The 70,009-nt window shown below is 54.7% G+C and overlaps 1 protein-coding gene across 1 annotated transcript; it reads left to right on the top strand.

The window, feature by feature from the left end:
- Positions 1-15,710: 15,710 nt before the first annotated feature.
- Positions 15,711-46,011, top strand: LOC147596914 (axonemal central pair apparatus protein HYDIN-like). The gene is made up of 16 exons (XM_086769219.1): positions 15,711-15,776; positions 20,217-20,351; positions 21,565-21,764; positions 22,889-23,013; positions 26,289-26,490; positions 29,137-29,320; positions 31,409-31,508; positions 32,831-32,949; positions 34,227-34,450; positions 36,701-36,768; positions 38,482-38,717; positions 39,354-39,454; positions 41,842-41,977; positions 42,395-42,559; positions 44,320-44,472; positions 45,769-46,011. Exons 1-16 carry the CDS (start codon positions 15,711-15,713, stop codon positions 46,009-46,011), a joined length of 2,457 nt encoding a protein of 818 aa, XP_086625345.1.
- The last annotated feature ends 23,998 nt before the right edge of the window (positions 46,012-70,009 follow it).

Raw genomic sequence — 70,009 nt, 5'->3', positions numbered from 1 at the left:
AGTTCACTCCATGTTCCTACTAACCAATTGCCATAGTGCAGGACTGAATCCTGCAGAGCCCACGGCAGAGCTCCCTGCTCCCGGTTTCACCCTCAGCCAAGACCAACCACATGTCATGGAAGAGACTTGTGAATCTCTTCTGGAAAGGGGAGAGGAAAGCTTGGATGTTTCTATGAGTAATTGAATAGATTTTGCTTAAATAAATCTGTCCTGATGTATTCATGCATTTTTCCTACTTGACCAGGCTCCATTCCCAGTGGAAGACAACGTCCAACAGCAGCTCCATCACTGAGTTCCTCCTCCTGGCATTCGCAGACACACGGGAGCTGCAGCTCTTGCACTTCTGGCTCTTCCTGGGCATCTATCTGGCTGCCCTCCCGGGCAACGGCCTCATCGTCACTGCCATAGCCTGCGACCACCGCCTCCACACCCCCAACAGCAACCCGAACTCTAAACCTGACCCTAACCCTAACACTGACCCTGAACCTGACCCTAACCCTAATGACCAAAACCCTAACCCTAACCAGAAATATAACCCGTAACCCTAAACCTAATGATCCTAACCCTAATGCCTAACCCTAACACCAACCGTAACCCCAAACCCTGAACCACACCCAAATCCTAACGGTAACCCTAACCCTAACTCTAACCCTAACTCTAACCCCAAACCCTGAACCACACCCTAATCCTAACAGTAACCCTAACCCTAACCCTAACCTAACCCTAACCCCTAACCCTAACCCGTAACCCTAAACCTAATGATCCTAACCCTAACAGCTAACCCTAACGCCAACCCTAACCCCAAACCCTAAACCATAGCCTAACCCTAACCTAACCCTAACCCCTCACCCTAAACCCTAACCCTAAACCCTAAACACTAACCCTAACCCCTAACCCTAACCCTAACCCTAACCCTAAACCCTAACCCTAACCCCAAACCCTGAACCACACCCTAACCCCAACCCCTAACCCCTAACCCTAACACCTAACCTCTAACCCCTAACCCTAAACCCTAACCATAACCCCTAATCCTAACCCTAACCTTAATGACCCTAACCCCAAAAACTAACCCCAACGCTAAAGACCCTAACCACCCTAACCCTAATCACCCTAACTCTAACCCTAATGCTAACACCAAACATTGAACCACACCCTAACCCGAACCCTAATGACCCTAACCCCTAACCCTAACCCCTAACCCTAACACTAACCCTAAACCCTAACCCCAAACCCTGAACCACACCCTAACCCCAACCCCTAACCCCTAACCCTAACACCTAACCTCTAACCCCTAACCCTAAACCCTAACCATAACCCCTAATCCTAACCCTAACCTTAATGACCCTAACCCCAAAAACTAACCCCAACGCTAAAGACCCTAACCACCCTAACCCTAATCACCCTAACTCTAACCCTAATGCTAACACCAAACACTGAACCACACCCTAACCCTAACCCTAACCTTAATGACCCTAAGCACGAAACCTAACCCTAATCACCCGAACCCTAATGACCCTAACCCCTAACCTTAACCCCTAACCCCTAACCCTAAACCCCTAACCCTAACTCTACCCCTAACCCCAACCGTAACCCATATCCCTAACCCTAACCCTAATGGCCCTAACCCTAACCGTAACCCCTAACCCTAACTGTAACCCTAAACCCTAGCCCAAACCCTAACAATAATGGTCCCTAACCCTAACCCTAACCCTAAGCCCTAACCCTAATCCTAACCATAATGGCCTGAATCCTAACCCTAACCCTAACCCTAACCTAACCCTAACCCCAACCGTAACCTGTATCCCTAACCCTAACCCTAATGGCCCTAACCCTAACCGTAACCCCTAACCCTAACTGTAACCCTAAACCCTAGCCCAAACCCTAACAATAATGGTCCCTAACCCTAACCCTAAGCCCTAACCCTAATCCTAACCATAATGGCCCGAACCCTAACCCTAACCCAACCCTAACCCCAACCGTAACCCGTATCCCTAACGGCCCTAACCCTAACCCCTAACCGTAACCCCTAACTCTAACCCTAAACCCTAGCCATAACCCTAACCCTGACTCCCTAACCCTAACCCTAACCCTGACACCCTAACCCTACCCCCCCCACCCCAGCTAACTTCTTGCCCGATCGCCAAGGCAACAGGGAGGAGAACAGGCGAGTGCAGGGATGGCTAGCAACCCTAGTCAAATACCTCTCTTGGTGTTATGAACTGCACCTGCTGCTCACTGTGGGAACTCACAGTGGACAGCATGGGGAAAGGGATGGATAAAGGTGGGTTAAAGGGGAGGAGAGGAAGGAGCTCAGCAGTGTGAAGAAGGTGACCTTGCATTTTGGTGAAGGAGCCTTGGATAGGCATAAGCCCTGAAAAAGCGCTCTTTGGGATTATCGGTGCGCTCAGACCATGGAGCGCAGCAAGGCAGCCTTTGCCAGGTACTTGCTGGCTGAGCCTCTGTGCTGCGCAGACTCTTCTCCGGGCCTGCTTTAACCAGGCCACTACAGCAGTGATGGATTCCCCACAGTCTCCCCTTGGCACACTGGCAGCTCTGGCCACTCCAGCTGGGCCCCTGATGCAATGGTGAGATCCAGGCATGCTGACGGGGCCAGCTGCCGCTGGCAGAGCCTGAGCTCATCTCCTCGCTGACCTGGAGAGTGTGGAAGGTGGGGAGAAGGGTGGAGGAAGGGAAGTGCAGAGTCCAAATGTCTGTAGGCTTGTAGATGCAGTGGCAAGAGTGAGGAGCAACAAGTACATTCAGTGCTGGCACTTCTCGTGCGTGAGCAAGCCTGCATCATTCCCAGTTTCATGGCCTTTATTCCTTGAGCCAAGTGATGGTAACTGTGAGAGTTCTAGTCGTCCACAGAAGAGCAGAGATCAAATGTTTGTGGGTCTGTAGGTAGCCTGGCAAAAGCAAGTGAGCAGCAGCAAGAGCTTTCAGTGCTGCCACGTCCCGTGTTGGAGGTTGGTCCTATGTTCTGCATTTTGAGGGCTTTGTCTTTCTGGCAGGTGGTCCCAGTTGTTGGTATACGTCAGAGTGCTAATCATCCAGGGAAGAGCTGAGTCTTAATGTTTCTGGGCCTTTAGATGCAGTAAGAAGAGCAGGTGAGGAGCAGAAAAAAAATATTCAGTGCTCTCACTTTTTGTGTGGGAGATTCACCAGAGAACTGCACTTCCAGAGCCTTATTTCCTCTGGGCAGCTTGGACAAGATGATTGTAACTGTCATCGGAGTGCAAGGTGTTCAGGGAAGTGCAGAGCCAAATGTTTGTGGGCCTGTAGATGTAGTGGCAAGAGTGAGTGAGCAAGCAGCGTCTGCAGTGCTGCAGGTTCTTAATGTCTTTTTTTTGACCCAGTCTTCACCGATAAGGGCTGTAACCACTTCTCCCACCTCGCGGAATGCACAAACAGGGACTGGGAGAATGATCTGCCAACTGTAACAGAAGAGCAGGTTCGGGAACATCTAAGGAACCTGAAGGTGCACAAGCCCATGGAACCTGATGAGATGTATCAGTGGGTCCTGAGGGAATGTAGCAGATGGGAATATGAGCAAATGTGTCGAAGTGAGTAAGGCGAATGGGAATACGGGTGAATGTATTGAAATGGACAGGATCTGAGTACAATAGACAAAGTGAGAGTACGTGCTGAGAAGCACCGGTATGATGGACAAAATAAGAAGTAAGTGATGAAGAACAATGCTACAATGCCAGCCAGGAGCGTGAAGTTGATTGGACAAATGGTGGGGTGACAGAGCTTGTGCAAATAGTTGCCCTATAGGAATAGAAATCGTAGAGAATGAGCATCCGGGTAAAGAGTGTAAAACACTGCTTGTAAAAATAAACTTTGTCTCACTTGCACCATGAGTGAGTCCGTGCCGTAATATGCCACAAGGGAACTGGCAGATGAAATTGCCAAGCCGCTGTGCATCATATTTGAGAAGCCGTGGCAGTGGAGTGAGGTTCCCAGTGACTGGAAGGGGGAAAAATAGCCCTTATTTTTAAAAAGGGGAACAAGGAAGACCTGAGGAACTACGGGTCGGTCAGCCTCACCTCTGTGCCTGGCAAGGTCATGGAGCAGATTCTCCTGGAAGCCATGCTAAGGCACACGGAGAGCAAGGAGGTGGTTGGTGACAGCCAACATGGCTTCACCAAGGGCAGATCGTGCCTGACCAATTTGGTGGCCTTCAATGACAGGGTGACAGCATCGGTGGACAAGGGACAAGCAACGGATATCATCTACCTGGACTTGTGCAAAGCTTTTGACGCTGTCCCGCACGACATCCTTCTCTCTAAACTGGAGAGACATGGGTTTGATGGACGGACCACTCGGTGGATAAGGAGTTGGCTGGATGGCCGCACTCAGAGAGTGGTGGTTAACAGCTCAATGTCCATGTGGAGACCAGTCATGAGGGGTGTCCCTCAGGGGTCCATGTTGGGCCCGGCCCTGTTCAACATCTTTGTCGGCGACATGGACAGTGGGATAGAGTGCACCCTCAGCAAGTTTGCCAACAACACCAACCTGTGTGGTGCCGTCGACACGCTGGAAGGGAGGGATGCCATCCAGAGGGACCTTGACAGGCTGGAGAGGTGGGCCCGTGCCAACCTCATGAAGTTCAACCAGGCCAAGTGCAAGATCCTGCACCTGGGTTGTGGCAATCCCAGGCACAAGCACAGGCTGGGCAGGGAATGGATTGAGAGCAGCCCTGAGGAGAAGGACTTGGGAGTGCTGGTGGATGAGAAGCTCAACATGAGCAGGCAATGTGCCCTTGCGGCCCAGAAGGCCAACCGCATCCTGGGCTGCATCAGGAGAAGCGTGGCCAGCAGGTCGAGGGAGGTGATTCTTCCCCTCTACTCTGCCCTGGTGAGACCCCACCTGGAGTACTGTGTCCAGTTCTGGAGCCCCCAACACAAGAAGGACATGGACCAGTTGGAGAAGGTCCAGAGGAGGGCCACAAAGATGATAAAAGGGCTGGAGCACCTCTCTTATGAGGACAGGTTGAGAGAGTTGGGGCTGTTCAGCCTGGAGAAGAGGAGGCTCTGGGGAGACCTGATAGCGGTCTTCCAGTACCTCAAGGGGGCTACAGGAAAGATGGGGAGAGGCTGTTCAGTAGGGCCTGTTGTGACAGGACGAGGGGTAATGGTTTCAAAATAGAGAGAGGTAGATTTAGATTGGATATTAGGAAAAAAAAATTTTACACTGAGGGTTGTAGAACACTGGAACAGGTTGCCCAGAGAGGTGGTGGAAGCCCCATCCCTGGAAACGTTCAAGGTCAGGCTGGATGAGGCTCTGAGCAACCTGATCTAGTCAGGGATGTCCCTGCTCCTTGCAGGACTAGATGGCCTTTGAAGGTCCCTTCCAACCCCAACCATTCTATGATTCTATGATTCTATGACCTCAGCTCTCCCCTCCCAGCCAGGGGCACAGAGGGCTTATTACAGCTGCTCGCATACAGCTGCCTGACAGCATTTTCTTGGCTTTAGCCATGGAAAGATTTCCACGTTGGGCACTTGGAAAAACAGAGATGCCATAGGAGAGTCATTGCTGAGCAGCTTAGACCCAAACAGGACCCCCCAGGGAAAGAGTCATATATCTTAAAGTTGGGGTATCCTGAAGGGAGGGTCAGATCTTTTCCAGCCCCACACATTGCGCTGCTGAGAGCCCTAAAGGTGAAGAGAGGGGTTTGTTCCTGTTCCTCCATGGAAAAATCTGCGTGACAGGACCCATAGTGCTAGTGACTCAGCTGGACCTGAACCATCACCCCCCTCTTTAGTGATCTGGCTTCTGGGAAGGCAATTGATGGCCAAGTGCTTGTGTCAGTGAGGAGGGAACGCTGTGCTCTGTGGAAAAGGAGACCAGGGAATGGCTCCCATGAAGGTGTCTGCACTGCACTGCAGGGAATGGCAGGGAGGTGCCCAAATCCCCCCTCCCACCGCCTTTCTGGCGTCAGCTCCCTCTCCCTCTCTGACAATGTCTCTGCCGCCTGCAGCTGTCTCTGCTGGGAACCGCTTCTCTGTGCCCAGGTCTCTTCCCTGTCAGTGCCCACAGAACCAGAGCCCCATCCCACTCCCTGTGTGCTCAGCTCTGCCCTGCAAACACCTCCTGGCAGCAGGGAACTGTTCCGGGGGCAGCTCTGTCTGTGCAAGGGCTAAGGAGCAGCTCAGAGAAGCCCTAAAGAGAACGGGCATCTCTGTGTCTCCTCAAGAGTGGAACAATAAATTCCCATCTCCCACTTCCCTCCCAGCCAACCAAGAGGACTGATCCCAAAGCACAGACTCCTTCCCTTTCAGGTAATTACCACTTTGACCATTCTCTTAAAAAGTCACCTTGGTAATGTCCTGGGGGTGGCATGGAGCTAGGAGCAGCCTATGGAGCACACTTTCAGCAGCAGAAGGACCCTGTCCTGTCAAGGGCCTCTCCTTCCACCCACAGCTTCTCCTCACAGCCCTGGCAGCTGATTCCCCGTCCTGTCACACAGCCCCCCAACGGTAATGGGACCCAGCTTGGAAGGAGAGCACTGGGCACCCCTGGCTGCACACCTGGCTTTGCACCCTTGCACTCACCCCCCACACAAGGCAGACATCATGCCCTGTCCTACTGATGGTGCAGCAGGGAAGCCCTGCTCAAGAGCTCATCCTCCTCCCCTACACCAGGGAAACTGTGAGAACCCTCCTGGCAGTTCTACAGGCTGTGGGATGAACCAGCTCGAGGAGATCCCTCCAGGAACACCAGCTTCCATGCCCTGCACACAGAGACTTACTGTGAAGATTTCTCCATCACCGAGCTCCTGGCATCCTCCCACCCCAGGCTGCCTTTCACCTCTCTCTGCCTCGCTCCTCTCCCCTCGCTGCCTGCAGGCAGAGCCCTCAGCCCTGCTGCGCTTGGCAGAGGAGCTGCTCCTGGGCAGAGCTGTGTCTCTGCAGTGCTGCCCTGTTACCAGCAGCTCCCTCCATGCCAGGAGCCCGGCCCAGCTCAGCAGCAGAGGCCCAGCCCAAGGCAGCACTTTCTCTGTCCCCTCTGGCCTCCCTCCAGCTGTCCCTGGGGCTGCAGGGCTGACAGCTCCTGACAGGCAGAAGGGTCATCCCTGGGGAATGGCATTTGCAACAGACTGAAGTAATCCCTGACTGCCCCTCTCTGAACAGTGAGCATGCTGTGAAACAGGCTGAAGTCATCCCAGGTGTTCCCTCCCTCAGCTGGGGAGAGACACTTCCTTCCAGCAGTGTCATTGCTCCCCTCCGGAGAAGAGTTGGCTGTGAGAATGACCTTTCCTTATAGAATTATAGAATCATAGAATGGTTAGGGTTGGAAGGGACCTTCAAAGGTCTGGTACTTGTCCCTCAGTTAGGCAGGGTGCCCAGACAGTGACAAGGAGGGATCTCCTTTACCCCTGCTGAGGGAAGGGACTCAGCAGAGTCAATCATGGCATCTCACCCTGGGTTTGCAGTCCTAGGGCTGGAACAGGACCCATCTCCCTCCCACGCACACCCCAGACCCAGAGGAGGTGGGATGCCTCTTGCCTCCATTCAGCTGTGCACAAAGAGCTGCACCTGCACGTGAGCTGTTTTTCTCAGCTCCCTTTGTAATTCCTGGTGACTGAGGGTGTTGTTCAGCTGTGAACACCTGGTGACATTTGAAGTGATGCCAGAGTTTGTCCAAGAGCTGTGCAGGCAGCTGCAAGCTCCAATTGAAGCAGTGCTGATGGAGAGGACAGTATCTTGGGGCATCATTTTGGAGCCTGGAGGGAAATTTGCTTGGTAGATGGAAATGACAACAGTTAGGGCAACTAAAACCCCCCCTTTTGCATTATGTCTGAAGTAGCCTACAGAGGCAGTCAGGTGACCACATGGAACCAAGTCTCCCTCAGCTCTGTGTCCTAGATCTCCACTGCCTGTAGTGGCAGTTTTCTCATGGACATCCCCACATTGCCCGACCTGATGCAGGGCAGCTGCTCAACTACAGGCCTGTAGTGCTACAGGAGATGCCAGCACACTGCAGCACAACTGCATGGGGCTGGCAGGGACACCACAGGCCTGTCACAGTTCAGGCTCAATCAGGGCCAGACTACGCAGTCTCTCTCACTCCCCCCATCCTCTGAGAGAATATGGAGAGGTAATATAAGAAAAAAAAAGCTCAAAGTTCAATATAAGGACGGGGAAAAAAGTTACCGTCACGGGCAAAACAGACACGACTTGGGGAAAACTATTCATTTATTTCTAAAACCAAAGCAGAAGAATGAGACAGGGAACAAGATAACCTCCCCCCACCCCTCCCTCTTCCCGGGCTTAACATTATCTCTACTACCCGCCCCCCCCCGAGCAGCACAGGGGGAAGAGGGAATGGGGGTTACGGTCAGTCCATCACGTGTTGTTTTATGCCGCTGCTTCCGCCTCAGGGGAAGAACTCCTCGCATTCCTCCCCTGCTCCAGCGTGGGGTCCCTCCCACGGGCCACAGTCCTTCCTGAAACTGCTCCGGCGTGGGTCATCTCTTCCACAGGGTGCAGTCTCTCCAGAACAGCTGTCCCAGCGCGGGCCCTCCACGGGCCACAGCCGCCTTCAGGCCTCCACCTGCTCTGGCGTGGGGTCCTCCACGGGCTGCAGGTGGATCTCTGCCCCTCCGTGGACCTCCATGGGCTGCAGGGGGACAACCTGCTCCACCATGGTCGTCACCACAGGCTGCAGGGGAATCTTGGCCAGGAGTCGCATTACTCCTCCCACTCCTTCTTCACTGACCTTGGTGTCTGCAGCCATTCCTCTCACAAGAAATTCTTCACAACAGGCAGGCAGGCATCTCATCTCCTCTCCACTTCTTGCAGCCAGGCCGGGCCGAGTTGGGCCTAGTCACTGCCTGGCAGGAGGCCAGAGGGTGAGGGGTGCAAGGCCCACAAGGCTCGCTCCTCCCCCTCTCTGCCCTGCTTCAGCTTCTTCACATCTACACTCCTCTGTCTTTTTTTTGGGGGGTTTTCCCCTTCTTAAATACGTTATCGCAGAGGCGTTATCACGGGACATTCTGCTACCAATTGGCTCGGAGCTGGCCAGAAGCAGGTCCGCCCTAGGGCCATCTGAGTCCACTGAACAAAGGGGAGCGACTTCTAGCAGTTTCCTACAGAAGCTACTGAGAGAAGGGGTTAAAAGACAACTCCTAAGTAGGTATAGCATTAATCAATTGCAGCTGTGCACACTAAGGCAGACGGCGCTCTGTGCTTTACTAACCAGCCATCGTGCAGACTATCTAAAGCGAGAAGTCTTGTCTCCCTCCCAAGGACAGTTCTTGATAAGAGCGGAGGGGCCTTCTGCGTGAACCAGCCAGAACCGAGCCTGCGGTTTGGACAAGAACCAAAGCATAACCGAGTCTGCACGAAAACAAAGGGTTACTAGCAGTGATGAAGAGGAGCAGCTCATCTTCATCCCCACGACCCCCGACGACCACCACCAGGAGGCACTGCGCAAGCGCAGGTGGGGCGAGTTTATGAAAATGGCCCCTTGGGACTAATTTTAATAGGAAGCAAGGATAGATCATGCATATGTACAGGTGAATTACGGAACTTCATGTGTATGTAACACCTGGATGTATAAATTCAAAGTGAGGTGCCGCATCAGGAGCGCACGGTTTTGGTGGGACTACCCCCCTGTGCTGCCCAGCGCTGAATAAGCATACCTGCTTTACAATCTTACAGATTGTGGAGTCTGTTTTCCGCACGTCATTAACACCTGTATAATGGCTAGTGATATGCTCTTAGCCAATCAGCACCTGTCGCGAACGGTGTGAGTAACCAAGGGAATGTAGATTGTGAGCTCCTAAGGGGGAGACAGGCACGGTGGGGGACCGGGAGAGGTTATAAATACTGTAACTGTGAACTAAGGGGTGCACGTCTTGGGGGAGCGGAGACTCCTGGCGCACCCAGCGCTGTTTGCTTGCCTCTGTTCAATAAATTGGAAACTGTAATTGGAATCCTGTTTGGGACTAAATCATTTATCACATCCCCAGCCAACCCAGAGCTTTAGGATGTCTGCTGGCATCGTGTGCAGAGCCACTGCCTTCCGTCCCTCTCTGGCTGACGGAGGGACGTGGAATTCCCAGTGCACACCAGCACGGAGAGCTCCGTGCAGCTCCTGCTGACGCCAGCCCGGTCAGATCGTGGAGTCAAACGAGCTGGTCGGCCAGCCAACCCTTCTTTCCCCACCTGAGGATCATGACCGCCCCAGGGCGCCGCCGCCAGCGAGATGCCCGCAGGCGCGGTGCTGGCGGCGCGGGGCCAGCAGCGCTGTCTGGAAAAGCCGCGTTGCTGCCGTGGCTGCTGCGGGCGCCCCCTCTGCCCCCGGCGCGGTCAGAACCCCAGCCACAGCCCGTGGGCCTGGCTGCTGCGCAGGGCTCTGCCGGGAGCCCCGGTGCCGAGAGCTCCCCGACCCCGACCCCGACCCCAGCGCAGGGACCCTCACTCGCGTGCGGGGGGGCCCAGGCTGGGGAGGGCCCGGGGGTCCCGGGGAGGGGGCGCGGCCCAGGGCCCGGCTCTGGCAGCTGCGGAGGTGGGGGGGAGGGACAGTTCCAGTTTGACGGGCAGGCGGACGGACCAATCGCCTGGGAGAGGCTGGCAAGAGGGAAGGGAGGGTGACGAATTTACACCAATGGTGAGTGAGGAGGCAGAGCTAGTTACTTGGCAACGGCCGTTCCCCAACGTCCAGTGGGAAGTAAGTGGACTCAGGAGAGCCAATCACACTTGAGGAGGCTGGGGCAAGGCACGTGATTGATATGTAACTAACCAATCAGACTGGGAGGCCCGCAGGAAAGGCAGCAAGACCACGAAAGCTGGGCCACCTGCAGGGGCGGGGCGTGCCGGCTTGCAATCACGCCTGGCGCGAGAGCAGCACATGGACGATTGATAAGCTGCCTGACCCATCACTTGATGGATGGGGCAAGGGGCAAAGCCCACGCAGCCAATCAGAGGACGCAGCGCCTCAGGTGAAGGGCGGGCACTGCAGCCCAGCAGCCTGAGGCCCCCGGGGACCAATCAGAGGCAGCATCCCTGCAGGGAAGGGCAGGCCCAAACCAGGGCACTGTGACAGCCCAGGGCACCAATCAGAGTCAGAGGAGGCAGAGTGACAGCCCAGGGCACCAATCTGAGGCAGACGAGGGCAGAGTGACAGCCCAGGGCACCAATCAGAGCCGGCACCCCCGCAGGTGCAGGCCCCGGGCTGTGGCCGCCCGCTCCCCGAGGAAGCTGCGTGCCCCAGGCCGGCGCTGGCTCCTCAGATCCCCGCGGCCAGGGCGGCTCTGGGCGGAGCCTGGGCTGTGGCGGCGGCGCCGGGCCCGGCTGCGGGTGCTGCTGCGCGGTGCCCGGCCCGGGGGGGCTGCCCGTGTGGGGGGGGGCGCCCGCTCTGGCCAGGGGGGCGCAGCTCGGGCTGCTGATGGCTCAGGCCACGTTTGGGACGCGCCAGGGGCTCTCTCCTCGCCCGCAGCGTGCGTGAGGATCTGCTCTGGGGAGACTGGGGAAAGATCGTGGAGATGGTTGTTTGAACCAGAGAGACCCGTCCGTGGGTTTGTGATGTTTTTAGCTCCGTCCCAGCCGAAACCAGGACAGCGAGTGTGTCCGTGGGTTCCAGAGGGGACAGCCAGGACAGCCGCTGCTCCTTGGGCTGGATGCTGGGACAGCGGGGTTTGCTGCAGCGGGGCTGGAGCAGAAGGTACCGGCTTCTGCTGGCTTCCCCAGGGTGACCCTGACTCACCAGTGCGCTTAGTGCAGCAGAGCTCAGAAGCGGTTTGGCTCTGAGCGCATGTCGCGGCTGAGCAGAGGTGGAGGGTCAGATCTACATGTGCGGCAGGGACTGCGTTAACCCTCTCCCCTCCCGCTGCAGGAACGGCCGCAGACAGAGGTGCTGGGAAACAAACATCCAACCTGTGCCAACCTCATGAAGTTCAACCAGGCCAAGTGCAAGGTCCTGCACCTGGGTCGTGGCAATCCCAGGCACAAGCACAGGCTGGGCGGGGATTGGATTGAGAGCAGCCCTGAGGAGAAGGACTTGGGCGTGCTGGTGGATGAGAAGCTCAACATGAGCAGGCAATGCGCCCTTGCGGCCCAGAAGGCCAACCGCATCCTGGGCTGCATCAGGAGAAGCATGGCCAGCAGGTCGAAGGAGGTGATTCTCCCCCTCTACTCTGCCCTGGTGAGACCCCACCTGGAGTACTGTGTCCAGTTCTGGAGCCCCCAGCACAAGAAGGACATGGACCAGTTGGAGAAGGTCCAGAGGAGGGCCACGAAGATGATAAAAGGGCTGGAGCACCTCTCTTATGAGGACAGGCTGAGAGAGTTGGGGCTGTTCAGCCTGGAGAAGAGGAGGCTCCGGGGAGACCTGATAGCGGTCTTCCAGTACCTCAAGGGGGCTACAGGAAAGATGGGGAGAGGCTGTTTAGTAGGGCCTGTTGCAATAGGACAAGGGGTAATGGTTTTAAAATAGTGGGGGGTAGACTTAGATTGAAAATTAGGAAAAAATTTTTACAATGCGAGTTATAGAACACTGGAACAGGTTGCCCAGAGAGGTGGTGGATGCCCCATCCCTGGAAACGTTCAAGGCCAGGCTGGATGAGGCTCTGAGCAACCTGATCTGGTTGGGGATGTCCCTGCTCCTTGCAGGGGGGTTGGACTGGATGACCTTTGAAGGTCCCTTCCAGCCCTAACCATTCTATGATTCTATGATTCTATGAATTAAGAAAGAAGCAGAGGTCTGGGAGAGGGCTGGGGCTGACGTGGGTGAGTGCAGGTGACGTGTTGTGGGGGATTCATGCTCCTCTCATTCTCTGTCCAGGTTCCAGCAGCGGTCAGGGGGGCGTGGGGCACCTTTCCCCCCGGCAGACCCCCGGGTTCTGGCTGGCTTGTTGGGCACGTTGTTGCCATCCATTGCTTTTTGCTTGCTGCTGCCCGCTTGCTGCCTGCTGCTCCTTGCCACCACACCGTCCTTGTCTGGCTTCCCCTGCCATGGGGCTTCCGAGTTTTCCCACGTGGCACAGCCCCGTCTTCCTCCTCTGCTTGGGTGAGCTGTTGTCTCTCGGGGAGGTCTCTTGTGGCTTGGAGCCGCTGGCTGGCACGGGGCGCTTGGCCTTCTTGCCGCCCGCCTCTCCTGGTGTGGGTGCCAGCTGGCAGGAGATGCTGGCCGGCAGCAGCGGCAAGCGAATTTGGGGCTTCCTCCGCAGCGCCTCCTCCAGCAGCTGGGCCAGGCAGGGCAGGTGGTGCTGGGGGGCAGCCGGGGGGCTGGGCAGGGGACTCAGCAGCGGGATGCGCAGGGGGCTTAGTTGGGGACCCTCTGAAAGGTACTTCAGAGGAGCCTTCCAGGGACTGTCCCCAGCACTGTCCTCTGAAGTCTCCACGGAAGTCTCTGGAGACCTCTCTGGAGAGCTCTCCAGAGAAGTCTCTGGCCAGCTCTCCCGGGAAGTCTCCCAGGGGCTCAGTGGCAGCCAGCTGGGAAGGTCTGCCGCCAGCCCGCCCTGCTTCCCCTCGGGGTCCTGCGAGGGGGAGGCCGCCGCTCCCCAGAAGGGGTCGGTATCCCCCAGCATGGCTTTCGCCAGGCGGTCCCTGGGGCAGCCCCCCTCCGGCCTGGACTCCAAGAAGTCAGGGACTGGGCTGAAGGAGGTGCTGCTGGCCAGGCTGCCGGGGACATCGGGGAAGGTGGTTTTGCTGTCAGCATCGCCGCCACCACTTTCTCCTTGTTGCAGCCGCCTTCTGCCCTGCACTCCAAGAGGTCGGGGAGCTTGTTGAGAGAGGTGGTGAAGCTGGGGACGCCGGGGACGTCGGGGACAGTGTCCTCAGCATTCCCCAGCCCCGCTGCCCCCACTCACTCCTTGAGGCAGCTGCCCTCCACCACGTGAGAGGTCGAGGAGCTCAGCGGGGGCCTTGGCAGTCAAGCTGGCATAATTGGTGGTCAAGGCGGTGTCCTGGCTGTCCCCTCGCCGCACCTCAACAGCTTGGTCCTGGGGGCAGTCGCCAACCACCACGTCCCCCGAGAAGTTGTGGTGCTCAGGAAGGAAAGCAGTGCTGGCGAGGCTGTTGGGGAAAAGCAGAACGTGAGGGACGGTGCCCTGGCTGTCCCCCAGCCCTGCCAGTGCCACTTGCTCCTGTGGGCAGCTGCACTCAACCACGTACTTGGAGAGGTCGGGGAGCTCCTGGAGGAAGGCGGTAAAGTCGGGGACACCAGGGACGGTGTCCTTGCTGTCCCGCAGGCCTGGCAGCACCACTCCCTCCTGATGGCAGCCGCCCTCCGCCATGTACTGGGAGAGGTCAGGGAGCTCGTGGCGGAAAGCGGCCAAGCTGGGGCTGTCGGGGACACTGGGGACAGCGTCCTCAGCTTGCACAGCGTGGGGTCGGCTGAGCGTGTTGTTGCTGGTGGCGTGCGCTGGCTGCTCTGGAAAGAGCTGGGTGAGAGCGGCTGGCCCCTTCTCGGGCACGTGAGCAGGCTTGCCCGGAGCGTCCAGCGTGCTCAGTGCTGCAGGAAAAGCAAACAAAGCCGGGCCAATGGTGGGCAGAGCGAGGACAGGCTGGCGTGGGCTGGCGGCAGCGACACTGGTCTTGGTGGTCTCCCCGTCCTCGCTGTAGGCCTGTGATGTCTTCTGGGTGCTGCCGGGCAGGGTGTGGAGCACAGGGGGGCCATGCACCCAATGCTGATCTGCAGGGCGGCAGGGTGGCGGGGGGCCAGGGCGGGCAGCGACATGCAGCGGGCAGGAGCCTGGGGGGTAGAGGGGCTCCCCCTGGGCCACAGCCCCAGCCCCATCGGCTGGTGGGACACCGGCGTCCCCCTCACCACCTGCTGTCCCCAGCCACGGGCAGGGGGACAGGGAGCAGGCATGGAGGGGAGCTGCATCATGGGAGGGAGCTGCCAGCTTTTGGGGAGCTGCAGCAGCTGCCCCGCGGCCCCCAGGGGCCCTGGCACCCCGTGCCAGACGCTGGCCTGCGGCACCTGGTAGGTGATGGGGTGGACCTGGGCAGGCTTACAGGACCCCAGCAGCCCTGGAACAGAGGGCAGCACACAGGCAGGGAGCGGCGGCGGCAGCACGGCTGGAACCGTGAATCTCACACCGGGCACCTTGGGTGGCATCGGCAGCTGGAGAGGGAGCTTCTCTGTGGGGGAAGCAAAGAGGGGCGATGGCGTGAGCAGGTGGAGCCGACGGGGGGTTACCTGGAGGGCAGGAGCCCCAGGAGGAGCTGGAGCCTGCTGCTGTACCTGCCATGGCGGCTGGTCAGAGTGCGGTTTGTGGGGGTCAACCAGCCTGCATCCCTATGGCGAACACTGCGCCAGCACCTGCTTCTGCCAGCCTTGCCAGGGTTTGACTTTTCCTACCACAGCAACTCCCCAGCTCAAGGATTTGCTGTCCCGCTGATGATTTCCTGTTCCCAGTGCTCATTTCCCATCCCCACAATGGTTTCCCATCCCAGCCATGACTTCTCAGCCCCGTCACGGTTTCCTACCCCAATGGTCTCCCATCCCCACCATTTCCCACCCCAAGCGTGATTTTTGCGGGGAGGTGAATTTCCTGCCCAAGGGGAAGGGATGGGGCCAGTACCAGTGGCCTGGCGGTGCCCACCTTTGTGTGCTGCTCCACCCTGCCCCGCAGTGGGGATGGGGCTGGTTTTAGCACTTTTGAGGTTTTTTGATTCTCTCCCTCTCTGCCCCAGTGGGGCAACTGCTGTTCCCTGCTGTGGTGGAACTGGTGCCGGTACTGGGCGGGCACGATGGGAGCTGTCACAAAAATGCGACAGCTGGCCCGTGCCATCCAAGCAGAGAGGCTGGGGTGCAAAGTACAGCATCACAAGAGGAATTCTTGCAGTTGTGCATCTGAATGCGCGCCCACACTCTGCTGTTCTGCAAAGCAACTCCAATTCTGTGGCATCGTCATCCGATTCTTTCTTGATCCAGGCATCCCTGGAGTTGGTCTTGCTGCAGTGCCTTGTCTCTGCTGCCAGAGAAGGGCTCAGTCACTTGGGAGTTGTCCTTGTCTCTCTTCTGGTAGAGACCTGAAGCCGCTTGCCCCCAGAACAGACCTTCTTGTGCAGAGAAAGCCCTGAAAATTCAGAGCAAGTGCTCAATCACAGCTTTTCCTTCATCATCAATTTCTAGACAGCAATTGCTAAGGTTAAATTTTCCACAAACATCCCCTTCTTGTACTAGCAAATAATCCAAAGCTAAATGATTTTGATATAAGGCAGTTTTCATCTTGGTCTTCTGTTTTGCAATTAATCCAAGTGCATCTCTGGTTTTATTTACAACTATTTTGTTGGCTTCGGTCTTCGTGATCGGGATCGGTGGTGCCTGTAGGCAGCGGCGGACCTCCCCCTTACGGCCTATTTCATAGAATCATAGAATCATAGAATCACATGGTTGGATGGGACCTATAAGATCATCTAGTCCAACCGTCTTCCCACTACCATTGCTGCCACATCTACTAAACCATATCCTGTAGCTTCTCATCAAGCCGCCTCTTGAACACTGCCAGGGACGGCAACTCCACCACCTCCCTGGGCAGGCCATTCCAGTGCCTGACCACTCTTTGGGAGAAAAAGTTTTTCCTCACGTGAGGAAAAACTCCTTGCGTCCACAAGGAGCTATGTGGAGTCCAGGGACACCCACCCTGGGGCCAATAAGCACCCTGACACCAATATGGTGGAAATGCAAATGGTGATTTATTAGGCTGCATCACACGCTTATATATTGGCTGGCTCCGCCTTCATGGGCGGCGCACTCCTAGGGGAGGGGTCAGCCTATCTGTCCGTCACAGCGCGAGATCTTCCGAGCGCCATTCCCTACATCTCCCCCTCCCAATGATAACCCTTAAGGCACACCTTTATTCACCATGCATTCCTTAACAAATTATATACAACTTGCTGATGTCTATCATCCATTAGTACACGTAAATGAACAATAACCCATCTTCCGAAAAACATACAAACAGGTAAACCGCAACATAACATTAAAAACAAAATCACAAGAACTATCAGAACTGTATATAACCAATCCCAACTGAAAAACCTCGTAATCCACTCCCATACCATGTTCAAACCGCTACCTAGATCTATATGCATTATATCTGCGTTATCCGCTATGTTATCTGTGAGCTTCTTTAAATACATATTCCTCCTTCCTATCTTCTCATAGTCTGTGTTATCGAGGCAACAGAATGATAAATTTTGTATAACGGCTCCATCACAGCCTCCTTGACCCAGGAGCTCCAATGCTAAATCTATTGCTTTAGCATGTGCCTCCAATACCTTTTGAGTGTGTCCAAACCTCTTCTCCATGTCGGCAAGTATTGCCTTTGTGAGGTTAGACGTCAGTGTATGACAGGTCACCTTCTTCAAAGCTAATGTGACCACCTGAACAGCCAGTCCTGGTGCGAACATCAAAGTGAAAAATCCCCCTGCATTGTCCCAGTCTGGGTCTGTAATTTCATCATCACATGTGTCCGAAAATGCATTTTCCTCTAATTCCACGTCTCTTTTCCTGCGATTTACTGAACCTCCCTCCTTTGTCACGGCCAACGTCTGCAAATTCCTTAAGGTGCATACACCATACATTATTCCGGGCCTTACACAAAAAATGGACCGTTTCATTGCACAGAAGAACAAATGGACTCCTGAGGCATTGAGATTGTCGTGGACAGTCCCCAATGCCCCAATGTCTGTGGTGCTCTAGATGCGGCATCAACGGACGATGAGAAGCAGCAAGAGCTTGAGTTGCTGGCACTTTTGGTGTGGGAGCAATTGTCCGACGTTCGTGATTTTTAGGGTATTTTGTCAGTGGGCGGGCTTTTGTAGTTGATGGTAGAAGTCGAAGCCCTGTTCATCAGGGAAACATGGAGCCTCAGTGTCTGTGGTGCTGTAGATGCGCTGTGAATGGCCGGGGAAGAGCAGCAAGAGCTTTAGTTGCTGGCACTTTTAGTGTGGGGGCAATCGTTCGATGTTTGTGATTTTTAGGGTATTTTTTCAGTGGGCACTTCCGTGCAGTTGATGGCAAACGTCGAAGCCCTGTTAGTGAGGGAAAGCCCGGAGCCCCGATGTCTGTGGTGCTGTAGATGTGGAGTCAAAGGCTGTGAAGAGCAGCAAGAGCTTGAGTTGCTGGCAATTTTGCTGTGGGAGTAATCGCCCGACGTTCGTGATTTTTAGGGTATTTTTTCAGTGGGAGTTTCCGAGCAGCTGGTGGTAAACGTCGAAGCCCTGTTGGTCAGGGAAAGCCCGGAGCCCCGATGTCTGTGGTGCTGTAGATGCTCTGCCAATGGCCGGGGAGGAGCAGCAAGAGCTTGTGTTGCTGGCACTTTCGGTGTGGGAGCAATCATCCAACGTTCGTGATTTTTCGGTGTTTTTATTCAGTGGGGAAACCATTCGTGCAGCCCAGACTGATTTTGAACACTTTTTGCTGTAGGTATCCTCTTTCCTGCTTAAAATGTGCCTCAGCTTCTCTTTTCCTACTGCTGTCCTTTTGCTCTTCTTCAGCTGCTCCCTGGGATTTGTCCTGTAAAGGAGAGGCAATGTGTGAACCGTTGATTTTTTCCTGAATGAATTCGTTTTGAAGCTAGTAAGACCTGACCTGTTGGACAGCACTGGTGTGAAAACAAGATCAGCTCTAAGGAAAATCCCTGTCGTATTTAAGTACACAAAGATAGAGATGACAGTCCCAGGAGAGGTTATATTCTAATTCTGTTGGCTTTTGGTAATGTCCTGGCGAAAATCAGGGTTGCACTCCATCTCCAAACTTTCTCACCAGTTTCCCAGACTCCTCTGAGTCACACTGAGGCTTGTCTGCTCCGTCAAAATCCAGGGAACAGCAGACTCTATTCCAAACAGAGGCTCTGCAATCATTCAGAGACACCAGTGCTCAGGTAGATTCTTATTGCTCTTACCTGTGTGCTATAAAATTGCTTTTCTGCCTTCAGGCTGCTCCTCCCCACTCTCAGAGATGTGCTGGGTGACTTCTGCTGCAGGTCTCAGCCCTGTGTGCTCATCGGCCAGGGGACTTGGGGACCCAAACGTTTGTCTGCAGCGTGATCTTGGCTCCTGGCCCTTGCTGCCCCAGGGCATTTCTGGGAGCAGAGAGCATTTGGAGAGTTCAGGACTGCCTTGGCCATGGGTTATCAGGCTCGGGCGGGTGGCCCAGGCTGAACTTCCGTTTTGCCCAGCCTTGTGTGGGCTGGTTGTTTATCAGTGACGCTGCCTGTCAGCCCAAAGTTCAGACTTTCTCAGAGATGTGGTGCCCAGGGGCTGATATCTGTGTGCTAGAAGATGCCTGTTTGCTGTGTCCGTGCCGGTGGTGTCCCAGAGGGCAGAACCTTGCAGCAGGGTGCCTGCAGGGCCTCCTGGGTGTGGGGAGGAATCTCCAGAAATGTGGCTTGCCTGTGCTGGCAGCTGCCTGGCTGCAATCAGCAGGCAGCGAGAGCCTCCGGGGAGCTGAGACTGGCTTTTCATCCTGAAACCAGACTGTGAGTCAGTGCTGGCAGACAAGGCCTTTGAAGGCCATAATTGATGGGCACAGCCTGAGGGCTCGTCTGGCTTTCCATCGTTTTGGTGAGCTGACTGCTCTCGTCTGCTGCACCAGCCTTTCCTTGCAGAGGATGGTGCTTCTCCCTTGCCTCTCTACAGCCCGCTTTACATTCTCTTAGCCGTCTCCTTGTTCCTGGGGCTGTCTCTTTGTTTTCCTGCGTTCCTCCTTTTGCTCTTCTTCAGCTTGCTTTTCTTCCCAGTAATGTCTGTGGTCTCCTTCTCTTGCTGGTCTGCCTGCATGACTCTGTAGCACCGCAGCTTGACTGCCCCGCTCCAACCCGGTATGTTAGGAGTGAATGTCCCCCTTGCCGTGGTGTCACAAATGCCACTTTGCCTTCAGAGAATGCATTCTGCCTCTAGAGGCGTGACTGTGTGGATGCGTGCAGGCAGAAGCAAGCAGGTCCCCTGGGCTTGTTGAATATGTGGATGGCTTGATCCACATATTGTATTGTACCTCCATACTGCTGGTGTCTTACCTGCTTGGCCCTTCTTTGGCAGCAGGACATTGCCCTACTGCCTCTGGCCTAGAGCTGTTTTGCCCAGGCCAAATGGATTCAAGTCCACCCTTGTGAGTTATGTGCGCATACCTCCAGAGCTAGAAGTGCCTTGGAAAGCTGGTTAAGGAAGGATGTCACCAGGGCATGGCCAAGTCTCTTCTCCTCATGTTTCCACCAGTGGCAAAATCACCTTTTCATGTCTCTGCTGCAGGTTCCTCGGCTAGTGAAGGTCATCTTGGAGAGCTCACCTTACTTCAAGTTGATGGGTCCCAATGCTGCGTGCCGTAAGGTAGCACCTGGCCTGCTTTCGACTTTCCGCATCTGTTTCACCCCTGAGGAGAACAAGGTGAGAGTGGAGGTCCCAAGAGGTTGGTGCCTTCACTGAAAGGTGAACGTGCAGGGCTGGATTCAGAACAGGGCATCTGGTATGGATTTTGAGGAATGTTCCTGGTTTCGGTGGGTTGCACTGGCTCTAGAGCGGGGGGACACTCTTTCCTCATGGGGAAGATGCTGCTTTCCTAGCCTGGAGGCTCTTGCATGCTTCAGACTGGTTTTATCCTTCAGCGCTGGAACACTGAATGTCATGTCTGTGGTCTTCAGGGATGAGAGCGTCTACTGTCTGCGGTGGGGCGGCCTCTCAAGGCGTTGGTTTCTAGTATCTGTCCATTGCTGCATCACGATGGGTTTGCTCCACTCAGGATAAACACAAAAGTCTGTTGAACAGCGACCTGTTATTTGGAGGACGCGAAGTGAGCCTGATCAGAGTGAGGACCGCCGCCTTTGAAACCTGGAGTCACCTTAACGTGTCTCATGTTGGACAGAGCAGTGAGACAGCTGAATGACGATGCTTTTTCATACGCTCTGTTTTCAAGCCCTGCAGGTGTGCTGTCACGGAGGATACTTGCCCGCCTGCAATCCAGCTGCGAGTCCAGGGGAGAGGGAGCGCTGTGCGGGTGGCAGGGAGCCAGCCTGGCACAGGCACACTGAGCTCTGGGTGTCCAGATGCTCTAATGCTGTGGGAAGGGGTGGGGAATACACACGTCCCCCACACCCACCCGAGAGTAAAACAATGAGTGAGTCCAGCATGTGAAGCGTTTCACCAAAGACTGACTGTTGGTCGTGCACATGGTGAAGTCCTTTTGAAAATGTCCCCAAGCATCCCCTGCCAGGCTTCAACGAGGTGGCTGCGTTGCTGGGATTGGAGTTGGTGCTGTGGCACAGCCGGGTTCGTAGTGGTGCCTTTATCAGTCTGCAGTGCTGATGGAGGCGGATTCTCACTATGGCTGTCACCCCTCACATGAAACGACTCTGTTTTGCTGCCTCAGAATCCAAGTATCAGATAATTTTGTCCGGTGCTGCAGGTGAATCCGTGGGGTTGTTTGTGCTTTGCAAGGGAACAGCCCTGTCCAAGTCGTGCCACTGGTATGAAAGGTCATGAACGTAGAAAGTGCTATTCCATTCTGTAACGCTGCTGCTAGAGTGGTGGAAAAGAGCCGTTTTTCTTCTGCCGTGGGGATGGCACTAAATGCACTGTGCTGAGGTTGTTTCTCTCCCTGCAGGATTATTTCCACCAGCTCATCTGCGTCACAGAAAGGGAGAAGTTCATTGTGCCTATCCGAGCGATAGGGGCGCGAGCTGTCCTGGACTTCCCTGACCAGCTGGACTTCTCCGTCTGCCCGGTCAAGTACAGCACCCAGAAAACTCTGCTGGTTCGCAACATCGGGGATCGGGAGGCCCGCTACCGCATCAGCACTCAGAGGTAAAGGAGCTCATCTTTTCTGTGCAGAACACTGTTGTGTGATCACGTAGTTAGGAAACGGGAACAAAAAGGAACCGGAGCGTCTGAGCTGCTGCATTGCAGCCGTAGCTGGAAGCGGGCAGGCCATGTGGGTTTGGCTGTTGCCGAGAGTGTTTGAAGTGTGATGCAGCCTTTGAGAAAACTCTGGAAATGGGCAAGCCATGAGCTGGTGAAAGAGGCATTCAAGAATTTATCAGCAGCTGTGTCTCTATTAGCAAGGGCAATCAGAGATGGTAGCCCAAAGCAATTGGTATGTAGGCCCTGAGGTCTGTGAGGTCCAGGAGCTTTGTTTTCCAGTAGGTTGGGTCTGGTCCCTGGGACCAAAGATGCTTTGGTAGAATAAGCTCTTAAGTAGAGATGAGCAGGCACTGGCTTCACAACAACCACAGCCCCAAACCAGAATGCGAATGAGAGCGCAGGCAAAAGATGCAGCAAATATCTGGTGCAGGGCTTGGGGGCCTTTTCTGCTGGAGCTTCCTCTCTCCCAGATTTTCTGGAGAGTCCCAGAACATGTGAGTAGCTAGCTTGCAACCTCCTGATGGTGAGTGCCTTCTGAAATGGTTCCAGACCACTCTCGGCCAAGTACATGCATTCTCTGGGCAGCCACAAGCACATGGTATTCCGGCGGTCCCCTGATCAAATGCCTGTCGGGAACGGTGTTGTGGACAGCCTGTGTTGCTCCTTTTGGTCTCAGAAGACAGTCACCGGTTTTCCAGTTTGCTGAGCGGCAGAGGGTAATGCCTTGTTGGCACCACATCTGCAAGGAAACCAATTGAGTGCTCTTCCAAACCCACGCTCTGGTCGCACTGCCAGCACTTGCACCCCTGAGCCTCACTGCAGAGAACTGGATGCAGGGTGTGGGAGAGATGAGGTCGGTTTATACCACAGGATCTTCGGAGGGCTGCCTCTCTTCACAAGTGGAGTCAGTAGCTCTGTTTTGTGCCCTGGATGTTGTGGTTTTCTCCTACTGACCGTGGTTTGTTTGCTCCTTGCTTGCACAGGTGAGCTGAAGCGAACCAGGCTGCCAAAGGAACAGAGTCCCCAGATCTCCCCCGATAGCCCTGACATCTCTCTTTGCGTTGCAGCCCTTTCTCTGTCGATCACTCCGTCGGGACTCTTGGGATTGGTGACGCCGTGCAAGTAACTGTGGAGTTTCACCCACTGAAGACCGGGGATCATTCCGGGTCCCTGATAGTTCACTATGACACGGGTAAGTGCCGGGCAGTGCGTGGTGCACACTCTCGGTGTCCTTCAAAATGGAATTTTTTGCCTTTCTGCATTTCTAAGCAGAATAAAGTTCAGCTTGCTTTGCAGACAACTTCTAAACCCTTTAATTCCAAAGCTCTGCACGTTCCAGTGCTTAGCGATGAGCAGATGAGGGGCAAGGGCTGAGTCTGTGCTTGGTCTGTATGTCCTGTGTGCTGGTCCATCCCTGGGGGACCCTGGAGTCAGCGAGGTGTTCTCCACCCAGCACCCCCCGTGACAGCCATCCGCCAGCCTTCCCCGTTGTCCCAGCCACCTTCATTCCCTCTCCAGGTGTAGCTGCCCTGTCCCAGCTTCGCCTCAAACGTGGAAGTAGTTGGTGGTTAGGGGGTTGTTCAAGTAGATCCCCTCCAACAGGAATGAGATTTTGGAACCCTCTTTTGCTGGGAGCTGCTGAGTGGAGAAAGGAGAAACCTTGCTTCTCCACTGCAGTGTGCACACACGGGTGTGGAGTTTGATTCCTAGACAGTGCTGTTGTCGTAGTTCAGCCCCGATCGGGACCAGACTGTGCAGTCTCTCTCTCACTCCCCCACCCTCCGAGAGAACAGGGAGAGAAAATATAAGGAAAAATGGCTCGAGGTTTGAGATAAGGACAGGGAGAGATCCTTAAAGTTACTGTCACAGGCAAAACAGACTCGACTTGGGGAAAACTATTCATTTATTACTACAAACAGCAGGAGAATGAGACAGAGAACAAGATAACCTCCCTTCACCCCTCCCTCTTCCGGGCTTAACATTATCTCTACCACCTTCCCTCCCGAGCGGCACAGGGGGAAGAGGGAATGGGGATTGCAGTTAGTTCATCACGCGTTGTTTTACGCCACTGCTTCATGGTTGGGGGAAGAACTCCTCACATTCCTCCCCTGCTCCAGCGTGGGGTCCCTCCCACGGGCCACAGTCCTTCCTGAAACTGCTCCGGCGTGGGTCATCTCTTCCACAGAGTGCAGTCTCTCCAGAATGGCTGTCCCAGCAGGCCCTCCACGGGCCACAGCCGCCTTCAGGCATCCACCTCCCCCGGTGTGGGGTCCTCCACAGGCTGCAGGTGGATCTCTCCCCCTCTGTGGACCTCCATGGGCTGCAGGGGAACAACCTGCTCCACCATGGTCGTCACCACGGGCTGCAGGGGAGTCTTGGCCAGGAGCCACATTACTCCTCCCCCTCAGTTCTGAACTGACCTTGGCGTCCGCAGCCATTCCTCACAACAGGCTGGTAGATACTTCTTATCTCCTCTCCACTTCTTGCAGCCGGGCCGGACCGAGTCGGGCCCAGTCGGCTGCCTGGCGAGAGGCCAGAGGGTGAGGCCTGCAAGGCCCATGAGGCCTGTGCCTCCCCTCTGTGCCTCTGCCCCCGCTCAGCTTCTTCACATCTTCTCTTCTCTCTCTTTTTTTTTTCTGTTTTCCCCTTCTTAAATACGTTATCGCAGAGGCGTTATCGTGGGACATTCTGCTACCAATCGGCTCGGCCTTGGCCAGCAGCGGGTCCGCCCTAGGCCTGGCCAAGTCCACTGAACAAAGGGGAGCGACTTCTAGCAGTTTCCTACAGAAGCTGCCACCTTAGGCCCCTCCTCACTAAACAAAACCATGACAGCTGTGTTTGAAGTGCAACATGGGGAACGCATGTCCCTGTCAGACTGTCCCCAGCGCCCACCGTCTCATACGCACCTCCATCCTTTACACTGCTTCTCCGCTGTCTTGCCACTGACCGTTTTTGCCATGTTGCCCTCTGCCCATCTACACCGCACGCTTCACAACACGAGGACTAAAGTAGCCAGGACTTGAGGGCTCTTGGGATTTGGCAGGAGGTACTCAGTGCCTCCTGAGACAGGGATAACATTTAGAGTGGGGTACGAGAAGCCAAGATCAGGCCACAGCAGTGCTGTCAGCTCTAGAAGTCACTTGAGGAGTAAGTGGGGAAAACTCCAGAAGAAACAAGGGAACAGTTAAGGGCTTTTCTCTCTGGCTTGAAGCATGCCAATGAGGAAAAGGCTGCTGAGATTAATTGCAGAAGTGAAAGGGAAACATTGAATCCATCCGTCTGAAAAGCTGCTGGTTGCAGGTGTAGTGCAGAGCACCAGACAACATCCCCCAGTCTGGCGCGGCAAGCCCTGGCTGGTTTGTCCTGCACTACGCTGGACTGCCTGTGGCTCGTGTACAAAAAGCAGCGGGGTTGCTCTTTCAGAGCCACCGACAGACTGTTTATGGTGACAGAGAAGCGCCAAGAGCAAACTGGCAGCGGAGGGCGTTGGGAGGCATTTTCCTGGCTTTGCTGTGTGTCTGTGTTGCCTTGCTCACCAGTGGCGGTAGTTCTCAGTGCATCACACCATCGTCAGTGTGACTGAGGCAGGGTCAGGGGCGTGTTGTGTTGCTTCAGTTTTTGCTGAGGTTGGGTCAAATCTGTCCCTAGCATTGCTGAGGCAGACATGGGGCTCTTCAGTGGGAATACGTCACAATTTTCCCTTTGCCTATTACTGGATTGATTTCAGTTGTGCATCCTTTACGCTGTCCTGGGTAGGAGTACGCAGGTACTGTCTGCTGGATAGACTCTGCATGTGGTGGGAGTCCTGTTGCCACAAACTTTACAGATGAGCGTGAGGAAAAGCTTTGCTGCTACGAGCAGAATGACACTTACAATAAAAATTTGACCTTCAGTGCTTTACATGTGCAAACTCCGCCATTTCCTCCATGTACGTGTGTCTGGGTGTGAAAAATCCCAGCTCATACTGAAATGAAGGTGACTTGGGATGTTCTGGGCTACAGCACATCCCTACTCATTGCCTTCCCATCAGATGATGGTATCAGAGAGGGTTTCTGAAGCCTACATGCCAAGCACGCCTCCAGGTTTGGAAAGGGTTTGGCACTCAGTGCCGCTAAAAATCCTGCTGGTGACTTGGCCCTTCCCCGGTGACTTTTAGCCCACCCCGCGTGGATGTGGGAAAATGCATTTCCAGAGTTAGTCTGGTCTCAAGCAAGTCGGTATTCATAAAGCTCAGATCTTCTCTTAGCTCTCAAGCAGTTCTCCAGTGCAGCACACTCCAGAGCTGGAGACGATGTGGAGCTGAGCTTGCCCCCATGTTGCACACACTTCTATCAAGATGTGCTAAATGTGAACTGTGACTGCTGCTGAGAGCTGTAACACTTCCTTCTCTTTCCTGTGGTTTGCTCTGCTCCTTGTATTTCCGTCAGCGAGTGAGATGAGCAAAGACTCTCCTGTGCTTTGTTCCAGGTGAAGATACCCACACGAGCCTTCATGGAGCAGCTGCAGATGTCAACGTCAGGCTTCAGAGCAAGTCCCTGACTCTGGAGAAGACTTACCTGCGGCTGGCAAACCAGAGATATGTGGTCATCCACAATCGGAGCGATATCACAGTCCACTTCCAGTGGAAGGCTTTTGTCAGTCAGGAAGAGGAGGATCAGAGGAAGCTGAGGTTCGTTTGAGAGAGTCATTTCAGTCCGATACACTGCTCAAGGGCAAAACTAACATATGGCCTCTGAGGGGGGTGGTGCTTTTGAATGGTTCAGGAGAAGGAAACCGTCCACAGTGTCAGGGCGTGTGTCACTGAGCTTCAGGATGTTGGAGCTCGGCACTTCCCACTCCAGTTCCGCTCGTACTCCAGCTGAGGATGATGTTTTGGGGAGGAAAGTTTGGCTGCAATGACTGGATGGCAAATGTGTGTTTTGTGGGAGCAGAAGGCACTGAGGCCCAGAGATCGCTGGGCTCCAGAGGGTCCATGAGGCTGAGGAAAGTGTCAGCACTGGCTGCCTGGGGACTTCATGGAGCTGCAGGTAACAGAATTATTATGGCAGCCACTGCAGTTTCTTCCACTGCAGGTTTGGTAAAACGGCCAGCTCCTTTTCCAGTGCTGTGGGGGGCAGGGTGCTTTGTTGGCCCGGGAAGCTGAGGCCAGCCTGCTGCAGGGTGTTGAATTGCCTTGCACTGTCCTGCTTCCCAGCACAACGAGGTATTTCTGCCCTTTCCTAGAGGCTGGGGAGAGTTTGGAGGGTTCTGCGGGCAAGGTGGGGCAGCACAGGGCCTGGAAATGCATTTGGGCTTCAGCAACCCGGGTCTTTGCGGTGGTGAGAGATGGGGCAGGATCCTCAAAGGGTGTCTTTGGTGAAATTTTGAAATTCCCGTTCAGGGCAGCAGAGAAACACACAGAGCCCTGGGGAGGAATTGGAAATGACCCTTAAAGGCTTGGGTGATTTAGGGAATCCTCGTGAGACTGTTCAGGCTTGGGTGGATGTAGGTGTACAGGAGCTGGTCTGAACCTAGAGCTGGTCAGGAAGCTGCCTTAAAGCGGAGCACTTTGTAAGGGCTTCTGAGCAAATAAAGTTCAAGGTAATTAGATCAGAAGTGCCTTGAAGGCCAGAACTCGTTTTCCACTGTTCTCTGTTTTTGATTCCACAGTGAGTGACTGCCATGCAAGCTTGGGGTGGTAAAAGAAAATCTCATGACCATCTCTTGGTACTTCCCTGGACCATTCCTTTGCCATCTCTTCCCACCTGCCTGCCTCAGGCTGGACCCTGAGTGATCCTCTTTCCCCTCACCAGCTTTCCCCACAGTAGACTTCAGCCTGATTTTCCTTCCAATTGCATTTTTTCTCATGCCAGTTTGTGTCCTAGACTCTGGCCAGGACGTTTTGTTGTTCCTTCCCTGGAAGCCTTGGGGATGGTCATGGCTCCAAGGCCACTGTCCTGCTGTTGGAGAAGCTGTTGAGGTCTGAGAGCAGGGAGGGAAGGCAGCGCAGGACCCTGCACTGGGCTGTGACCTACAAAGACCCGGATTGTTTGAAGGTCTCCCCAGGGGTTTGCTCTCTCTCACGCAGGACTGTCTGGGATGTAATGGTGGAATTGTTGTCCGTTGGTGGAGCTGAGGGTGGTTCAGCTCAGTGGCTGGAAGCCCTCCTCATGCACAGCGCTGTAGGTCAGCCTTGGAGAAACATATCCCACTGCGCTCCACGGGGAGCTAGCCAAAGCAAGTGTGTTCGGCGCTGGTGACAGCATTTGCCCGAGGCTCTGTCTGTGTGCAGCTCGTAATGCCCACGGCTGTATTTCCTTTCTAATTGTCTCTGGATTTAGCCGGGTGATGATCGCTGTCCTGTTTGTGCTACGTTGCCTTGATTTCTGCACATGGAGCCTTCCAGTCATCCCCCCGCAGAGTTGTCACCTGCGCATTCGTCGTGGCCAGGGCACTGGCGCGTGAAGGGGGACACCAGTATGCCAGCTAGGAAGCACCTGCTCTGCAGCAGTGCTCCCTTCTCCTCTCTTGGTTGTGGTCTTGAAAGGCTAGAGAGATTTCTGCTGCAACTGCCAAGTACGGGAGAGACTGACTGCGTCACAGCCCTGCGGAGAAGGCCAGAAAGAGGAAAAAGATGAGGTGGTTCAAGGCTAGACGTAAGGGTTTGGATTCAGAGATGCTGGTCCTGACTTCTTTCCTGGGTGATGCTAGGCCAAGTCCCTTCTCCTCTCAGGGCCTCTTGTTTTCATGGGTATGAAACGATAAATTTCACCAAAGGGATGCGATGCCTGGATTCCTCCGTTTGCTCTTAAAGTGCTCTGGGACCCGCTCGTGGAAGGCAGCGTAGGGAACAGAGAGCAGATACCTTTAGCTTCTCCCTGCAGGTCCAAAAGGGAAGAAAAAAAGAGCGATGCCAGTAACCTGCAGCTGAAAGCCAGGTTCTTCTGCCCTTCCCAGTGAAGCACCGCAGTGGGTGCTCCTTGATCTGTCTGCTCCCTGCCTCTCCCGAGCAGCTCTATGGCAGGAAAAGCCCGTTGAGGTTGGAGGATTCTCCATCAGTTGTGGCAGTGGCTGTGAGCCAGGAGCCTCTCTTGAGGCTGCTGGCTTCCAAAAACGTCTTTGTGGCTTCTCAGCGTGGAGTAAAACGACCTGCCATGCCAGCAGCAAGTGACAATCCCCGAGTGGGACCCCGTGGCTCGGGGCCAGCCCCTTGCTGTGCTGCTGCTGCCTGCGGTTCCCCCCCGAGCATGGTGCTGCCCCTGCGCTTACACGCCAGGCTCTGCACAGCTGCTGCTCATGAAATTATCTGCTTGGTTTGTCTCTGCCCTGGCTGCAGGCTGTGTCGCAGGCTGCAGAGGCAGGAAGAGGACGAGAGGGATGCTTTTCTGCACGAGTGCGCGCTGGACCCCTCTCTCCGAGATCGCCTTCCCCTTCTCTCCCACCCCTTCCAGCACCAGAGAGCAAAGGCGCAAGGAGACCCCATGCTCTTCTCCGGTGACATCTTCACCATTGAGCCGGTGGTAAGCGATAGCTGAGAACCTCCCTTCCTCCTCCTCCTCCTCCTCCCTGAATGAGGTCACTCGGCAGATCCCCGCGTCAGCTGGCTGGGTGCCGAGAGAGCAAACGCTGGGTTTGTGGGGAGGCCGGGAGAGCTTGCTGCAGAAAGGATTTCTGACAGGCGGCGAGAGCTTGCCTAAAGCTGGGCTCCTGCAAGGGGTGGAAATTACGGGCCCTGAATGTGTCCTGAGAGGCTTCAGGGGTGTCGGTTATTGTAGGTGAGGGCACACCTGACGCGCTGCGTGGGGATTAAGGAAGGATAACAGAGCACTCCCAGTTCACATATGGACCTGAAGAATGACGTGATCCTCTGTGGAGAGGAGGCCAAATTCAGCCCAAGTGTAATCACGGAAATACCAGTCCCTTCACATGACCTGGGCCTCTGCCACGTCTGCATCTCCCTCCCAGCGTCACCTGTGAGCCTGGACACAAGGCTGGCAGGTTTAAACGGACTTTTTGAGTTCTGTTGCACAGAGGTACAGAAAATACTTTGCTTTTCTGTTTATGCAAGCAAAGCTCCACGTCCTTCAGCTGACCCGTGCCCTGATTCTGAGTATTTCCATGGTCTGAGATGAAGAGTGGCTGCTGCCTGCGCAGTGCAAAATCCCTTCTCATCTTTGGAGTAAATGCTAGAATAAGCCCAACCCCTGGGAGAAATGCCAGTCCGTTCCCAGAAGAGTTATGTCTTTAGAGACTTGGTTTTAGCCAGGGCATAGTAGAATAAAGTGTAACTGGTTATTTCTTCTTGCCCTCCACCTTTGGAGTCAAACGGTCTGGCTTATAGCTTCACTGCCAATGCAGGGAGGCTCCCTGTGGACGTCCTGCCAACAGCCTGCGCGCTGGATCCTGCAGAATGGTGATTTCCTCTCGGGAGCTCAGGAGACTGAGTCTGTTAGCGGCTGGTGCAGGTTCCCTTGGGAGTGAGGGTGTGAGCGCAAGGCTCCAGTCATGATGCTGCCTTGGGATTCTTCCAGAGAGCTGTGCTGATGCCTGTAAAGGATGGGTTTTATTGCCAGTCCGTAGGCTTGTTTCCTCTGGGGCCTTCGAGGAGTCTCGCCTGACTGTGCCTTGGGATGCAGCAGCTCCTCAGAGGTGTGGAGATCTGTCCCTGGTCAGGATCGCGGGGCATCGCTGAATGGCTTCCTGGAGCGTGGCAAGACGTCATCCCCGGCAAGGGGGGGTTGTGTGCTGCACCCTCATCTCTTTCGGCTGTGACAGAAGAAACGACATCAGCCCAAAGCTCCGGGCTCCCTCCCGCCCTGCTTAGTTCTACAGTGTACAGCGAGATCCCAGCACCATGGCAGCCGTCACTGTGGTCTCGGCAGTACTGAGCAAATCGTCCCAGCAGGGACTCAGCCACTCTGGATGACGCCTGCCGGGGCTCACGTCCACTCCCTGGCTGTTTGGCCACGGACACTGGCAGCGTTCTGCCGGGTTCTTGCTGAAGCTGTATTTTTGGGGCAGTGGAAGTTCACCGTTTTGCTGTACAGTCTGGGCTGCCTTGGGCCAGGATCAAATTCTAGCGTCAGACAAACGCCGTGCGGGCACTGACCCAGCTCCGGTTCCGCCCCCCGCAGCAGTGGTGATACAGGAATGGGAGGAGGCCCGCAGGGGAAAGGTGTAAGAGGCGGCTCCTTCATACTGGAGAATGGCAAAAGCCATTTGATTTTCTGAATCTCTTCTGCTCTGAGCAGAAGTCCCCATGTAGCCATGGTGACACAGGGCAATACGGGAAGGCGTGCGGGAGAGAGGTGCCTTTTCCTTGGACTGGCTGGTACCTCTGAGGAAATCCTGCTTGATTGGCTGGAGTGTCAGCCAGTTTGGTTGCTCCGTTATTGCCCTGATTTAACAAAATGCCTCTACCAGGTGCCAGTAGAGATAAGGGACAGATAAAAGCTTTCTGCAGCTGCTTCCAAACTCTCTTAGAAATTTTTGTTGCTAAGTGTTCCTTGCTCTTCAGTGATGCTGTAAATCTAGGCCACAGGGCTGTGGTTGCACACAAGAAGTGTAACGTTTGAAGGTAACTGGTTTGCTGTCTGCTTCTGTTTTAGGAGGGAGATATCTGGCCAAATTCTTCGGCTGAAATTAATGTCATCTTCAAACCTCGAGAGGCCCGGGTCTACCGACAAACGGTCTACTGCGACATCTCAGGTCCAGCTCCTTTCTCCTCCTCTGTTACCCGCAGGGGAGGCGAGGCACAAAGAGCCTTCCAGCCCACTGGGTTCTCGTGCAGGTGCTAGGAAGGGTCTCTGGTCAGCAGGGCAGTGCTGGCACAAGCCCATCGTCCCTGCCGTTTCCAGGTGGTCTCCTGTCCGAGGCCGGCCCTGGCTACAAGTTTGGATCACTGACCCCAGGACAAACAAGACAGGGAAGGGATAAGTTTTCATGCCGTGGGTTTGCCAGCCTTTGCTCTGCTGCGAGGTGTCTGTAAAGGCCAAAGAGCTGCACAGCAGAGCAGCTTTAGTGGACGAGCACTGCGCCCCTATAGACCATTTAGCTCCAAGATGAGTCTTTATTACACCGATGTGTCATCAGACTCCTGCGGCAGAAGGAGGTGAGCTGCAAATGTGCTCCCAGATCCTGGATCACCTCCTGCTACCCAGATGCTGCCAGACCGTAGGTGGCTGAGCCCTGCTGAGCACAGGGTGTCTGCAGAAAAAGCACCTCTGGCCAGCACGTGCTTCTGGCCACACGTGGGAGTTGTCACCTCGTGTCTGCGAGTCCATGGTGCCTACGGGCAGCGTTGCGCAGGGCTGGCTGTACTCGGCAGGGTGAACGCCCTCCGTGGAACGGGGAGTCTGAGCAGTCTGCTGGACGAGGTTTCTGCTCATCCTGTCGTACAGAAGTGCTGTCAAGTCTTTTCTGGGAGCAGTTATCTTGTTTATTTCAAAGCAAGGCAGCAATGCCAAATCGCCCCCCTGCATGACGTGCCAAGGTGTTATTCCCACTGAGATCCAAATTCTCACTCCACAGCAGCAGCTGTGGATTTGGGATTGAGGCCAAGGAGGCTGTAGCCCCTGCATGCCCTTGTGTGCGCTGCAGGACGTGTCATGGAGGGAGCATCACAGGGCCCCAGCCCAGCTGTATGCAGGCCTCGGGCGAAAGCTGGATGCTCCTGAAAGCCCCAGCTCCGAGGAAAGAGGAGGACGTACCCTCCTGTGCCCTCACTGAACGGCTTTCAGTGCTCACCTAGGCACACGGGAAGAAATTCAGAGATCATGTCTAAAACTCTGCGTCGCTTTTTCAGGAGACAAACTGATCGCTAAATGAGAAACCAGCCCAAGGGGTGGGTTAGACATTGGAAACCAGCCCCAAGGCATGTCTCCTGAGGGAAGAGAAGGGTCCCGTATCTTCTCCTGCAGCATCTTGAGGTGGTCCCATCAGGCCGGAGACAGGGACAAGCTCTTGAGGGAGCCTGGAAAATGCAGGAGAAGAGTGGGAATTACTGTACTGAAACGGAAATCTCTTCCCAGGTCGTGAGACCAGGCTGCCCCTGCACATCCAAGGGGAAGGCATGGGGCCCCAGCTCTGCTTCAGCTTTGACCAGCTGGACATCGGGAAGGTTTTTGTTGGCGCAGCCCACAGCTATGAGGTGAGCAGTAGGGCTTTGCAGGTCTTGGGGTGGGTCCTGAGCCTCGTGGACCTGCGGGATTTCTGGGAACTCAGGCAGCTGTGAGCAGGGAGTCTGTGGCCTTATAGTGAAATCTTGGGGGTTTCACAGAACCTGGATACTTTTGATGGGGTCTGAAAGGCGTATATGTTGTTTGTGAAGCCCTGATCCCCACTTTTTGGCACCCTCCCTTTGAGATCAGCTGGGAGGCTTCATGCAAAAAAAAACAAACCCAAAACCCTTGACACATGAAAGCAACTGGACTGGGTCACAAAGATTCAGAGGCTTTTGTTTCAGCCCTGGATGCAGCGCACCTTTGTACTCTGGCTGTGAAAAAGCAGCTGGAACAAAGTTACTGCGTTTAACTCCAGTCCACGGCAAACAGTTTTCAGTGAAGCGCATCCTACTGATTCTGGGGAGCTGGAGAAAAGCTGTCCAGCCTCCTGGCTCAGAGCTGTCCCTGGCAGAGAAATGGGGAGTGCTTTCCCTTCCGACCAGGCTCCCCCACGCGTCGGACTGGGTGCATCTCTGGCTCTGTGAAGAGCAAAGCATTTCTGGAAATGAAGCAAAGGAACTTTCTGCAGATTTGCCTCCCGCAATGCTGTCGAGTTTCCTGCAAAAACATAAGAGCAAGTGAAAGAGGTAGAAAAGGAGGCAGTACATCATGCCAGACACTTTCCAAAGCCTGGCTGTGGCAGGGAAGGACACGTTAAGGTGTTTTCTCACCAAAATATTGTGCTGTCTCTGCATTTTTGGTGCTGATACTTTACTGATTCTATATCCATTTATTATTTTAATTACTTGAGGAAATGCGACTAAGTAGATGACACTGTCAGTGCTGTGCTGAGCATCTGGCGTGGAGGCAAACCTCAGCTCAGCACAGGGTCCCTAACTGCAATTTGTCACTGAGGGGTGCAACATGTGAGAGGAGAGAGCAGTTTTCAAGTCACCATCGCAGAGTTTGAATGCGTGAATATTTTCAACAGCAGCTGCAAAACTATAAGTAAGGGACATTCCTCTGCATCTGTCTCAGTAATAAACCCAGAGAGACTCTGCTTTTGGGGAGTCATCACTGCTTTGCGTGAAAAAACCCAACAGCAGAGCTTGTGCTGTTGTATTTCCTTTGGCTTCTGCCAAGCAGCAGCACACAGCATCTTCTGCCTTTTACACGTGTTAATTGTTTAATTGGAAAGCACCTCAGCCTTGTGTAAGAAGGAAGATTCCTCATGCATTTCCCTGTTGCTTTCTCGCTGCTGCAGGCGATCCTGTTTAACAAGGGAGCTATCGATGCTCACTTCTCCTTGATCCCTCCAGCTACGGCTCTGGGCTCCTGCTTCACCTTTCTCCCGCGGGAGGGCATCGTGTTGCCTGCTGGGCTGCAGGTCGTCCGCATCTCCTTCAGTTGCACCGTCCTGGGCAGGTTCACTGAAGAGTTCAGGTTCAGGGTGGATGGAGCCCCTGAGCCCGTGACCTTGACCATCAGGTGAGGAGGGCGACAGGAGCTCAGTGGGCACAGCTGTGACCAGCTCTGGGTCACCATCTCCCACCAGCCTCATGTGATGGTGGAGCAGAGAAGAAAGGTGTTGTCTCAGGTGTTGGTGTGGGGATGCTAGGATCAGAGCCCAGCCTGAGAGCCAAGGCTTTTTAACCTTGACTGCACTTTGAACCCTGTGATTGCAGCAGCAAATGCAGAAGCGTAACTGTCTGCGAGGGGAGATGGCCGTGCCTCCGATGTCCTCAACACCCCGTTTCACTCTGAAAGTCTTGGGTCCCTCTGGGAAGCACCTTTGCCCTCACGGCTGAGCCAGGGTGGCTCTGTGGCTTTCCAGGACACCGTTTGCACAGGATTTGGCAGCAGCAGGTTCCTTTTGTGACCCTTTGGCATCTCTGTGTGAGGACCCTGGGGCTTTCGGTGACACTGCCCATACTGGGAAGGTTGGGCTGGAGGCTGCGAGGGCTGGCCTGCTGCCCAGCCTGGTACCCAGGGGCTGGAGTCCCCCTCTCTGGGAGGCTTGGAGCACTGGATTGAGTCCTCCGTGCAGAAAATCTCCCAGTTCTTTGGAACGGCAGCGAGCTGGCTGTGGGGCACTGGGCTGCAGACGACGGAGCAGGGATGAGTGTGCAAGGGGTTCCTCTCCCACCTTGTGTGATCCTTCCAGCTCTGCAAGGACTCTGATCTCCCTTCGCAGATGCATTATGTAACGCTACTGTAAAACACCACTGTTGCCCAGACCGCTGCCTTTCCCCCCATTTTGTGGCAGGCTGTGCTGTCACCAGCTGTGGTGCACCGGGCGCTGGCCTGGCTCCTTGCCTGAGCCTCCTGGACGGTCATTCCGGTTTAACGTCCTTGAACACAGACCCGCTGCACTCAGCAGAAGTGGCAGTCGTTTCCCCACCTGCTTGGCGAGGCTCATCCTTGGCAGTTTCCCAGGGCGATCCCCAGCTGTGGTTGGTTTGGAGGGAGTTTTCCGTCCTCTCCTGGCAAGTGCTGTGACAGAGAGCGTGTCTGCTCCGTTTGCTCCCTCCAAAACGAGCTGTTAGGGCTGGGGAGGTTGGGTCTGGTTGTGTGGGGTCCTTGGGGATGGAACTTGAGCAGCAGCAGGGCTTTGCTACCTGACTTATCCTCAGGAGGGGATTCAGGTCCAAGAGCTGAGAGCTAGTACTGGGCTGAAACTCCTGGAAGTCAGTTTTTCCGAGTGCTTTTTGACTGTGCAACCAGAAGCTGCCCAAACCATGGGTGCTGCTTCTTTCCTCTGCTTGGAAGCCAACCAGGCAAAGCCTGGAGTGGTTGTGTCCTGGGTGTTTAGAAAGGGATGCCGGATGAACCCGGGTCCCTCCCGCGGGATGCGGGGTCTGTTCACGTGCAGGACAGGCCCAGTGGGAGTCCTGTGAATAACAGTGGAAGGCCCTGTTCCCTGTGGTCCTTGATTTTTAACCAGGAGGCAGAGCTGGCATTATTTCAGGGCAGATGCCAATCAGGCCAATGACTGTTGCGCAGCTCCGAGTGCTGGTTTCAGCGGCTGTTGGCGAGTGTAGGAGTCTGGAGCCTGGCTGCTGAATTTCGGAGGGGCGAGGAGGTGTGGTGGGGTCAGGACACCCCTGTTCGGTCATTTAAGACGTGTTGCTCGTGGATGTGTCAGCTGGGGCACTGGTGACAAGCTGATACTTTCCCCGAGATTCAGCTGTCCCCTGTGTAGAACGGTTGCTGCTTTTCCCAGTGGATGTGTGGGGCTGCCCTGGGTTCACACCTCAAAATCCTGCTTGTGTACTGATGGTGTGGATCCAGGTCTTCTGATATCGATGTCCCTGTACTCCATGGAAACACCAGTTCCAGTGAAGAAATACCAAAGTAGGGAACCTGCAGCTGGGAAGGCGAGTTTCAATGAGTCCCCTTCTGTGTGTACACCTCTGTGTCCATCCCATCGGAGACGGGGAAACTGAAGCGCGTAGCCTTGTTCAGGGTCCTTCGTCAGGCCAGCAGCACCTTGGGGGCACTCCCTTGGCCCCTGCCTGCCGTGGTGTCCTGAGCGACATCAGCACTGTCAGCTGGTGACTGCTTTGCTTTGGCTGCCTCCTGTCCCCGTGGGTGCCACGCTGAGCACGAGGGGGACGGGTTGATTGGAAACCCACTGTGGCTCAGAGACCAGCTTTTATCCGTCTGAGCAGGAATGAAAGCTGAAGGCTTTGCCGTTCTCTTTAACCGCGCCTCCTCTGCCTGTCTCTGTCCTCGCAGGGGCTGTGTCATCGGGCCGACTTTTCACTTCAGTGTCCCTTCCCTGCGCTTTGGCGACGTCTCCTTTGGTGAGTGTGCCCTGGGCTGGGAGCACGAGTCGAGAGGTCTGCGTTGCCAAAACAGAGCGTCTTCACAGAAGAGCATCCGTCACTTGTGTTCCTGCATAGCAGCCTCTGGGGTGTTAAAGCCAGGGCTGCTTGGGCAGGACTGTGCCGTCATGAGATCAAAGGGGAATGAAGGCACAGAAAGTCCGCGTTTGGTGGTGTCCCTCACCGTCTGTTCAGCCCCAACCTGCCAGTCCTTGGCAGCAGAATGACTGTGGGAGTCCTTGTCCCAGGAGGGCCCAGGGGACGGGACCGCAGGAGAAGGGACGTTAAACCACGCACTGGCCTGGAACTGCTCTGGGTAAATGTTGTGTTGCAAGGCAAGGACACTGTTTCCCACCTGCCCTTTAGCGTGAGACAGTCATGAGTGCTGTGAGGGCACCTCGCTATCCCATACCAGGTGAGATGCCCAAGCAATAGCTCTGCATGGGGCACTGATGTCCTCCGAGACGTGGGCTCCTCCTTCCCCGCTGCAGGCCCAGCTCTGCTGACCGAGCCGGTGGCTGAGTATCCAGAGCGTCTCTGTTGAAGTGCAGATTCTGGTTCTCCAGCTCAGGCCCACAAAAGGCTTTCTACTGAGATGATCTCAAGTTTAAATGTGAAATCAGCTGTGGATTGATTGAAGGGCCGTTACCATTGTCTGTGTCTGGCGACTTTGGTGTCGTTTGGGATGGCGAAGCCTGTGTTTCTCCTTTTTGTGTACCTCCTGCCTTCCTGCCGGAGTAACGGCTGGAGGTGGGCAGTGGCCGCTGTTGATGGGCATGGAGGAGCTGCCTGCTGTGCCTGCAGTTGCTTTTCCTCCCCGCCTGTATTCCAGTAACGCCTGGTAAGCAGACGTGGGAGATGTCTCCTTCTCGCAGAGCTGGCCAGCCAAGCCAGATGTCCGCAGCAGAGCAGGCTGTGGGCGGATGTCCCGTCTCTGCAGAACATCCCCTCCAGGTGTGCTCGTGTCACTGCTTTTCCGTTATGGAAAGCCAGTATCCAAGCTAACGTGATGTGAACCTGTGTGCGCAGGAACCAAAGCCAGTGTGCAGTGTGGACGGGATGTCCCCATTTGTAGGGTACGGTGAGACGCGGTTCCTGCTGATTTCTCAGCAGGCATCAGGCTTGCCTCCTGTGAAGCGGGCTGCAAATTGTCACCTGCTCAGTCGGTTCCCCCAGAACAGGAGGTGCCTTAAGGATCCTGCCCGGAGATACTGCACTGGAGTGCTTTGCATCATGCTGTAGCTCCCAATTTCATCCTTCCTTTCTTTTCCGGTAGCTCCTCCTCGATGACAATACGCTGCTGTAATATATGGAAACCTGTGGGAGTGTTCACGGAGAGAGCAGGGAGTTTTATGGATTGAATTTTCAGAATCAGTGGTCTGTCTGCAGGCAGAGTCGTAAGTGAGAAAGGATTGGTGCTGGTGTGGGGGGATGTGAGAGAGCTCCTGAGTGAAAGAGAGAACAACCTCTGGTGTTCGGCATCGCTAGGCGTGGGCATTGCCAAGGAAGCAATCTCTGTGATCAGCATGAAAGGGAACGTCAGTGACGACTGATTCCTTCCTTAGCTTCTCAATTAGCTGTAATTCAGATGAAAAGAGCTAAACTCCGAGCGCAGTTTTTCATAACAGGATGTTCAGGCCAGGAATCACGGGGTAAGTGGTGCCTAAATTCCTATTTGTGTTGTTTTCCTAGGCTTTCCTCACACCTTGTCCTGTCGCCTCACTAACACCTCCCTGGTGCCCATGACCTTCACCCAGCGCATTCCTGGGGACGGCGCGGGACAGCCCAGTGTCAGCAGTTCTGACCATATCTCAGGAAACACTCGCTCATTCTGGAGAAAGGGGGCTCAGCGTCACGTCAGGCCAGCCGAATTTACCGTGACGCCCCGCAGAGGAACCATCCACCCCCAGGGATTCCTGGATATCCAGGTATGGGAAGAGTCCGGCCATCCGTGCTTCAGCAGGTGGAGCTGTAGCTTCCCTGATGTACGAGAGGGCTCTGGTGCTGCTGGCTTTGGGCATAACACAGTGAGAGACATGCACTGGTGCTGGGCTTTTGTGAGCTGGGTTGCTCTGGGGCTTTTCCAAAGGAACACCGTTTTTTTTTTTTTCCCAAAACCATGTTCCCTGCAGCGATGTGCAGTGGGGACTGAAAAAGCTCTGACAGCTGTGGACTGCATCTGCTGGGCCATGATTTGCCCTCAGCTCCCCATTGTAATGCTGAACTCATTCTGCTGAAGTCAACAGATTCCCTCTGGATTTATGCTACTGGCGTCAAGAGTAAAAACTGGTCCCTTAATTTTAATGGCGAGGTGAGTAGGGCATTGGTCTAATTGTGCTGTAATTTAGCTTCCATGTGCCCTGGTAACTGCACGGTGTATTTGACAAAGCAGATATTGTCAGAAGACTTTTATTACTCCCAGAGACTGCTCCGCACATGGACTGGCAGAGGAATTGGGGCAAAATCCTCCCTTCCCTTACCGTGGAACGAGAACCAGAGGACACCACCCATGGACAATGGCTTTGGGGAGTGATGAAGCATTGGGTGCTTTTCTCTTCCACCAGGTCACCCTGTGTTCCAACACCGTGAAGGAATACAAGCTGGCACTGGTGGTGGACGTGGATGGTGTTGGCCGGGAGGTGTTGGCGTTGCCCCTCACAGCCAGGTATCAGTGCTTTCCTTGCAGCTCATCGTCTCTCCTTGTGCATCCACCACCAGCACGCTGCCTTGCACGTCGTTTGCTGGCTCCAGCTCTGAACGAGAAGCATTGCTTAATGAGCTCGTTGTGCCCAGCGAGAGATGAGAGCAGCAGTGCTTTGAAAGCAGCCCAGCCAACGGACAGGCACGGCCCTGGGCCTTTTCCTACAGGGAACAGTAATTCTGTTCATTCCTGGCCTGTGTTTTGGTGCTTGAGGTGTCACACATCTCCAAAGGGGCACCTCTCCTTCCTGCAAGTGGTGGACTTGTGCTGGGTTGCGACCAAAGCGCGACAGCCGTTTGGATGCAGCGATCAGCCTGCTGAAAGCTGGTGTCTGGTTCAGTGAGCAAAGGCACGTGCTCATGGGGAAGGGGCTTGCGGCAGGACTGGCTGGGGAAAAATACAGGCAAGACCTTACGGAGGGGAAAAATAGTCCTTGATGTGGAAGGCGAGCTCAGGTTTCCCTGCTTTCCTCCGGTTTTTTTGAACATTAACCGTCTGTCGTAGTTCAGCCCCGCTCGGGACCAGACTGTGCAGTCTCTCTCTCGCTCCCCCCACCCTCCGAGAGAACAGGGAGAGAAAATATAAGAAAAAACAGCTCGAGGTTTGAGATAAGGACAGGAAGAGATCCTTAAAGTTACTGTCACAGGCAAAACAGACTCGACTTGGGGAAAACTATTCATTTATTACTACAAACAGCAGGAGAATGAGACAGAGAACAAGATAACCTCCCCCAACCCCTCCCTCTTCCCGGGCTTCACATTATCTCTACCACCTTCCCCTCCCGAGCGGCACAGGGGGGAAGAGGGAATGGGGGTTGCGGTCAGTTCATCACGCGTTGTTTTACGCCACTGCTTCATGGTGGGGGGAAGAACTCCTCGCATTCCTCTCCTGCTCCAGCGTGGGGTCCCTCCCACGGGCCACAGTCCTTCCTGAAACTGCTCCGGCGTGGGTCATCTCTTCCACGGGTGCAGTCTCTCCAGAACGGCTGTCCCAGCGCGGGCCCTCCACGGGCCACAGCCGCCTTCAGGCATCCACCTCCCCCGGTGTGGGGTCCTCCATGGGCTCCAAGTGGATCTCTTCCCCCTCCGTGGACCTCCATGGGCTGCAGGGGGACAACCTGCTTCACCATGGTCGTCACCACGGGCTGCAGGGGAATCTTGGCCAGGAGCCGCGTTACTCCTCCCCCTCCTTCTTCACTGACTTTGGCGTCTGCAGCTGTTTCTCTCACAAGACAAGTTCTTCACAACAGGCTGGCAGACTCCTCTCAGAATCTCTTCACATCATCCATCTCATCTCCTCTCCACTTCTCTCAGCCGGGCCGGGCCCAGTCGGGCCCAGTCGGCCGCCTGGCGAGAGGCCAGAGGGTGAGGCCTGCAAGGCCCATGAGGCCTGTGCCACCCCCGCTGCACCTCTGCCCCCGCTCAGCTTCTTCACATCGTCTCTTCTCTTTTTTTTTTCCTGTTTTCCCCTTCTTAAATACGTTATCGCAGAGGCGTTATCACGGAACGTTCTGATACCAATCGGCTCGGCCTTGGCCAGCAGCGGGTCCGCCCTAGGCCCCAGCCGAGTCCACTGAACTTCTAGCAGTTTCCGACAGAAGCTGCCACCTTAGGCCCCCCTCACTAAACAAAACCACAACACCATCTCAGCCTTAAGCCCAAAGTCTTTCTTGCTGCAGCCAGATTCAGTCCTGCTGTGCCGCAGTGGGTGTCAGCTTAATGACAAGAGGGATGCGGTTTCCCTCCCCCAGGCAGGGTCATCCAGTCGCCGCCTGGGCTGCAATTTTCTAGAATAAGTGCGGATGGGAACAGGCAGTGTATGGAACTGTGGGTTTGAAGGACCAAAGTATCCACAGAAATGGGAAAGGGTGGTCACCCACCGCACAAGGCCGGTGGTGGTGTGTGCCCTCCATGGCTGGGGCAAGTGGCCGAGTTCTCGGGCAGGACAGCAGTGGTGTGGGAGAGGAGGCAGTCGTTTGTACTGAGACACTGGAGTCTTGTGTTCCCTGAGCTCTGGTGAGCCCTGGTCCTCAGCGGGAAGGCTCCCCCAGAGCTCACGCCTCACTGGGAGCATTGGGAGGGTCCTTGCAAGCCTCCTGGGGCCCGGGTGCCCGTTTGACAGCGCTGGGACAGGGCACCGTGCTCTGCCTGGGCACCTGGCAGCCTCTGTGACACTGAGTCTCAGGATTTGGCCCTCCTTTACGAGAAATTGTTGACTGAAAAGAAGTTAAAGGTGACTTATTGCTGTAGGGGTAATAAACGTCTCTTTGGCAGGGACAAATTTGTTCTGCTCCATTTCACGCTCCGTTCCCTCAGTGTCTCTAATTCCCTTCTGTCCATCTCTTTGCCTAGATGTGTAGTGCCTCTGCTGCGAGTGCTCAACCCTGTCCTGACGTTTGGGCGATGCTCCCTAAAATTCCCGTACCGGCAGATGCTGACCATCGCGAATGACAGCAGTGTTCCAGGCTGCTGCAGGGTTCTGCCCCAGGTTTGGCATCACATGCACCTCAAGTGTTGAGGAGTTAACTAGAAAAAAGGGGTTTGGATAAGACCGTGCTGGTTTATATTTGCGTATCTGAATATAAACTTTAGGAAGCAGTGTAAGTTCTTCAGGAAGCAGTTTGTATTCAAGACTTCGGGGTGGCTCCGTGCAGGAGAATTGAGGGGGTCGTGAAAAGCTGCTGCAAGGAGGCTGCGCGCACAGGAGCGGGTGTTTGTGGATGCAGCAGCGTTTGAAGTGGCTGAGGATGCTCAGCCCATACAGGTCTTGCATCTGGTTTAGTGCCTTTCTGCTTTCTCCTAGGGATTTTTAAAACCGAGTTAATTGCCATTGGGGTAGGTGTCAAGGAGTTTAAAGGTTCCGCAAATGTCACTCTGAAGGTGCGTTTGATTCTGTCCCTTCTAGGAACGCAGGGAGGGTGCTGCTGTGCGGTACTGCAGCCCTGCGCCGTGCGGGATCATCCAGCCTGGCAGCTCGGTGGAGGTCCCGTTGGAACTGGAAGCCCAGGTGGTGGGAGAGCAGGACACTGTTGCGCGTGTCGCGGTGTTTGGGAGAGAAGGATCCCCACTGGTGAGTCCTGGGGACGGGGGCCTTTGTGCGAGTCGTCTTGGTGGGGCGTCAAGTGTACCGGCAGGGCTGCTAATTCCAGGGATCCTTCCTGGGAAAACAAGGGCTTGTAATGTATGACCGGTGTGGACAAGGAGAGAAGGGATTCATGGCACGAGCAAGAGCTGACACCTAGAGAAGAGGGAGGGTGTCTTCTTAGGCAGGTGATGATCTAAGGATGCTGCTGCATCCCCTGGGTGCCACTGAACGTCTCCGCCCAGGCCGCAGTGGATGTGCATCTAAACCAGTCAGCAGGAAGGCCGGGCAATGCGGGCTTTGCAGGGAAGTCTGGAGTTTGACAAAACCGTTGCCGTTGATATAAGGCACGCTTCCCTTAGAAAGGAGGATTTCTCCCCTCCAGAATAACCTCGCTGTCGAACTGTTAGCTTGTTAAACTGCAGTGTTCCTGCAAAGCTTTAACCCTTGGCCTAAGAATTGATACCTCGCTGGGCGTATCAACAGCGCAGACGGCAGGTTTGGGCTGTCAGGCTGGATTCCTTGTCTGTTCTGTAGGCCTGCCTTCCCGTTGGAGTGCAGAGCCAGTAGTTCCCTAGTGGGTGGCTCCTGCAGAGCTTTCTGGGCTAGCAGAACAGCTGGCTGTCTTGTGTGACATCCTGCACTGGTGGCAGATCCTACACGTACGGATCAGTGGTGCAGTCTGACCTCGGGAGCCCTGCAAGGTGTTCCGACGAAGCAAAAGATGAGCTCGCTGTTGTTGTCTTGGGTTCTGCCGTCTGTTCTTGACCGCAAGTCTTGACATGGTGTAGGTGAAACGAGGTACAGATCTTTCGTCCAGGTTGTGCAGAGTCCCTCCGTGGGTCTGTCGCCTGGTATCTGGTTTGCAGGCCAGCTTCAGCTGGGCGTAGGTAGTCTTCCTCCTGAAGGAACTAGTGAAAGCCAGCCCTGGGGCTACCGGTGGCAAGGCAGGCTGGTGTGCCCGGGGCAGGGGATGTGGCAGCCGGCTGCTGCCCAAACAAGCAGTCACTCCAGCCAGGGCTGTGTGCCAGGGACAGGCGCTCTTCTTTCCGACAGGCGCCAATGTGGCATTGCATACCCATCGACACAGCCAGCAGCGCTGCTGGGGCTGCGTGGGGGCGCGTGGCAGTATTACCCACGGCAAAGTTGCTGTCTCCCTTTCCTGCCTTTCCCTGTGTCTCACATTCCTGTGACGCTGCTGAATGGGGTTTTCTTGTCCCTTGGAAGAAGACTGTAGGGGCAGGGGTTGGGTTTTTTAAAAGCCCTTTCCTTTGTGAGGATCTGTTGCATTAGCAGACGCTCTGATGGAAGCCAGCAGCCTGGCATCCTCCAGGTGTGATTCTGCTCCTCCCCAAAGGGCTTCACCCTGCCTTTGCTGCTCCTGCCCTGCTGCCACCTGGAAGCCAAGTGTGGCGGTGCAGCAGAGAAGTCAGGCAGGGTGGTTTGGGGCAAGCTTGAGCAGTAAAAGGGGTGGGAGCAGGCACAGGGTGGAGGAGTGAGAGCGAACATGGGCAGGAGCTGTGAAGGCAAGTGTGAACAAAGCAAGCATGGGAAACTGGGAGCCTGTGGCTTTCAGATGGGACCACTCCGGATCCCACACGTGCTCCTGGCCTTCTGTGTCAGTCTTACAACACTGAGACCTTCCAAGAGCTGTAATGCTGCCTTGGTCTAGGAGGACCCTTAGAGCTGCCTGATCTTTTCCTCTTTCCCTGTCCTTTTTGGTCTTTCCTACCTGCTTCCTGGAGCAGAAAATCCATTTAGAGAGCACCGGGGAAGGACCAGTTGTCTATGTCCATCCCAGTAAGATCAGCTTTGGCCATATCCAAGTACTGCAAGATGCTTCCCGAACTCTCCACCTCTCCAATCAAAGCGTCATCCCTGCATCCTTCAGGGCAGAGATGGTAAGTGTCTGTGGGGCGACTTCCCCACAAAAACGACTGGTCCATAGCAGCCTGTGGCTTGATTTTGATACGCAACCTTTCTGTATCGCTGTCAGCGAGAAAGCAAGACATTCCCTCACGGTGTGGCAAGAGGAGCCTGTGTCTGGGGGCAGTTTTAGCTGGGGCACCCCTCAGTAAACCAGAGAGCGTGCACAGATGTTTGAGCAGAGATGAGTCTGGATCATGTTTAGAAGATCTCCCTGTATTTTGTGGAAGGTATTTAGCTGTGAGAGTCATGCTTTTGGAGCTCTAGGAGATCAAGAGAACCCTGTGGCCCTTTGCTCCTGAAAGGGCATGGGTTTCCCTGCGGTCTCCCTGTTGTGTCTGCATCTGTCTTGCCTCAAGCTCCCGTTAACGGTAGAGAGCAGGCTGTGAGGTCTGTCCTCAAACTGCTGGTGGTGAGGGGAGTGTCACACCCGCTGGGGACCAAACCGGCTGGGTCGTTGTGCAAAAATCTACTTGTCAGGGTGATGGACCTATGGAGTGTGTGGACTCTGGAGCGTTGCAGAGCATCCTGGTGTAGGATGGGGGTTTATTTCCCCTTCAGGTGCAGCCTCTGCGAGCAGCACTGGGTCCGCCTGCCGCAGTGTGAGTGCTCTCTCGCTGGAGCTATGGCTCGGTGAGAAGCACAGATGCGTTTTGGCTGCTGAGACTGTCTGATGATCTGACCCAGAAAGCGGAGTGGATCTGGCCTGGCAGAGCCGTTTGGTCCTGGCAGGTCTTCTGTTCGGTGAGGCGCTGTGCTGCCGCTTGGACTCACACCAAATGCCAACGGAAGGAATGAGGACACGATGCAGATCGTGCTCCTCTGCAGTGGGTCGCTGGCCTGGTGGGTCTGCGCTGGGTTCCCCTGGGAAATGCAAACTCTGGCTCCATCCAGACAGCCCGTCGTTATTCCTCTGTAATCGTTTCTTGGGTACAATTTACTGCCCGGCTTGTTGGCCAGCTTTGATAAAGGAGCTTTGTCAGACAGCAGCCTTGCCGATCCACCCGATCCATCAGGTCTCCTTTTCACCCAGCTGCCCTGTGTCAGCATGAATCAGAGGAGAAGCTGAACATCGATGCCAACGAAAACCATGAGTTAGCCAGACCTCAAAGGGGATATAAGAACATTCCCCAACAGAGTAGGAGGTCCCTTAAAAAATTAATCCTTTATGCATTTTACCCTCATGGCTTTAGTCCTTCTTTTTCCTGCACCCCACCAGAGGCCAGGGTCCGTGGTTTCCATCCGCAGTGAGTGTTTGGCTTGTCTTACAGGCTGGGAAACACTCGCGCTGGAGGATTGAGCCCAGTGAAGGCGTGATCCCCCCTGAGAGCGAGGTGTCGGTGACCATCACAGCCAACGTGGATGATACTGTGACATTTAAGGACGAGGTGAACGTGTTCATAGAGAACAGCCATCAGTACGTCATCTCCGTCCGGGCTGTTGGTGTCAGCACCACGATTGTTACCAACAAACCCTCTGTTCCAGAGGTGGACTTGGGGCCCCACTTCAGGTAGGGTATCTCTCAGCTCCCGCTGCTCCCGCGGGCTCAGCAGGGAGGAGTTTTGCCGTAGTCCTGCAGCCGACTTCTCCTGCAGTGCTCAAGGTCCTGGCTCCATTTCACCCAAGCTGCAGGAATTCCTTTGGAAACGTTTCATGGCCAACTGCAAGTTGTTAGAGACCCTCAAAAGCCACCCGAACGGAACAGTTGCTAAACTGTCATGGAATTGCCCCCAGTTAGAGTACGTGTATTTCCTCACTTCATCAAATAACGATGTGGAGGAAAAGAGCAGGTCCCAGAAGCCTCCCACTGGAAAATGCCACGTTTCCAGGATAAACACGTTTCCCTTTGCGATAACGTTGCTGGCTTTTTCACGCCCTGTGAAGGAGGACATTCGCTGATCCTAACGCGTCCTCTGCCCCCGTCACCCCAGCGCCTGCAGGCTCAGGTTGGAGCTGTTGCCAGTGCTGTTGGCTGCAGAGCTGCCAGGGAGTGAGCTGAGCTGGGACCCAGGGAACATCTCCCATGAGCTGGGCTTTCCCCGAGCCACCAGTTCTGCGTCTGCCCAGAGCTGCTGCCAGCTTTTGCGGAAGCTCTGCGCTGGGTCAGCCTTTTGGGAGGTGGCTTTATTGCTGAGCGTCCAGTCTGATAAGGCCGCTGGGGTGCTGAAGCTGGGTGACTCCTGGGAAATGGCAGCTCCCGTGACATTTTCCATCTCTGCTTCTCTCCTAGCCTGGATCCCTGCTCCTACCATTTCAGGATCACAAACAGAGGACAGCGCACCCAGAAGCTCTATTGGACAACAGAGGGTTTTGCCCCGTTTCGCCAGCGTGATCGTCTCCCTGCCATCAGTAACAGCAAGGGCAAAGATTCCTCCCAGAGCCCCAGACCTGCCCGCCCCGTGTCGAAGCTTCCACCACTGAGAACGTGTCACGGAGGAAAACATTTCACGCAATAATGATTTGGTAGCAATTTGAGATTTATTAATGGTGTGAGGTGGATCAAAAGAGGAATTTAGGAGGACTTAATCATGAACCAATTTTAATTTTTAATACAGTGATTCAATAAAATTTGTTGTGATTAAAACAGCAACTTCATTACAGATTTGAAAATGCCAAGATCCACACTACCTTACCACAGAGTATCCCCAAACGATATATGTGTATATGAACACAAAACACACAGACAGAGATATGTGGATCCAAGAAAATCTCTCTCCCGAGGAGACCAGCCTGTAGTTAAACGTTCCCTCCCCTTTGTGGAGTTTGGAGGAAATGCTCACAATGCACCGGCCTTCCTCAGCGGGCGATAGTTGAGCCCCGAGAATCCGAACTTTGCTCTGGCCTTTCATCGGCTTTGCCGGCAGATGGTCCTTAAACCTCTCCAAAAACATGCAGGAGCCAGGCGTGTTGAGTGGGCGCCTCAGCGCCTGGGCCCACTGCCTTTGCAGTTCATTCCTGACTCCTCCTAGGTTGGTGTGTGGCCCAGGAGAGGAGGAACCGCATCGAGCACCAAGTGCCTCTGGGCGGGGGGTGTTGCACCACCACAGCAAAGGCACCGCTTTCTGAGCCAGTCCTGGGCTTCAGCGTACTCGCAGCTGGAAGAGTCACGAGACAGACCATCCCTTGCCGAGCTCGCTGCCCAGAGACACAGGTGTAGCTGAGACAGGGAAGGGAGGGAAGACCAAGACTCTTCCAGGCTTCTGCCAAGGACAGGGCTCAGCAGTTCAAAGGCGGCTGGCAAGACAGCCACACAAATATCCCACAAATCCCTCTTTTTGTTTTTGAACAATCCAGACTTTGGCCATTGCATTCTGTACCATCTTTCCGATACAGTTGAGTATAGAAGGGACAATTAGTAACAAAACAAGAATACCAACAAAACAATTCCCAGCATTTTTAACACATCTCTTACCCATCCCATAATTCCCGAATGGGTAAACAGCCTGCCTAACCATCCCAGACCATCACTAACTTGCAGCTTTTGAACTTGATCTTTCATCGTTTGCATAACTTTATGGATCGATTCAGAGTGATCAGACAAATTCATACAACACATCCCGTCTAAATCTTCACATCCATGACCATATGCTAGCAACAAAAATCTATAGCAGCTCGATTTTGCAGCGTTGCATGTCGCATGCTATCAACATCGCTAAGCAAGCCGTCTAGGGCTAGTGAAGTTAAATTACTCTGTTTGGCCAGCCAACAACCCAACTTTCGCAGATTAGTTAAAGCACTTGCGACCCCTACTCCCGGGGCTAAAAAGCTGGCTCCTATAATTTCACCAAAAATTGTGACCGAAATTCCGTCCGATCATCGCAGTCTGTTTGAAATGCATGCTGGTAAACTTTCTGCTTTTGTCTTCTGAGCTTCCTCCTATGTTGAATTACGATGAGAGGGGAGTCTCTTCTTCCTGTCAAACGTAAATAGTTCAATACATACAGCGCTTTTGCAAGTCTCTCAGACCTTCTCGTAATTTTCTACTACAGCATTCTTCTGCTGTTACAGACATAACAACTGCAGCAACCTCCTTATCTACAAGGCCAGTGACTAGTTTTTTGCAAGCCTCTGTTGAAACAAGCCATAAGTTCTGCTGACAACGTCTTGTATCCTAAAGCTTCCCTTCTCCTGCCATGGCTTCTTCCTGCGAGCAGGATTGTATCCCTCCCCCAAGGACGGTGCGCTTTCACTGGCACCGTACTGGCTGGAGAAATACCCACATCTCCCCTGCTTTGTTTCTGAGAAGAGGCTTGTTCCAAGGCTTTATCTATTAAAGTCTGCACACATTTCCACACGCACGGAATGCAGATCAAAATGCACATCTAAAAGGAATGAATGAGCATCCTACAGCTACTTGTAGTAAGCTTTTGTCAACCCACCAAAAAGATTTCTGAATACATCAAAGCCATCCCTTTGTTGCCGTTTCTGTACTCCTTTTTGCAAGTTTTGAATGCTTTTGTGAATGGATTCCGAATGATCAGACAGATTCGTACAGCAAAGCCCATCAAAATCCTGGCAACCGTGATTTTGTGCTCATAATAAAAAATCTATTGCTGCTCTGTTCTGTTACCACCCCGACTGCGCCGGAGACACCGCCGAGCAGGAGGGTGCTTATCAGCAGGGTCAGGGCAGAGAAAGGAGGCAGGCGCAGCACCTTCAGGGCTCCCCTGTTGTTCGCAGAGTGCGCTCTGGGCCCTGTCTCTCTCCTGCGCCCCGAGCCGCCTCTGTTTATCCCCTCGGCAGATTCAGAGGAAGAGTACTGACCAGACGCTGCTGCACGCGTGGCCAGCGCACGCAACCAGGCCTGTCAGATGTGCTCTGCAGGCTGACAGCAGTTCTGTCTTGCACAGCAGCGTCTCGTGCAGCACCTGCATCAGTCAGCAGCGCTGACAGCGCCGATGCAGTTGCGTTTGTTTGCTTAGCAAGCCAACAGCCCAATTTATTTAGCGTAGCGAACGCCTGGGCACTTGCCACACCAAGTGCAAAGACTGGAGCAGCAATAATTTCACTTGGGTTCCCAAACTCTGTATTGTCTTGGCAGTCAGAATCAAAGCTACGTGTACTTCGTTTAGGTCTTTCACGCTGTAAAATCACTGCGTTATTGGGTGTAAACATCCCCAAGGTTCCCATGGTGCAGGGCCCCCCATATGGGAGGGCAACCCTGCCCACGCACGGTCCCCACATATGAAAAACCCCCCATCAGGGCGGGCACTGGAGTAGTGCTGGGTTTTGATAGTTCCCTATACATTTCTGCTTTCCGTGACTGATGTCCACGGAGCTGCCACACAGCTCGTTAACAATCCGACGAACGCAAGGCAGCCTGGAGCGCCGGTCGTACCCGTCGCGCAGGGATCCACGTGTTCACTGCTCCTGTAGAGACACAAGCGTATCCTTTTCCCCACGTTACAAGAGGGAACGGTCCTTCCCAGTTCCCTGCTTCCAGATTCTTGACCATCCCCGGAGCTTGTCCTCGGATGGCCTCAGGTACAGGAGACGATCCAAAATGTTTCTGTATTGGGGAAGAATTGTCACTCCAACCATTTAGACAACTGAGCACATACATTGCTTTCGCTGACTTTTCGTTTGCAGATCTCCCTTCTGTTCCCCCTTCTTGTTCTAACAGCATATTTTTAAGTGTGCCATGGGCGCGTTGAGTGACGGCCTGTCCAGTGGGGTTGTGCAGGATACCAGTAACACGCTGGGTGCCCCACAGAGCAAGGACGGTTTGGACTGCGCGAGAAGCATACGCTGGCCCGTTACCTGTTTTTATACGCGTGGGAACCCCCATGAAAGCAAACGCTGCCGTCCAGTGTTGGCAAACATCTCGAGCACGTTCTCCTGCATGAGCAGAGGCAAACAATAAGCTGGGATGGGTGTCGATAGTTACATGCACATATTTGTGTGGGCCCAATGACGGGACGTGAGTTATATCAGATTGCCACAATTCTTGAGAGCACAAACCGCGCGGATTAACCCCATATCAAGGGGGCGTAACTGTGTTCTGGCAGCTGCTTCAGGAACGCACAGTTGCCCGAGCTTGTTCCCGTGTCAGCTGTAATTGTCGTTGAAGGGCTGCAGAGTTTTGGTGATAAAATTCATGGGACAGCTCAGCCTGCGTGAGTGTGTTTGGAACGAGGGCCGCGTTAGTGAGAGCATCTGCTCTCGCGTTACCTTCTGTGACAGGTCCTGGGAGCCGGGTGTGAGCTCTCAGATGTACGAGGACGATCCCGCACATGTAACACCGATAACAGCTGTTGAAACTGGTCATACAGCAAAGGATTATTAATTTCCTTTAGCACTGCCCGCTCAGCGCGTTGTATTACATTGAGCACACGGGCAGAATCGGAGACAACACTGAGGGGTTCATCTTTCCACTTGTACAAAGCTCGTACCACCGCCGCAAGTTCTACAGTTTGGGTCGAACCTTCGACCGATTGTGCGTCATGATGCCACTCACCATCCTGCTTCCAAACCATTACAGATTTGTGCGTTTGTCCTGATCCATCTGAAAACATTGCCAAGGCATTTTCCATGGGAGTGTAACTGAGCTGAGTTGCTGGATGCAACGTTAACTCTCCTAAAAATTGCAGCACTGGTTGCTGGGGCCAATGAATGGAAATCTGTAGCAAAACTGTTTGCAATGCGTCTGTGCTTCTGGGGTGAGTCTCCTAGGAAAGGGTAAATCTGAGTCTCCTTTACGCGTTTGGAAGAGTGGAGAAAGCAATTCCATAGAGAGGCCTAATCCCGGGCGTACCCAGCTGACAGCTGCCAGCAATTTCTGCAAATCGTTTCAGGTAAACACTGTTGGAGGGGTTTTAACTTTTGCGACACAATTGTTCTTTCCATAATTTGCCAGCCTCGATACTGCCAGGGACACACCTCTTGAATTTTTCCTTGAGCAATAGCCAATTTAAATCCGGATAATGCACTGGTGATAGCATTAAGAACTCTGTCTACCAGAGAATCATCAGGTGCTGCAATTAGGATGTCATCCCTATAATGATAAACGAGGCTATTCCTATGCAAGCACCTTACTGGTGCTATGGCTGGTGCGACGTACCATCGGCAGATGGTTGGACTATTTTTCATACCTTGCGGAAATACCGTCCAGTGATATCGCTGGCTGGGTTCTCCCATATTGGTTGAAGGCACAGAAAATGCGAGTCATGGACCATCCTCAGGATGCAAAGGTATAGTGAAAAAATAATCTTTTAAATCAATAATGACAATATTCCAGTCTTGAAGTATCATTGAAGGAGATGGTAACCCCTGTTGCAAAGGTCCCATACCCTCAATTACCAAATTTACTGCCCTTAAATCCTGTAAGAGTCGCCATTTACCTGATTTTTTTCTGTATTACAAACACAGGTGTATTCCAGGGGCTGTCTGTTGGCTGTCTGTGTCCAAGCTGTAATTGCTCGTCACCTCACTCATTCAAATGGTGCAGCTTTTCTCTTGCTAAAGGCCACTGGCCGACCCAGACAGGAGTATCTGTAACCATGTCAGGTTTTGGGTAAGCTGCCCTTCCCCGCCGGATGGGGAGGGTGCCTGGCGGCGGCCACGGCCCTGGGCACATAAGAAGACAAAAAAAAAAAAGGCCTGAGGTTTGAGACAAGAACAGGGAGAGATCCTTAAAGCTCCTGTTACAGGCAAAACAGACTTGACCCGGGGAAACCATTTATTACTAAAACCAAAGCAGGACAATGAGAAAGGGAACAAGACAACCTCCCCCCCAACCTCCCTCTGCCTGGACTTAACACCATCTCCACCTCCTTCCCACCCCTGAGCGGGACAGGGCAGGGGTGGGTGCGTAGAGGGAATGGGGGCCACAGTCAGTTAAGTAAATGTCGCTTTATGCTGCAGGTTACTAAGAGGAAACCTACAATAATAACAAAATATAAGAAGATTAATATATACAAAATGAACAATGTACAATTTCTCACCACCCGATGTCCGAATGACCGGTACGCTGTCTGCCTTTGGCCCAGCTCCCTGCACCTGCTCGTTAACGAGACTTGGAAGGCCAGACAGTGTCCTTGGTCTCATTAACAACAACCCCAATCATCAGAGCGTTTTTATCAACATTCTTCCCATACAAAACCCAGAGCTACTGAGAGGAAAATTAACTCCATCCCTGCTAAAACCAAGACAGTATTCACCCCTTATTGCACACCATTTACTTCATGCTTACACGCACACACACAGACTGCCTGTGTCTGTCTAGGAAACTTTTAATTTCCGCCGGACTGTCATCTGTTAATTTGTCTGTTTGCACTGCCTCTCCGTTTCCACTTAGAGATCTTATAACTTAACGCTGCACCTTGCACGGCAACAATACCAACCTGGATGTATCCCTTGTTCCAACGGGGTCGACCTGCGACACCGCGCACACCAGAACACTCAGCTGTAGCGCAAATAGAAATCAGCGGGAATAAGCTGATGTCCACACCAACAGCACCGAACAGTAACAAAAACATGACACTGTCGACACAAAGGACACAGACACAAACACGCCACCTCTGTAACGAGGAAGGCTGGAGGCTCCTTTTCCAGATCTATGGGACCTGGATCAAAGGGATTTTCCAGCTCGCTGTCAGTCTTTGTTTCTATGAGCGGAGGAGCGGACGGGGTAACGGGTGCTGTCGGATCCCCTTTCTGCGCGTGATTCTTTAAGGCTTCAAACATTACACGCCACACCGGTCATAACCTTTGAGCAGCAGGGTCACCCCGCGTTGCACAGGCCCACTGCTCAACACTTACACTGTCCCAGGTGCCCACCGTGCAGACATGAGAGGTGTTAGCGTTTGATATGTGGGCGGACACCCAAACCTTCAGGTCAGGGTTATTAATAGCACAGTTCTGTTCCTCTAACGCTTTTGTTAGAGTCGTTAAAATTGATTTCTGTTCCTTTGAAGCAGCGCTTCTCGTCGTTCCTAGCCGTGTTGCCTCCCTTAGTCGAGGTAAGGGATACTGCACAGACTTCTCCAGTTCGGCCAGGTTTCTTTAGAGCCACGCTCCCTTCGTTCCCGGCCGCTTACCTCCCTTCCTCGAGGTAACGAATTCGCTGCGCAGGCTTCCTACCAATCGGCCGGGCGTTCCCACTGGAATCACAATCTTCTAATCTTCACTACTTCTAACAAGTCCCTGTTTGGGTGCCATTTGTGGGAACATAGTCACGGACCCCCGCTGCATGCTAAGTGAAAATCATTTATTGTTACAGCTTGTGTGCTTACCTACCCTCCGATCGTCCAACCACCCCCAGATGTCCTTTCTCTTGTTTTCCTTCTCTCAGAAAGTCCCTGGTTTCTCATTCCCATGCCTTCTTGTTTCTCATTCCCATGGCTTCCGACACTCGTTGTCCCCAACAGAAGGCTGGCAGCACGACGTCCTCAGGGCAGCTGAATGCCTGGGGCACTGTCAATGCACCCATCCCTCGTGTGCCTCCCCACGCAGCTCCCTCTGGGGGCTGCGCAGACTCAAGGCCAGCTGCCATCTACGGGCACGTGGGTTAACTCCTTCCTTGGCAGGCAACGGGGCTAAGAGTTGGCAATCGGGACAGGCTGCAGGAATACTACGTGCCTGCGTCATGGTTAGCTGAAAATGCCTTTTAAGTGCTTTAGCATTTTGATGATGAAAGGAATGTGACAATTTAGCTTGCTCAAATCGATTGGGAACTATCGCAGACATGGTGTAGAAATCTGCTAATTGATTACTTTCCATTATAGGACCAGGCAAATCCCTGTGAGAGCGAACATGCATCACATAGAAATCGTGCTTTCTTTGATCTATTAAGGACCAAAGCATGCGAAGTTCAGCCATTAAAAAAGAGCTATCCACATTCTTAATCACTGAATAATCAAGTCTCGCTACTATCCCTGCTACATAAAACGAAGGTCCCTTCCAACCCTAACCATTCTATGATTCTATGATTCTATGAATCTGTGACAAGATTAACAGGCTCATCCTTACATTTTAACAAAGCCATGTTTACTGCAACCAGCTCAATTACTTGAGTTGAGCCTTGCGGAACAATTTTTACTTCATGTGGCCATTCCGCCTCTTGGGATGGTTTCCATCCCACGGCTGCTTTCCTTGGGTTGCCAGAGCCATCTGTAAAGACAGTAATGCCTTGTGCAGGGCTTGGTCTGCAACGTAATTTTGTATACAGGGGCAATTTAGTAACTTCAGCCCAGATTCGATGTTTGGGATAATGAATAGAGTTTTGGCCTTGAAAATCAGCTAAAGCAATTTGCATATCGAGATTCTCAGCAAGAAGCCAATTCAGATTTTCTTTGGTTGCAGGAACAAAAATTACACATGGATCTATTCCATCAAGAGCCTGTAATCTGGCCCTTCCCTTTCGTATCAATTGAGCGTAAGCTTCAAGAATTGTTACCACTGTTTATGATTGAGAATGTGGCAAAGAGAGCCATTCAATTACTCATAGAGGGTCTTTTGCACTCTCTGCCCATTGAAAGAGAACTGCAAAAGGCTGAAAGACATTAGCAATTATTGCCACCATGATTGGTAGTTCAAGGAGACTTCGCCATCCTTGCCGATTTTCGATTGCCTGTGAAAAGAAGAAATAGTGAAAAAGCAGTCCTTTAGGTCAATCACTGTTAAAGGCCAATTGGCTGGAAGCATAGATGGTGAGGGCATCCCTGGCTGAAGAGCTCCCATAGGCTCAATTACAGCATTAATTGCTCTGAGGTCATGTAGCAAGCACCATCTACCGTTCTTTTTTGGAGTACAAAAACCAGGAGTGTTCCAAGGGCTCACGGAGGGCGTGATGTATCCAGCGGCCCAACTGCTCCTCCACCAGTCTATGCAGTTGTTCCAGGCGTTCTTGACGTAGGGGCCATTGGTCGACCCACACAGGTTGTTGTGTTAGCCAGGTGAGTTTGAAGATGGGTTGCTGCCAGGCTCTGATCGGTTGTTCGATGGTCTCTGCATACAATTTCTCTGTTTTGGTTCTGCTGTGTGGACCGTACTTCCGAACTGTCCAAGCACGTCTCAACCCCATAGGGTGCACGGAACTGGAGCAATGAACGGAGCAGCACGGGCTACCTGTCCATCTGGCCCAATGATCACTCAAAGATATGCGCTCTGTTTTGGTCGCTTCCACAATCGTGGAAGCAGGGTCTGCTGTGGGCCATTCTGACGGCCAGGCAGAACTCTGGATTACAGAGACATCCGCACCAGTATCTACAAGTCCTGCAAAACAAGGTCCGTCAATGGTGCATGTTATCATTGGTTGTGTCCCCTTTATAGATTTTGTCCACAATACCTGCAGTTTTCCAGTGCTGTCAAAACCTTTTTTTACCTGAATGTCCAGATTCCCCAGCAGTTTCCCCTTGAAAAGGTACAAGCTGTGTGATACGCTGTCCTGCCAGGATAACACAAGGAGGCACCGGTGTCCGTGCCATGCTTTGAATTTCTCCACTGTAATCTGAATCAATGATTGCAGGTAAAACAAAAAGTCCCAGTTTAGTGGTTGATGATTTACCAATTAACAAGGCATGCATCCCTTTTTCCATCGGACCCCAAACTCCCGTCAGGATAAGAACTACGACAGTGGTTATTGTGACTGAGTGGGCAGCGGCCAGGTCCAGCCCCGCACTCCCTGCGGTGGCTGGAGTGAGGTCGCCCACCACACAGTGTGACACGGATTTATTTGACTGTCCGGGGCACACAGCCTCGCCCTCCGCCTCACGTTTCCCAAGCGATCTGATAAGGGCTGCCCATCAGCGATATCTGGAACGACATTCATTAGACCAACGTTTTCCTTTCCTGCAACGAGGACAGTCTTGGGGCGGAAGAATTTTTCTGTCTGCTTTTTTCGGGCAATCTCTCTTTAAATGTCCCAGAGCACCACAGCGATAGCACCTGCCTTGTCCTGACCTTTTATCCGATACCTTTAACGGTGCTGCGAGGGCATCAGCTAAAGCGTCAGCTTGGGGTCCTGTTGAGCCAATATCGACACGCTCTGACCATTTCAGCCAAAGAGGGAGTACGGCTTTTCATAGATTGCAATACGCGCTTACAATAATTGTTAGCATTTTCAACAGCCAACTGTAATAGCAACAGCCCTCTTGCATCATCGTTGTCGATCTGCCGCCCTGAAGTAGCTGGCAGACGATCTATGAAATCTGCATATGGCTCATCAGCTCCTTGCAGCACCTTAACAAAAGATTGAGGTCCTTCGCCCCTTGATGCTGGAATTCTTCGCACTGCCGGAAGAGCAATATGTCTAATTTGAGCATACGCTTCCTGCGTGAACTGTGCCTGCAGGAGCGGGTTACTATGAGCACCTTCTCCTGCCAATTGTTCGTATCCTATGGAAACCTGTTGATTTAAATTTGTATCGCGTTGCACAGTACATCCCTCCTTAAAGTCTGCATGCCACATCATGAATTGTGTAGGTGTTAACACCATTCTCATTAACGATTTCCAATCATGTGCAGCCAGAGTATGCGACTCTGCTATTGCCTCAAGTAAGGTTGTGGTAAAAGGAGAATGTATCCCTCCTTCCTTTACTGCTCGTCGCAGCTCCTTTATGGCATCATAACTAAGAGGCTGCCGAACCGGCTGCTGATTAGCTTGGTACATAATCAGACAGGCTAAGGCAATTTGCCGGTCACCATTCTGCAGTGCCGCTTTCTTACGCTCTTCCCGGATATTGCGCGTTTCAGCACTCACAGCTGCATGACTAGCATTCACATCTCACGGAGGAGGGAACAGATCAGGTTTCTTTTCAGAGCCTACTGAACCCACATTAAATAGATCTACCTCCGGAGAGGTTTTGTTATTAGCAAGCGCAGTATCAGGAAAAGAATTGATAGGTGGAACCCGAGGCAAATCTGGCGCGAGAGACTGTGGCGACGACAGCGACAGTAAAGGCGCGGAAGCAGGGTTTACAAGCCGAGATCACAGGGGAACAGGAATACAGCACGGATTTTTCTGCACAGACCCGCAGCACGGAGTTCTCTGGGCTAACCCCGCCCCCCCACCAGTTTCTGGGGAGATGCCGTTGTTACCGAGGGACGCGCTCACAGGTTGAGGGTCTGGTAATGGGGGTGCCGACGCCTCAGGCAAAGAAGTATCAGTAGATTCTGTTGAAACATTTCTGATGGTTAGCATGATTTGTACCCAGGTGGCTAAGTTTTTGCAAGCTAGGCTGTCTCCTGCTGCGGCGGCCTTTTGAAGGCTTGCGCCCGCTCCTTCCCAAGCCTCTAGTTGAAAAGTCCCGTCTGCAGGAAATTGTGGATGATTATCACAAATCCACTCTAATAAAGGCATTAATTGTGGGCTGGTGACAGTCCTGCCCTGCGTTTTTAGCATTCTTCCCATTACGTCAATGCCTTGCATCTGCTCCGAGGATGTTTTCCCTCCCATGGTTCCTGGTTGCTCACCTGTATGCAGGTGATGAGCACGCTTTCTGATGTGTGGATCCTCAATCCCGGTTTCTGGATTCCGGCCTTTGCTTCAACTGGGCTGTGCCACCAGTGCGGGCTCTATTCAAGCCTCTTTTGAAGTCTCTGTCCCTGTTCGGGCGCCGTCTGTGGCGTATTACGGCACGCACTCACTCATGGTGCAAGTGAGACAAAGTTTATTTTTACAAGCAGTGTTTTACACTCTTTACCCGGATGCTCTTTGTCTACGATTTCTATTCCTATAGGGCAACTATTTGCACAAGCTCTACCACCCCACCATTTGTCCAATCAGCTTCACGCTCCTGATTGACGTTGTAGCATTGTTCTTCATCACGTACTTCTTATTTTGTCCATCATACCGGTGCTTCTCAGCACGTACTCCCGCTTTGTCCATTGTTCTCAGATCCTGTTCATTTCGATACATTCACCCATATTCCCAGCCGCATAACTCACTTCGCTACATTCGCTCACATCGAAACACTTGCTCACATTCGCATCCACTACACAAGGCCAGCAGCCATCTCTGGGGACCCGTCTGGAGCTGGCTGGGTGCTGCTGCTCGTGCTGTCCCGCGATGCAGCTGCAGCTGAAAGCCCTTCTCAGAGCCCTGAGTGCCCTCCTGAAGAGGGAGGGCCTTTGCCGTTGAGCCGGGGCATGCGGGAGGGTTGCGATGCCTGTCGGGGAAGGAGAGCTGTAGGTGGCCGGAACACGGCTAGCCGCCTTGTGCGCAGGGCGACTGGCCTGGCCTGGGTGCTGCTCATCGGGACGGCTGGGCCTGGCCAGCCCTCAGCGGGGCAGCGCTGGACTCGGAGACGTACCTGGGTCCTCCTTGGGGACGTCTCTGCAGCTGGAGGAGGGCGGTATGCCATCTCCGTGCTTGGAGGCCACCTGCACAGGAAGAGCAAGAGCACAGACAGGGGATGGAAAGGGTGTCAGCAGGATGCCCTGGAGAGCACCAGGCATCCCCCTGCCATACAGACCGTGGGCGCTGCCACTGCCTCCGGCGCCTCGGGATGCCCGGTGCTAGCAACGTGTGCTTGGCTCATCTGGTGCCAGGGGTCCCGAGCCAAGGGAAAAGTTGCTGCGTCCCCTCTGTCCTCCTCATCTGGGGCAAGGCGGGCTGTGCCAGCATCTGCCGCAGGGTTTTGAGGCACTGGAGGAGCCACGGAACCCTCATGCACTGCCAGGATGACCCTGGCTTTGCTGGCCCCTTCTTGACTCTCTTCAGACGAGGGTGCAGCCACGTTTTCTCCTTCCTCGCATGCCCCTGGGACAAGAGAGGCTGTGCTGGCCTCTCCCTGAGGCTCTGCAGCCAAGGGAGCCTCAGCGTCCTGAGGTGCTGCAGGTCTTCTTGCTGCCCTCGCTGCGTCCATGCTCTGCGCCAGGTCCCGCTGCTCTGCCGGCCGCTGGCCGAGTTCCTGGGTGGCAGCCACAGCCTCGCACACGTCCTGGCTCGCAGTGCACTGGGCTGTGTCCAGCAGAGCCACGATGTCGGCACTGGGGCTGTGCAGGGCAGACGCCTGCTTCTCCACCTGTGCTGCCGTGGCCTGCTCTTCGAGAGCAGGAGAAGCTGGTGCCTTTGCCGCCTCTTGTGCCCTTGGAGCGAGAGGCGCGCTGTGCCCCTCTTCCTCAGGAGCTGTGCCCAGGGCAGGAGACACACTCTGCAGGGACAGGGCTTCGCTGTCTTCCTCCTCCTCCTCCTCAGCCAAGGCCCCTGGCTCCTCCTATAAACACATGAGGAACGAGAAGAGAGCTAAGGAGAATTTCCGTCCTTTGTTGGACAAGGAGGGAAACAGTGACGCAGGCCGAGGAAGAGGCTGAGGTAGTTGATGACGGGGAGCGGAATGAAGCCCCCATCATCCAAGAGGCAATGCTTTGCGACCTGCTACCGCACTTAGACACGCACAAGCCTATGGGGCCAGAAGGGACCCACCCAAGGGCACTGAAGGAGCTGGTGGAAGCGCTCACCAAGCCACTTTCCACCACTGCCCAGCAGTCCTGGCCAAGCGAGGAGGCCCCGGCTGACTGGAGGGCAGCACGCGTGACGCCCGTCTACAGGAAGAGCCAGAAGGAGGATCCAGGGAACTACAGAGGGATCTGGAGAGGCTGGATGGATGGGCCACACTTGAGGATGAGAGCGGAGGGTCCCCAGGGCGAGGGAGGAGGGTTGGGGCCATGGGCACGGTGTGTGGGCCCTACAGAGAAGCAGGGCTCGCTGGTGGCCAGGAGGGCTGGAGCTCTGCTGGGACGCTGGAGGGCTGCCCTGGCGTAGTCCCTGCTCAGCGACAGCAGGAAGCCTCTCAGCAGGGACAGCGAGGCCATGCCAGCCCCACTGATTCTGAGCCCCTTTGCTCACACAAGCGTCCTGCCAGTGCCACGGCCAAGAGTCCCAGCACGGGGGGAGCTCATTACCGTGGTCATGCTGATGCTCTCTAACGAAGAAAGTGAGCAGATGCTCCCACAGTCCCAGAATCTTGGTCTGAGGAAGGGATTCTCTGGATGCTCCTCTGGCAGTGTCTGGCCTAGGTGGAGGGCAAACACGCAAGAGCTGTTAGCACACAGCGCTGTTGCCAACACGCTTCCCAGACAGTGCCAAGAGCTGTCAGCTCGGCACGGCTCAGGCTGTGTTGGGGCCGGCTCCCAGGCCCCAGCAGCCCTGGCATTCGGGCACCACCTTGTCCCCTGCCCACAGGACCCCTGCTGCCAGCACACTGAGGAAAGGAATCCCGGCGCTGAGCCGGTTGTGCTCGCTGGCCTCGACCCTGCCCAGCCCGGTGCGGCCCTTCGCTCACCGGTCTTCAGCGGCTTGACCAAGGTTATCTTGTAGGGCTCCGGCGCAGAGCTGCTCTCCTGGGAAGACCCCAGCTCCTCCCAGGCCACCCTGGGGCGGCTGGGGGGTCTCTTTTCCATCCTGTGAAATGGAGGAAAGTGGGGGCAGAGGGGGAGCAGCAGCCCCGTGCCCGCCACGCGCAGGGCACACACTGTCCTGCAGGGGACTGGGAAAGAGTGAGTGTTGCTGCAGCACATGCCAGTAGTGAGGCTTACAAGGGAGACCCGGAGCAAGATCTAGAGCAGGCTGAGGCCTCCTGATCCTGCAGGACAGCAGTGTGCGGCCAGAGCCTGCAAAGCCCCCTCCCACACCGTGCCCACAGTCAGGGAAGCTGCCCTGCTTCTAGGATGCAGAGCCAGCCCTGCCAGCCCAGGAGAAGAGGAGAGCCGGCTGCCAAAATCGCCCCCTGAGCCGACTGCAATGCCACAGCTGCCTCGTGGAGGACCCCAAGGCTGCTACTGGCCTGGCTGCCGTGCAGGAGCCCGGGAGCGGCCGGCACCGCTTACCTGGGCTTGGCAAAGGGAGTGGAGGCGCCGTGGGTGGTGGTGGTGGGATAGCGCTGGCCGGAAAGTTGTGCCTGATGGTCACTTCTGCTCCCCTGCCCTGGGGTGCTCCCCTGCAGCAAGACCCAATAGCAGCAAGACTTCAGGCACCTCCTTAGCCCTTGGGCTGCGTGCGTTATGTCCTACAAACCGCAGGCACAGACCTCAGCGCAGGCGGATTTTGAGTCCTCTCCCCTTTCCGTTCCCCAAGGATCGGATTTAAATCCAGACTCCCCCAACTTTGGCCAAAATTAGAAAAAAAATCCTTGGGTTTCGATGCTTTTCCAGCTCTCCCCTCTCTCTCCATTCGACCGCCCTGTTTCTGCACGTCGTCGGCATTATCCGAACGCCCTCGTTTCCTGCCTCTCCCGGCTGCCACGCAGGTGGCCCCACCCTCTCACTTCTCCCGTGCAGCGAGCCGACCCAAAGCCTCTCACTGCACTCCTGCCTTGCCACGGCAATCACCGCCCCCTACGCCGGGGCTGTCACACACGTAATTCGGACACTCTCCGCTATCCTCCCGACAAGCAGAGCTTCCCCGGACGGCAGCAACGAGCCACCTTCATGGCCTCCTACATCAGCTGCTCCAGCTTCACGGTGCAACTGGGCTTTTTTTTTTTTTTTTCTCCTCCCCTTGGTCACGGCTTTCTAGACAACTTTGGACTCCCCAGCTCAGCTTGCCACACCAGCAATCTTGCTGAGACCACCAAACCCCGCATCTGGGTACACAAACTGTCTGACTCCAACAAAGTTCTCCTCGTACACAGGCTCTGCCAAGAGACCAGGCTCTGCACCTCCTGCCACACACTCGCTTCCGGGGCTCTGCCTCCACATCTATTCCCTAGGATTCCTCAGGAGCCACAAGGACGCAAATAACACTGCACTTTATCAATCCTTACCTGTACAATAACCCAAAAGCTCCATGACCTCCAAAACCAGCCCTTACCAGTTTGGGTTTCCTTTTTTTTTTTCCCCCTCTTTTTCCCCCCACCAGAAACAGGAGACTGCCACTGCATTCAACTACATTCTTTGCCAGGTTACACTTGCTTTGAATTTTCCTTCCGCTCCAAAGCTGACTGCGATGTCCCAGCCGCGCTGTGCAGAACACCACGGTAGCGCCAGCCACGCACGCTGCCGCTGAGCACAGCGCCGCTCAGGCCTGCACCTTTCGGTTTGCTCTAGGTTTGATCCAACAGCAAACTTCTCCCAGGGTCATTAGCTTTTGCGCAACGGTAACACGCACGTCGAGGAAAAGGACGTTTCCCACCCCTACCTTGCTCACCGCCTCCAGCTTGCTCTTGGGAAACCTGCCCCGGGCTTTCTCCTTTTCCCTACGGACCTGCTCCGCTTTCTTCAGCGGCGGGAGCTCAAGCTTTCCAGTCTCCGCACCTCGCCTTGCCCCAGGATCACCCAGACCAGCTTGGCCCCACAGCACAGCGTGGCTGCCGCGCGTCGCCCACCCTTCCCTGGGGAGCCCCATCTCACCCTTCCCTGGGGAGCAGCACTCACCACCAGCTCAAAGGACGTGCCCGCTGCTCCGAAGCGCAGGATATCGCCTGCATTCACTTTCACGGACATGTTTTGGATCTGGCAGCCGTTGACAAAGGTACCATAGCGGGAGTTGAAGTCCGTAAGGACGAAGCCGTTGATGGAGGCGCTGAATTCGAGGGCCGCGTGACGACCTGCTACCCCTGCAGTCTGGCACGGGCAATCAGCGGGCAGGTCAGGTTTGGGGAGTGATTTGCCAAGCCATCCCGCCCCCTCTCCCCCTGCCGCACGTCTCTGCGTAAGCAAGCTGGCAGCCCCGACGCTTGGCACGGAGGACCCCAGCGCACCCTCCTCCCTGCACCCAAACCACCGCCCGTTTGACCACGGCTGGCTTCCCCGTCCCTACCTGCAGGACGATGTCGCACCCCTCGTGCCTGCCTATGGTCGTCCTGGGCGCTTTCAGCTGATAACACGCCTCCGAACTCTTTAGAAAGGCCAGCATCCTCCAGCCCCTTCACCTGCAAGGCTTACGTTACAAAGAACAACTACTACCATTTAGTAAATCCCCCGTCCGACGCACAGCAACCCAGCCACAAACGTGCTGACCAACTCACCTGCTAGAGATGGTACAACGTCGCTCCAAGGGCGGCTCTTCCCCGGCCGGCAGCGTGGCTGCCACCTCGCTGCAGCCTTGGAAATCCCAGCCGCGTCAGCCCTCGCTGATGCCCTCCTGGGTGCTCCTCTCGCTGGGGTTGGGTAGAAAACGAAACGCCAAAACTTCTCCTTTTGCCTGGCCACTGGCCCAGCAACACGACAAAGTTGGGTGCCAACAGCAGCTCTGCCACACACCAACTGACGCAGCCGGGCCGCGGAACAGAACTGTGGCAACGCAGACGTTCCGTTGTGGTTCTAGGTTGCCCGCGATGACTTGGGCCACTCCAATCGGATCAGCCGCTCTGAGCCCGGTCCCGCCTGGCACGGAATGTTTACAGGGACGCGGAATCCACCGCCTCCCCGGCAACCAGTGCCAGTGTTCCGCCACACTCAGCACATCCCCTGCTTTCCTCACAACATCAGACTTCCTCGGTTGTACAGAGGAACGCCAGATCTGTACACCAGATCTGCACATCCCGTGCCTTTCCGCTGACCGTAAGTGACCCTCCAGAGAGGCCGGGATACACGGGCACTCTTACAAACCGCCTAGGAAAAACATATCCTCATTTCTCACCTACCAGCACGTCTCACCTGGCAAAGCCATCTCCATCACGCTCCCCTCCAGGAATACCTGCTCTCTTACAACATATCCCAGTGCCACCTCGTTCGCACACAGGGACGAGCCGTGCTAGGACAGCGATGGTCACAGCTCTGGGAGCACTGGTGTTCCTCAGCATCCCACGCCTTCCTTGGCTTTCCAACACACCATCAGCAGACAAGTACGCGGGCAGCCAGCGAGGCTCTTTTGCCAGAGAGCCATTCGGGACAGAATTCCTACTTCAGTCACGGCCCGTTTCCCCGCGGTCACTGCACATCAGCCTCCCACTGATGTGTGAGAGAGTGTACCACATCCCTACCAGCAGCCCAGAGCGGCTGGGAGTCATCGGCACTCGCTCCAGCTTCCGGAGAGATCCTGCTCTCTGCCCACACCTCCCAGATCCGCCCCGTTTGAGGCAGCCCGGGGCTGAACAGGCAGAAGCCTTTGGCGTCGACCGCTTGGCTGGAAGCCCGGGAGGCGGCGCGTGGCCGAGATTGCCCGCGCAGCGGCATCCGCCCTAAACCAGCCGGCCGCTTTCACACCGCTCCGGCTCGCAGACCCTGGCACGGCCCAACCACGCACGAGTGCGCACACACGCACAAACACACTGTGCACAACATTTATTCAAAAGAGGTCTGCATGCACCGCGTGCTCAGCGGCCGTTTCACCCTGCACACCTGGCAGCGGTGCACCCCGACAGCTCCCAAGCCCCCGCAGTGGTCCACGTGCCTCAAACGGACCGTCCCCTTCGCATCTGAGCGCAAACCACAACAGAGAAAGCAACCGAAGAAAGAGATCTGTCCTCTCCCCGAGCAGCGCGGGGCTCGTTTCTGCCCGCTGCCCGCCAGCAAGCCCAGACGTTGCCAGGACTCGGGCCTGGCCCCGGGCCACTGTCCCAGGCCCTGAACGGAGTGGGGGAAAGCCACAGCGCTACTCTGGCAACGCCGTTTCCCTTACTCAGAAAGAAAGGGCACTAACAAAAGGATCTTTGCCCTTTTCCACTTGGAAAACCCTCGTTTGGCATCAATTTGGTGGCTCAGAAAAGTCTGGCTGGCACAGGGGGAGAGGGGGTGAGAAGATACATGGGGTGGTCCTTCTGTAAAACACCACAAATTACACTTGTGCTGCTGCCAGTCTCCAGTTACTTCAGCGCACCAGACCCAGCGGCATCCAGGTTTCTTTCCCCATGCTCTTTTGAAAAACCCTGTCCCGGGGAAAGTTTGTCTAGTCCTCGTGCTGCAGCGCTACTCACCCATCGTGTCCTCCACGTCGCAGCTTCCAGGGAGCCCTGACCACTTCTGCACCCACAGACCGAGCCCCTCTCACTGTAGGTTTGGGTTTTTAAAAAAAAAAACACAAAAAAACACCAAACCCCAGCAGCATCACAGAGCCTCTTTTCAGGTCATCTGCTGGCTCCCTGGTGCTCTCTCCTGGATCTCCTCAGACTTGGGCGGAGGGGTCAGCGGCTCTATTGTGACAGGGGCTGTGCTGTTCCCCTCCGTGAGGTTTAGTCTGACGTCCTTCATGTGCAGCTTCTCCGACTCGATCCTCCGCAGCTTCAGCGGCTTCAGGCGCTTGCTCAGGCGCGAGTTGTGCTGGCTGGACTGCCGCTCTGTGCAGGGCTCTGCGCCGGCAGCGCCCGGCGGCTGGGTGTTTTCGTCGAGGCCCGTCAGCGACGCGTAGGAGGGCAGGGAGACGCTGATCCTGTTGCTCCTGTCCGAGTCTCTGCCCTCAGAGTAGCCCGTGTTCATCACCTCCTCGTAGCTGGGGACGCAGTACTGGGAAGACGTGTCTTCGTCCTCTTCTGGGCTAGAGGGGACAAAATTCAGGCTATCAGTAGCACATCTTTTCAGCTTCACTAGGGGCAGGGAGCAGAATAATACAACAGCAAAAGATCCCAAACATTTTCTTTGCCCTTCTGCCTCACACCAGTTCCTGTCGCTGTGACAGAACAGATCGCAACCTCACCTACATTCAGACACGTTATTGTTTCCTTGTGACGTACGTCTGTCTTCGCTCTGTCGCCTTTCCGGCCGCAGCAGGCATGCCCCGCAGGTGCCCCACGCAAGAGATGCGTCCCCAGAGTTGCTCTGGCAACTTTCAGCCCGCTGATGCCCCAGGGGTCCCGCGCCACAACCCCTGCTCCTCGTTTCCCTGCTGCCGCCTGAGCAGCCCTCTGGGAGAGAGCAAAATGACGTGTCTGCACCTGCGAGGGGAGAGGTCTCCTGCCTCCACCGCGGGCAACCGAGCGCCTGGAGAGCGTCAACGCCTTCCCACCTCACCTTCTGCAGTGTGGCCGCTTGCAGCAGCTGCTTCTCCCGGCTCAGTGCGAGCTGCGTCCTCTCCAGGGCCTCTCTCAGCACAGCCTTCTCCTCTGCCTCCCTGCAGACTTTCTTTTCCAGTTTGGCTATCTGCTCCTGGCACACTTGCAGGGACGCTTCTTTCAGCCTGCGCAAAACGAGAGGGGAAAGCGTCCATCACCGCGTCAACCCCCCAAAACACAGCTGACCTCTGCACTTGCACCCCTCCTAGGACCCTCCCCACACCATGGGGTGACGCTGAAGGACAGCGGAGCAGCAAGAGCCTCGCACGCACCGGCAAAAACTTCAGCAGGCACTTTCCCTGTGCCCATTCCTCGTGCCCTGGACAGCCCTTCCCTTCGGCTCCCACGCCTGGCTCCGTCCCGCACCGGCCCTCCACCCCAGCCGATGCCGCCGCTCTCCCTGGGGCCGGCCCCCCCGCACCAGGGAATTTGCCAAGGGTCCCCCTCTCTGCCACTGCCTGACTGCGCTGGGCCCTGTGAGGCACCCAGACCACGTCTCCCTGCTTCTCCTCACAATTCTTGGTGGGACCACACCAACACGTGACCAGTCCTGGCCAGCGGCACAACCAGGCATGTATCACTGCCGCGAGGCTGCACCACTCCTTCCCCCAAGTTTCCCCTCGCTTTGCAGCCCAGGACCTTGGCTCACTCGGACCCGCAGCCACCCACAGCCACCCGGCCTCTCTGCTACCTCTTGCTCTCATGGAGCTTCATCGTTTCTTCTCTCTTCTCCAGGCAGCTCTGGAGGCTCTTGAGCTTTTCCAGCAGCTGCTCCAGGTGTTTCTGCCTCTGCAGCCCCGCTTGTTCCCTTTCCTCCTGAGGGAGCTGCTTCAGAGACCGCGTTCCTGACAGCTCCTTCATCTTCATCAGGCTTGCCAGAGCACTAATGGTGTCAAGGTACTGGGGAAAGCCCCGGGAAGGCAGACCAAAAAGTCTGTTGAGTTTATGCAGTTCATAACTTTGGGCTCCATCTGTCATAACAGTGTCTCAGCGTAGGACAGACAACGCAGTGTTTGCTCAGGTGCTGTATCTGGTGCTGCTGGGGACAACGAGGATCAGAAGCCACGGGAATGAGAAACAAGAAGCCACGGGAATGAGAAACAAGGGACTTTCCGAGAGAAGGAAAACAAGAGAAAGGACATCTGGGGGTGGATGGGCGATCGGAGGGTAGATAAGCACATAAGCTGTAACAATAAATGATTTCACTTAGCGTGCAGCGGGGGTCCGTGACTACGTTCCCACAGCCTTCCCTCGGCCATGCCACTTTCTGAGGCCAAGAAAAGCTCACAACGCTCACCTGGCTGTCCTGTCCGGGCCAGGCCACGGCACTCACGCTGATCTGCTCCACAGCCTTCCCCGGCACTGAGGCCAGGCTGACAGGCCTGCGCTTCCCTGCATCCTCCTGTGGCTCTTCCTGTGGACGGGCGTCACCCGTGCTGCCCTCCCGTCAGCCGGGGCCTCCTCGCTCGGCCAGGGCTGCTGGGCAGTGGTGGAAAGTGGCCTGCCGAGCGCTTCGGCCAGCACCCTCAGCCCCAACGGGCGGGTCCCGCCCGGCCCCGCAGATCTGTGTGTGTCACAGTGCGGTCGCAGGGCGCTGACCATTTCCCCGGGGGGTGGGGGCTGCATCGTGCTCCCCGTGCCCGTCTCTGGCTCGGGGGCTGGGCACCCTGAGCACAGCTCGCCGGCACAGATGAGGCGCAGGAGGCGTTCAGCGCCGCAGCCTTTTCCTCAGCCTCTGTCCCCGCGCTGCCCCTGCCCCGCCAGGGACGGGGATTCTCCTCAGCCCTGCTGCTGCTGCTCCTGTCTGTGCAGACACAGCTTTCACGCTCTCTCACGGCAGCGGCAGATTCAGCTCTCGCCGGGCGCTGGCACTGCCAGTTCTACGCCCGCACACCCTCACGGCGTCCCTGGCGTCCTGCAGAGCTGCTGCCCAGGCCCGGCCGCGCGGGGGCGGCGCCCGGCCTGCGCCCGAGGGGATGCCGCCTGGGATTGGTCGCTGGGCTGTCACTCTGCCCCGGTTTGGGCCTGCCCTGAGGCAATGCTGGCTGTGATTGGCCCCGGGTGGTCAGCCTGCTGGGCTGCAGTGCCCGCCCTCCACCTGGGGCAATGCTTCCTCTGATTGGCTGCCTGGGATTTCCCCCTTGCTCCTCCCATCTAATGACGGGTCAGACAGCTTATCAATCATCACGTGCTGCTCTCCCACACGGCGTGATTGGTGGAGCCAGCGTGCCCCGCCCCTGCAGGGTGCCCAGCTTTTTCCACTCTTGCCGCCTTTCCTGCAGGCCGAAACTGAGAGTGCAGACTCTCTCGGTGCATCTTTGGACCTATAAAAAGTGGGGTTTGCCCTAAAAAGAGAGTTTGGACGCTTAAAATGAAGCTTTAGGCCTGAATAATGTTGTGATTCCGAAAATGAAGGCTTTGAGCTGTAGAAGTGGGGTTAGGGCCCTGTGAATGAGAATTTGGACTCCAGAAATGAAGCTTGGAGCCCTGTAATGGATGGTTTGGAAATGGAAATGAGGCTTTGGACACTGCAATGAGCTTCAGTGTCTTAAAGCAATGTTTGGGCTCTAAAAAGGAGACTTTGCAAACTAACCCCGAGGCTTTGACCCTGAAAATTAGGTGTCAGGCCACATTTTAGACATTGGACCTAAAGTGAAGGTTTGGACCATAAAAACGAGGCTTTGAAATCTGTAGGAGAGAGTTCAGGCCCTCAAAATCGAGGTCTGGAAAATAAAAATGAGACTTTGGCCATGAGAAGTCGATGCCCCAAGCCTGTCAGTGTTTAAGAGGCACTTGGGCAGTGTCGGTATTAACGAGCTTTAACGGGATCAGCCCTGAACTGGTCAGGCAGTTTGACCAGATGATCATTGTAGGTCTCTTCCAACTTAAATATTCTGCTCTTTTGTATTCTAAAAAAAAAAAAACCAAAAAAAACCCCAAAAAACAGGCTTCTTTGGGCCCCACTCTTGCAGACTGGATCCTACAAATTAGTGTATGCGAGCTTTGGGAGCTAAAAAGAGTGTCTGGACCGTAGCAGTGAGCCTTTCAACGCTCAAAATCAGAGTTGAGGCATTAAAAATGACACTTTGGGCCCTTAAACTGAGTCTTTGAACCTTTGGAGTAGGGCTTGAACTTCTACATGATGGTTTGTATCCTAAAAATGAGATTTTAGATGTTGAAAATGACTGTTTGGACAACCAAAATGAGAGTTTGGGCCCTAAAAATGAGACTTGAAGTTTGAACTTTAAAAACATGTGACTGCACCTTAAAACTGGGTCTTTGGACACTGAAACGAGCCCTTGGACCCGGAAAATGATTGTCGTAGTTCAGCCCCGATCAGGACCAAACTACGCAGTCTCCGTTCCTCTCACAAGGAAAATTCTTCACAACAGGCTGGCAGACGCCTCTCAGGACCTTTTTACATCTCATTCACATCTCCTCTCCTCTCCACTTCTCTCAGCCGGGCCGGGCCCAGTCGGGCCCAGTCGCTGCCCGTCGGGAGGCCAGAGGGTGAGGCCTGCAAGGCCCACGAGGCTCGTGCCTCCCCCTCTCTGTCCCCGCTCAGCTCCTTCACATCTTCTCTACTTCCTTTTTTTTCTGTTTTCCCCTTCTTAAATACGTTACCGCAGAGGCGTTATCACGGG

This window comes from Chlamydotis macqueenii, chromosome 32 (genome assembly GCF_036417535.1).
Source record: "Chlamydotis macqueenii isolate bChlMac1 chromosome 32, bChlMac1.mat, whole genome shotgun sequence".
NCBI classification, from domain to species: domain Eukaryota; kingdom Metazoa; phylum Chordata; class Aves; order Otidiformes; family Otididae; genus Chlamydotis; species Chlamydotis macqueenii.
The sequence above is the reverse complement of the archived record's forward strand: the minus strand, read 5'-3'. Positions and strand labels throughout refer to the sequence as shown.

Coding starts and splice junctions, on each gene's coding strand:
- LOC147596914 (XM_086769219.1), top strand. CDS start 15,711: ATGGGAGCTGTCACAAAAATGCGACAGCTGGCCCGTGCCATCCAAGCA. Junction 32,950..34,226: donor GCGCAGCCCACAGCTATGAG/GTGAGCAGTAGG, acceptor TCGCTGCTGCAG/GCGATCCTGTTTAACAAGGG. Junction 36,769..38,481: donor CTTTGGCGACGTCTCCTTTG/GTGAGTGTGCCC, acceptor TTGTTTTCCTAG/GCTTTCCTCACACCTTGTCC.